Source organism: Xyrauchen texanus, chromosome 47 (genome assembly GCF_025860055.1).
Source record: "Xyrauchen texanus isolate HMW12.3.18 chromosome 47, RBS_HiC_50CHRs, whole genome shotgun sequence".
Classification (NCBI taxonomy): domain Eukaryota; kingdom Metazoa; phylum Chordata; class Actinopteri; order Cypriniformes; family Catostomidae; genus Xyrauchen; species Xyrauchen texanus.
Window position 1 is genome coordinate 10286287 of NC_068322.1, and position 72089 is coordinate 10358375.

General features: G+C 36.6%; 5 protein-coding genes and 1 pseudogene across 6 annotated transcripts in view; all 6 read right to left on the minus strand.

Moving 5' to 3' along the window:
• Positions 1 to 65: 65 nt before the first annotated feature.
• Positions 66 to 1549, minus strand: LOC127638993 (microsomal glutathione S-transferase 1-like; annotated as a pseudogene).
• Positions 1550 to 3011: 1462 nt separating this feature from the next.
• LOC127638994 (microsomal glutathione S-transferase 1-like) lies at positions 3012 to 5463 on the minus strand. The gene is made up of 4 exons (XM_052120790.1): positions 5451 to 5463; positions 4093 to 4222; positions 3486 to 3583; positions 3012 to 3402 (listed from the first exon to the last, which is right to left on the minus strand). Exons 2-4 carry the CDS (start codon positions 4207 to 4209, stop codon positions 3156 to 3158), a joined length of 462 nt encoding a protein of 153 aa, XP_051976750.1. The 5' UTR covers positions 4210 to 4222; positions 5451 to 5463; the 3' UTR covers positions 3012 to 3155.
• A 23405-nt stretch (positions 5464 to 28868) lies between these two features.
• Positions 28869 to 37648, minus strand: LOC127639010 (deoxyribose-phosphate aldolase-like). The gene is made up of 9 exons (XM_052120815.1): positions 37558 to 37648; positions 37040 to 37137; positions 36754 to 36901; positions 35352 to 35447; positions 35097 to 35231; positions 34801 to 34929; positions 30412 to 30524; positions 30171 to 30320; positions 28869 to 29865 (listed from the first exon to the last, which is right to left on the minus strand). The coding sequence occupies exons 1-9, from the start codon at positions 37586 to 37588 to the stop codon at positions 29809 to 29811; spliced, it is 957 nt and encodes a 318-aa protein (XP_051976775.1). The 5' UTR covers positions 37589 to 37648; the 3' UTR covers positions 28869 to 29808.
• Positions 37649 to 41950: 4302 nt separating this feature from the next.
• LOC127638985 (DNA helicase B-like) lies at positions 41951 to 56876 on the minus strand. 2 transcript variants are annotated; one of them, XM_052120770.1, is made up of 13 exons: positions 56465 to 56876; positions 54326 to 54676; positions 53641 to 53921; positions 50218 to 51264; positions 49665 to 49839; positions 49415 to 49556; positions 49164 to 49303; positions 46706 to 46790; positions 46169 to 46228; positions 45768 to 46026; positions 45336 to 45491; positions 44554 to 45201; positions 41951 to 42948 (listed from the first exon to the last, which is right to left on the minus strand). In XM_052120770.1, exons 1-13 carry the CDS (start codon positions 56673 to 56675, stop codon positions 42838 to 42840), a joined length of 3666 nt encoding a protein of 1221 aa, XP_051976730.1. In that variant the 5' UTR covers positions 56676 to 56876; the 3' UTR covers positions 41951 to 42837. The 2 variants fall into 2 exon arrangements, with proteins under 2 accessions (XP_051976730.1, XP_051976729.1); XM_052120769.1 differs by having other exon boundaries at positions 41952 to 42948; positions 54326 to 54679.
• A 4596-nt stretch (positions 56877 to 61472) lies between these two features.
• Positions 61473 to 67290, minus strand: LOC127639004 (interleukin-1 receptor-associated kinase 3-like). Its single transcript, XM_052120802.1, has 13 exons — positions 66802 to 67290; positions 66448 to 66630; positions 65431 to 65474; positions 64715 to 64763; positions 64340 to 64491; positions 64166 to 64230; positions 63924 to 64035; positions 63669 to 63787; positions 63361 to 63559; positions 62862 to 62924; positions 62613 to 62780; positions 61951 to 62389; positions 61473 to 61840 (listed from the first exon to the last, which is right to left on the minus strand). Exons 1-13 carry the CDS (start codon positions 66914 to 66916, stop codon positions 61713 to 61715), a joined length of 1836 nt encoding a protein of 611 aa, XP_051976762.1. The 5' UTR covers positions 66917 to 67290; the 3' UTR covers positions 61473 to 61712.
• A 3032-nt stretch (positions 67291 to 70322) lies between these two features.
• LOC127639204 (beta-2-microglobulin-like) overlaps positions 70323 to 72089 on the minus strand; it is a 2467-nt gene continuing 700 nt past the window's right edge. Inside the window, exons 2-4 of the mRNA XM_052121107.1 lie at positions 71792 to 72064; positions 71653 to 71690; positions 70323 to 70867 (exon numbers count right to left, since the gene is read on the minus strand). Coding sequence (XP_051977067.1) covers positions 71677 to 71690; positions 71792 to 72064 — 287 coding nt within the window. The 3' untranslated portion in view covers positions 70323 to 70867; positions 71653 to 71676. The remainder of the gene's footprint in view (positions 70868 to 71652; positions 71691 to 71791; positions 72065 to 72089) is intronic.

Below are 72089 nucleotides of genomic sequence, written 5' to 3' on the forward strand. Positions count from 1 at the left end.
TTCAAACTTGCAACTGTAAACACATTAAGATCCTTGTAACCCATGTCAGAACATTTTTCCTTTTATTCACTTTTATTAACTCCAGTCAAAACTTTAAAAAAAAGAAACAATACCGCAAAGATTATTGAAGGCTTTTGACAATGACCATCAAGTTTTAATGATAGTTAGTGTTCATTAGCATTAACACACTGCATGAAAGAAGTCTCTACAAATTATACCGCCTCATGATATCAGTGAAGCTTGTTTTCACTACTGAAATAGAACTGCTAAATATCAGCACAAATTTTGGTTTCCAGTTACTTACATAGGCCAAGTTATGAATTATTCATATTATTAATTATTACTAATCTGAGACAATCTGAATTAGTTATTCAAAGTCTGTCATTAATAAGTAACACACACACACCAAAACAAATGTCTGTTCAATGTACAGCATCAAATTAGACGCATCCCACTGTGCATGCTAGGAGCTGTTAAAGAATATCCAGCAGTATAAAGTGGTGTTTCAGGTTTGCTATCTGCTATAAAGAACATTGAACAGAAAGCCAACAGATTACATGCAAAAAATTAAGCTGAATAATAATAATAATAATAATAAAAAAGACAAAATTAGATTCTTCTTTCACGCAAGACTGCAAAAATCATGTAAACAATAACAAAAGATTTCCAAAAAAGTGCTATCCTTCAGAGAAAGGGAGCAGTGAGCACCATGTAGGCCATAGAGAAAGTTGTGAAAAGCCCCACGCTCTACTGGGCTGTGGCAGAGCCATCATGTAGGCCACTGTGTGGATGATACGTGAACCCACAAACACCCGGAAGTGCAAAATAGCCAAGGAGAGATCCGGCCCCGTGAGGGCATACAGAAGACCAATTACCACAAAGGGAATGATGTTCTCCAGGTTATTCTGATGGCATCTGTAATGAAAGAGCAAAGGCATTAGAAAGAGGTACCAGTATTTCTAGTCCAGTAATCTTGCCATAAAACTGTTTATTTGTTTACCTTCGCACTCTTTCCACGTCTGGATCAATCCTGACCAACTTCTTTCTGTCTTCAGAAGTCTTTATCAAACTGGTGTCCTCCAAGTTTGAAAAAACCTTCAGAAATGTTGAGGAGCTATTAAATCTTTTCAAGTGTACACAATATACAGTAAGGCGTATATACCGCAAGTATATGCAATAAATAGGGTACCTTTTTTGTCAAGCGATAGTATGAGGTCATGGGGCTCATAAGCATCATTTTGAGGATGACTATGTTATTATATAAGTGGAAAAGGCCAGGAAGACCTTGCTGTCAATCATGTGCACAATTTCTGCCATCTTTATTCAAACTGCAATTGGCAGAGCAAGTATAAACAAAACCATGCAACTGAAATAAATATTATTTTTAGGGTAAACACATCTGTTGACATCTTAAAGAAAAAAAGTCTAAACATCTATGTTATTGTTTATTTTGAAGGAGAAGGCATAAGTCTTACAAAGGGAATATCAGGCTACATGTGTGAGTTAATATGATGAATAAACATTGTTTACACCTTCACAGCTTACATTTCTAGTCACTGTCAATGTAAACAAAAACCAAAAACTTTGTCGCACAATTGAAACGATTTTATTTTGTGGATGTTTACAGTTCCTTATTATTATTATTTTACATGTGCAATATAGTTTTGACTACATTACCGTTTGTTCTTTTTTGTCAACAAGTTTAACGGGAAGAATACAAATGCTAATCTTTCGCACGATCTAAGACGCTCCAGGCGGTCTTCAGGGAATGCCTAAAATAAATTATGAAAAGCACACTTTATAAACAGCTTAACGTCAACATGAAACAAATAAAGTACGAGTAAAAGCGCTCTCAAATAAAGTACGATTTTTAAAGCTACTCTCCCAGTTAAACACTCGTGAAGTGAAACTCCTGAATTTACGTGCGAAGGTGGGCGTGTCATGTACCGTGTTAAGACCGCCTTCACCTTTGTTACTTATTAATATTCAATAAGCAACTAACGCGCTCACAGAATAAAGAATCATTTATTTATGCTTATTGTATATTTATTATTTTTATGTTTATTCATAATTATTTATGTAATACTTTTACTCGTGTAAATGTATTATACTCTGTTTTCGTTTTGCACATTTGACTATTTTCACTGTTTATACATATTATACTTGTGTATAGCCTACATATTTACATTTATAAATATTGTATTGTATTTTTTTCTCTTTATGTAACTTCTTAGTTTTACTCTTGTGATTCTGGCTCAAAAGTCTTTCTCTGGAACTCACTAAACCTATATTTTATTACCAACTATTAAGCCTAATTTTGCATGCTGAATTGTTGTGCATTTGATAATAAACTTTGACTTGACTGATCTTCTCCCAAACTGTTCTTTGCGCATTTCAGAAGACCTTAGAATTATAAAATGTAGATAGTAGCTACATTCCTAAAAGTGCATTTGACGTCAACATTTTCTAATGTGTATAAATAATTGCAGAAATCATGTTACAAAGTTCAATTTTTAAGAAAAGAACTCCAGCTATGAATGCTTGGAATGCAATGATATCTGAAAAAGACCATAAACATAACAACACTCTTTTTATTGTCATTGTGTCACTGTCAACTTGCTGACTGTGAACAAACATGTCTTAGTTGATACAGTGACATACAACCAGTATCATCACAGACTCCTACCTGTGCATTACTACTGCATGTTCTTAAGTCTTTCAAACTATAAAGATTCTTTAAAACTATTGATGACATGTTGACTCTTTCTATACTAAATAATAAGGTTACATTAATGCATTAAGTATCATGAACTCACAATAAACTATATATTTTTTCACCGTTTTATAAAGCTTTGTTAATGTTAGTTCACAGTACATTAACTAATGTTAACATCTACAACTTTTGAATTTAAAAATGTGTTAGTATATGTTGAAATTAAAATTAACTATTATTAAATGCTGTAAATGTATTGTTCATTTTTATGCTAACTAATATTGTTAACTACTACTAACAAATGAAACATTATTTTAGAGAGTTGCCGTCTTTATTAAAAACTGCACAGAATGTAAAATGAAAAGATATAGCCAGTAATTACAAAACATATTTAAAAAAAGGCCTCGTCCTTTGTCCTATATCCTACAGTGCTGTGCACCCTTTAGAGCTGGAGAGCAGTGGTAAGCACCCTGTAGGCCATAGAGAAAGTTGTGAGTAGTCCCACCATCCAGGCCAGACCTCTGCTAGGCTGTGGCAGAGCCATCACGTAGGCCACTGTGTGGATGATACGTGAACCCACAAACACCCGGAAGTGCAACAGAGCCGTGGAGAGATCCGGCCCCGTCAGTGCATACAGAAGACCAATTACCACAAAAGGAATGATGTTTTCCAGGTCATTCTGATGGCATCTGTGATAAAAGAGGGGTGAAAATAGCTGAAAATATTCACATTTGACTGTTTAAATCTGGTTTGACTGGTCCTTTGCTATTACCTTCGAACACGCTCTACATCAGGATTGGTCTGAAGCAACTTCTTTCTCTCCTCTGGATTCTTATTACCCACTGCAGTGTCCTCCCAATTTGGAAAGGACTGTATAATGAGCAGAACAACTTGGTTAAGACTTATTACCTTTGAACCTCAAATGCTGGTTTATTAATTTATTTTTAGCAATTATGACTTTATAATGAATATTTAATAAAATGTTTAGTCATTGTGTCTTGAACAGCAATAAGGAATAATATTGAGAATATAGTATACTATAAATTCAAGTTAAGCCTAACTTTAACAAAAATAAATTGACAGTTTTTAGAAATTTTGAAAATGCAACACATATAATCAATGGGGCAGACTGGGTCTTTTATCACTATTATACAAGCCAAGAGGTCAAATATACCCTTTTTACAGTTTTGCAGTAAATTGCACCACGTTCCTAATTAGACTGGAGCAGTACTGTTTCCAAACAGAAGTGTGGGGAAAAAGTGTCAAGTTATAAAAGACAAGCTATATTTATAGTCTTGATTTACATTTATTTGAAGTTAATATTGATATGCAGAATGAATCAGTCACTTCATGCATATAATTTTCTAAATAGAGTGCACCTTTCTGGTAAGCCTGTAGTATATGGTCAGGAAGGACATGAGTATCATTTTGAGGATGACAATGGTGGCATATGTGGAGAAGGCCAGGAACACATCATTGTTTATCAGATGGGCCATTTTCCAAATTTTCCTGAAAAGGAATGCAAATGCAACAAATAAGATTACTGAACAAAAGCAAACTAAACCCATTAAACAATAACCCCAAAAGCTTGAATATTTTGAATAATGAGCAATAACAAAGAGACGGCAGAAATTAGTATAATGGGCAGTAAGATATCTCAGAAATGCATAGTGCCTTCAGTCTAGCATACACATTTTACATTGGGTGTCCTGTTTTATTCAATATAGCCTATTAAAGGAATATTCCGGGTTCAATACAAGTTAAGCTCAATCAACAGAATATGTGGCCTAATGTTGATTGTCACTACAATTAATTTTGACTCATCCCTCCTTTTCTTTAATAAAAGCAAAAATTGAGGTTATAGTGAGGCACTTACAATGGAAGTCAATTGGCCAATTTTTGAACATTAAAATACTCAAACAATAGACATGATTTTAGTGTGATAAAATCGCTTACTAAACTTTTCTGTGTAAATTATAGACAATTTTACAACTGTTGTTGCCATGATTTCAACAAACCCTGAAATGACTGTAAAAATCATACTTTAAACAGCTTTAAAGTTAAAGCTTTAAATATAAGCTTCACATATCTGCATTTAAACACTCCAAAATTGGCCCCATTCACTGCCATTGGAACTGTGTGCCCCACTGTAACTTCAATTTTTGCTTTTATTAAAGAAAATGCGGGATGAGACGAAATTATTTTTGTGATAATCAATCAACATGCTACAAATGCTGTCGATTAAGCATAACTTGTGTTGAACCCGGAATATTCCTTTAAATGTCATCAGGGAAATGTAACCAATAGTTTTGTTAACAGTTTTCTTCTAAAGGAAATGCCACTTTATTGAATTTGTTCAGGGTTATATTTTCATCGTATATATACACCAATAATAAACAAAACGTTCATTGACTATGCAAATTTTGTCAATGGTACAACAGTATTTGACGAGAAACTTCCATACGAGTTCCTCACAGTCGTAGGCCTATAGTGTTGTCTCTCACTTTCTAATATGTTTTACTCTAGATTCGGATACTGATACCGAGCTGGTAACACGAATTTAACACGAAGTTAAATCACTCCGAAATCAACGGAGCTGTTTACACTGCACGCGAGCGTATCGAAAATATTGCAGCGCGCGCAGGAAATTTATGATCAGAGTTTTGCTTATCACCTTTCAAATCAAAATGCATATATCTAAATTGGCGCAATTTGGTAAATATTGCCGCATGCTTACCTCGAAGTCGACTCTCTTGGATAACGCGTGTAAGTGAACGCCTTGTACTACTTCAACAGTGTATGGCGTAAGTTCAAGTGTATGACAGCCTACTTGGATCAAAGCCAATGCATTTCTCCATGATTGTTCAACTTCCTAGTGATTTCTTTCTCTCTCTCTTTCTTGTAGTTATGACAGTTTAACCATTTAATACCTTGGAAACTTGTGGATTAATAATCGTAGATTATATCTGTACAATCAATTTATACAGCTAAATTAAACAGCCCAATAACTGCCTTTTTGACAAATTCATACAGTAATACTGCTGGCAAGTGCATGCATTTTTATGGTTAAGTTACTTCTCAAGCCTGTTTGTCACCTTTAGCACAGCAGAGAAGGGGGTTTGTATTTAACACAAAATCAAACAACGGTTTTTCTGGAATATCATCTTGTCTGCCTTCTTCCCAGTATTATGTTGTTTATGTGAATACTGCTGAGTCACTGCAACACTATCAGAAATAATGTTTGGATTTACCCATGTGGCCCCACATTTCCCTAGCAATCAATACTAATCCATCTCAAAATCTCAGAGGCCAATTATTTTTCTGTAGTGCTCTTGTCCAAACTTTGCAAATGAGCGCAGTCTTAAAAGGTTGGAGTGTAAATTTTGTCTTCTCATTCATCTTTGTTCTCCTGTGTTTGTCGACAGTGGGGTTCCAAAATCTAAATCCACATAAAAAATATGGGATTCAAAAATTAATTAAACCTTGAAATAAACAAATAATCTTTTAGAATTTTGAAAATTGTAAAGTAAAGGAACATTACGATGTAAAATGCATGCATACATATTCTGCGCTTTTTCTAAGTCCCAAACATTTGTGACATTGTCAATGTTAACTCCTTTCTAACAAGTTAAAAGAGGAACAAAACAGGGTTTGCATGCTGTCGTTAATTTAAAGCAAAAAATGAAGAGAAACAAATTCAATGTTTTTATAGTATACTGTAATAAAAAAGATTTTCACTGGTGGACTATTTCAAAGTGGTATACATATTTCATAGTATATATATATATATATATATATATATATATACTGTATATATATATATATATATATACAGGTCCTTCTCAAAAAATTAGCATATTGTGATAAAGTTCATTATTTTCCATAATGTAATGATAAAAATTAAACTTTCATGTATTTTAGATTCATTGCACACCAACTGAAATATTTCAGGTCTTTTATTGTTTTAATACTGATGATTTTGGCATACAGCTCATGAAAACCCAAAATTCCTATCTCAAAAAATTAGCATATCATGAAAAGGGTCTCTAAACGAGCTATTAACCTAATCATCTGAATCAACTAATTAACTCTAAACACCTGCAAAAGATTCCTGAGGCTTTTAAAACTCCCAGCCTGTTTCATTACTCAAAACCGCAATCATGGGTAAGACTGCCGACCTGACTGCTGTCCAGAAGGCCATCATTGACACCCTCAAGCAAGAAGGTAAGACACAGAAAGACATTTCTGAACAAATAGGCTGTTCCCAGAGTGCTGTATCAAGGCACCTCAGTGGGAAGTCTGTGGGAAGGAAAAAGTGTGGCAAAAAACGCTGCACAACGAGAAGAGGTGACCGGACCCTGAGGAAGATTGTGGAGAAGGACCGATTCCAGACCTTGGGCGACCTGCGGAAGCAGTGGACTGAGTCTGGAGTAGAAACATCCAGAGCCACTGTGCACAGGCACCAGAAACAGCAGCAGAAGCGCCTGATCTGGGCTACAGAGAAGCAGCACTGAACTGTTGCTCAGTGGTCCAAAGTACTTTTTTCGGATGAAAGCAAATTTTGCATGTCATTCGGAAATCAAGGTGCCAGAGTCTGGAGGAAGACTGGGGAGAAGGAAATGCCAAAATGCCTGAAGTCCAGTGTCAAGTACCCACAGTCAGTGATGGTCTGGGGTGCCATGTCAGCTGCTGGTGTTGGTCCACTGTGTTTTATCAAGGGCAGGGTCAATGCAGCTAGCTATCAGGAGATTTTGGAGCACATGCTTCCATCTGCTGAAAAGCTTTATGGAGATGAAGATTTCATTTTTCAGCACGACCTGGCACCTGCTCACAGTGCCAAAACCACTGGTAAATGGTTTACTGACCATGGTATTACTGTGCTCAATTGGCCTGCCAACTCTGCTGACCTGAACCCCATAGAGAATCTGTGGGATATTGTGAAGAGAAAGTTGAGAGACGCAAGACCCAACACTCTGGATGAGCTTAAGGCCGCTATCGAAGCATCCTGGGCCTCCATAACACCTCAGCAGTGCCACAGGCTGATTGCCTCCATGCCACGCCGCATTGAAGCAGTCATTTCTGCAAAAGGATTCCCGACCAAGTATTGAGTGCATAACTGAACATAATTATTTGAAGGTTGACTTTTTTTGTATTAAAAACACTTCTTTTATTGGTCGGATGAAATATGCAAATTTTTTGAGATAGGAATTTTGGGTTTTCATGAGCTGTATGCCAAAATCATCAGTATTAAAACAATAAAAGACCTGAAATATTTCAGTTGGTGTGCAATGAATCTAAAATATATGAAAGTTTAATTTTTATCATTACATTATGGAAAATAATAAACTAATTTTTTGAGAAGGACCTGTATGTATGTGTATATATACACTGATCACTGATCGGCGATCAGCCACAACATTAAAACCACCTGCCTAATATTGTGTAGGTCCCACTTGTGCCACCAAAACAGCGCCAAACCTGCATGTCAGAATACCTTTCTGAGATAATATTCTTCCCACCAAAATTGTACAGAGTGGTTATCTGAGTTACCTTAGACTTTGTCAGTTTGAACCAGTCTGGCCATTCTCTGTTGACCGGTCTCATCAGCAAGGCGCTTTCGTCTGCAGAACTGGTCAGGAGCTTCAGTTAATGTTCACATCAACCATCAGAATGGGGGGAAAATGTGATCTCAGTGATTTGGATTGTTGGTGCCATATGGGCTGGTTTGAGTATTTCTGTAACTGCTGATCTCCTGGGATTTACACACACAACAGTCTCTAGAATTTACTCCAAATGGTGCCAAAAACAAAAACATCCAGTGTGCAGTAGTTCTGTGGACATTTTCAAATAAACAATGAAATTCACAAGATAAAACTTCATATAATATACGTATACACATATGTATACGTGTATATATGTATATATACATGTGTATATAGTAGCGCTTTCAATATAGCAAATGGTGAATATAATTTAGAAATCACTCCTTTTTGTTTTTATTAGCATTTTTCATACTTTCCCATCCTTTTCGGAATTGGGGTTATATACTGTATATACACATATATATATATATATACAGAGATAATAATAAAAAATATAGTATATATAGAAATAAAAAATAAGAATATATACGTGTGTGTGTGTGTGTGTGTGTGTGTGTGTGTGTGTGTGTGTGTGTGTGTGCAAATACAAATCTGTTATATACAGATCCAAGGGAATGTATGGCAGAAGAGGTATGGTATGTTGGATGAAAATAAATAGACTAGCTCTGTATTGCACATAATTATTGCTCAATGTGGCAGTTTTAATGGTTCATGAGATGGATAGCCTGAAGGAAAACACTGTTCTTGTGCATGACGGTTCTGGTGCACAGTGCTCTGTAGCGACGTACAGAAGGCAACAGTTCAAAAATCCATCATATCTAGTACAAATCACATCATTAACAACCTAATAATACACATTATGACTGGACTTTTGATATGTTAGACCCATAAGGCAAAGCAAAACAAGATAACTAAGGTATGTGTTCGGCCATTCAATCTCTTGTTTACGTTATTTGTATAATTCACTCTGTTTTAGAGAGACATAGGGAGAGATAGGGAGAGAGAGAGAGAGAGAGAGAGAGAGAGAGAGAGAGAGCTTTTACGAGCAAGAGACAAACACAAATAATGCAGTATGATTTCCCAAAAGGACTTCTTAATGGCCAACACATGAATTGATCTCTCACCAGTCTCACCAGTAATTGGGATGCCGGCTGTGGTGTCATTTTATTGATTTTTCACTGGTAGCCAACTTGCACTCGGGTTGTAGGACAACGATGACTAAATAACAGCCAGACCAATGATCTTAATACTAGGAGCCAAGCACAGCTATTGATTTCATTACTGAATGCCTCCTAGGCTCCAAACACATACATTTTTTTATCGACCCAAGGTGGCGTCTACATTTCTCCCTGCACTGTCACAAACACTGCGCCAGGGCATTCAAAGGCAGAATGCTGAGTATGTACAAATACATGGCCTTAGTGAATGCATACGCCATAAATTACCCATTGAGAATCAGTGTTTGGAGGTGGCTCACTTTTATAAGTGATTGAGAACTTATGGATAGAGGCTAAGTTGAATGATGAAGCTGTCTACGGTAGACATCCTGAAAGCAATTAATAGGTTTATGGAATACTGTCAATAATTTTGTCTTGCACTGGAAAGACAGTTTTATTTGAATCAAGAAAATACTTTGGACACTCTGTATTGTTCATAATACTAAAAATATTTAGTATCATATAAAAAATCATATTAAGAGCCAACTTTTCACCCTGCCTAATGATTCGAAAACAGTGTAGTGGAGACTTATGCAAGTATCATCATTACTATTGCTCACATAAATGAAAAAAATTATTAATCGAAATGTCAAATGTTTTTTTCTTCTAGGGGTTTTTTGTTCATGTAACTGAACTGTTACAGCATGGCATTAGCTACACCATGGTTATGGGTTTGATTTTCAGGGAACACACCTACGTACTGATAGAATAAATAGGGCTGTCAATTAAGCATGTTAATTCATTGTGAGGATATATATATATATATATATATGCTGTGATTTTGACACCAGTCAAAGTGAGATGCTCCAAAAGTATCTATCTGTCTCGAGTACATTGATGTGTACCTGGAAAATCCCTTATAATGAATCTCTCACAGATAGATTGATGAATTTAATTGCAAAATGGATTGCTGACAGGCTAATATTTTATAATATGGAAGTAAGACTAGATTATATAGACTTTGTCTTAAAGACACACCCATCTGCTGGCGATGCCAATCAGAAGTTGGAGAAACAGCCCATGTCTTTATGGGGGGTGTTAAGATTCAAGATTTTTGGTTTAAAAAAAAAAATACAAGAGTTATTTGTGAAACATTTTGGGCACTCAAATTTTACTTTGCCCCAGACTTTGTATTTTGGGCGATGTGGTGGTCATAAATTTGGGGGCCAAATCTATTTAAAAAAAATGGGTTCTGACTAGTATTATGATTGACAGACAAATTATTTTAAGGGGTTGGAAGTCGGACGGAGTGCCATCATTTCCGGAGTGGTGTGTGGAGATGGGGAGGGTGTCAGCTATTGAGGAGATGGCAGGTAGAAGACTGGGGTTTGGGGACTTGTTTTTCAGAAAGTGGGGTTTGGTGGTTTTGGGGGACTCTCAGGGAAGGGATGAGGAGAGAGAAGTTTAGTATAATAATGTGTGTTTATTATATATTTATTTATTTATTTTGTGTGTATGTGTATTATTTTATGTAACCGAGGGGGTGTTCGTTTGGGGTTAGGGTGGGGTTGGTGTTTGGGGAGGGATATTAGTGGGGGTTAAAAGTTAAATGTTGATTCAGTGTGTATGTGCTGTGTTTTTCTCTGTTAGGTTTTTTCTTTGAATCAATAATAAAAAGAATATTACAAAAATAATATGGACGTAAACAATGAACTTCCTTCTAAAGCCATTTTTTGTTTTGTCTTATCAATGTTTCACTTGTCTGCCACAACAATGTAATGCATTTAAATTATCTGAATTATATTTATAATATATATATTATAGTTATAATTATTTAAATATAACTATTTTTAATTATTTAATCATTATTTATTAAATTACTGCTATTTGAGGGCCTTTCTCAGCAAAAGATTATTTATGTGATTAGTTGATCTGCATATGTAATTCATTCCATTTAAAAAGGAGATCAAAATAAAGTGTTAGGCAAATACATAAATGTAAATGTTAAAGGGGATTTGTTTTAATTGAAACAGAAAGAACTGTAGCTGTGTACTGCCAACTGCAGAAATAAATCATTTGAAAATGTATATTGCTGATATCCTTGTCACTTCAAACTTAAACTTACTCGGACAAATCAAGAGATAAGACTTTCCTTTGTACAACAACTACATGACCTACAGCCAGACTGGGCAATCAGGTACATTCAAGTAATTATTCCAATTTTCAACAACTGTAAGGCAAACTTTTGCAAAAACCAAGTATCTCATCTGCTCTTATCATGAACATACTCTCAGTCAATGAACTTTCTGTTAATCAACTCATATTACCGACAGTAGCTTGACACCTTTCCATGGCACGGGCCTACAAGTGAGAACAGTCATGGGTGGAAGGTCTCATATTGGATATGGCTCCAGGGTGCAAATTAAGATAATTACAGACTGTGAATTCCTCGATAAGTGGCCCTCCAAACACAGACGATGCCATGTTCGTGCTTAATGCATATCTGAACAAAGCGGGTGCTCATGCTAGGTGTAACACTTGGGCCAGGCGCTCTGCAGGAGGGCTCGACTTATTAGGATGCTTATTTTAACAAAGTGTATCCACGCTGCACATCACTGCGTGGCCCCGCAGATCCGCTCTCCTCCTCACAAAGGGAAATAAATCTCTTTTCGGCAGGATAATTACCAAGATAATTTTATCCGTAATGATGCTTGTCAGTCAGGAGAGCTGATGAAATTAGAGATGTTCTTGTGTAAGAAAAAAAAGAGAATCCCAGCAGATTTATCTGTCAGGAACAAAAAAAAGATGAATAAAGAAACTAGAAAAAACACTTTCTTGCATTTCTGGCAACCTTATGCATAGTGGTGTTCAGATAGGGAATTTGATACAAACATTTGCATGTTCTTAAATAAATAGTTCACCCAAAAAATTTACTTTTGTCTTTATTTGATCACCTTCATGGTGCTTCAAAGTCATATGCTGTTATTATTTCAGTGGAACACAAGTGTACATTTCTGAAAAAATGCAGCTTTTGCCATAAAAGACAGTTCTTAGTGACCACAGCAGCAACAACATTAAAGCTCGCATCTAGCCTGTTTCCGAATCAGATCCAAAAATGTCCCAATGATGACAAAATAGTAAGGTTATTGTCAATTAATAATGACTTCAAGTTCGGTTAGTTCCTCACACAAACTTATATATAGTATTAGAAGACTTGTAATAGAGTGCATGAGTCAAATGGTCTACTTTTATGCTATTAAAATGTAGAGATGCCCCAATACCGATACTGGTATTGGCAGCCCATCCAATACTTTGCTCATGTACTTGTACTCTTGCTTGCAAAAATGCTCAGACACCAAAAACTGATACCATCTTACGTACAATTGTCATTCTGTAAACATTCAGTGCCAAAATAATAACCACATTATGTCCTAGTGTGATAACTAAACTGCAAAGGCTGAGATTTAATGAGATAAATATATAGTTTGCATGTGCTGCATGCTTCAAATGAGAGCGCTGGTGAATGTGTGGGGGACAGTGTTGTGTCGAAGCCTGCTGCTTTAAGAGCTCCTTGACTCATACACGGAAAACCGACGGAGGGCCTCTGCTTTTCTCCTTACACATGCTTCCCCTGGGAGAAATTAACAGGAAACATGGAATAAGTTTCCACTGTTATGCCGATGATACCCAACTTTATATTTCTTCGAAACCCACTGAAATTTCACAATTCTCCAAATTAGCAGAGTGTATCAATGAAATCAAAAATTGGATGGCCAGAAATTTCCTTCAACTCAGTTCCGACAAAACTAATTATTGGATCAAAAACTTCTAAAAATAAGCCAATAAACTGTAATTTGACTATTGATGGATGTATCAATAAGAACTTACGTGTTATATTTGATACCAACCTGTCCTTTGAAAATCCAATTGAACAGCATTCTTCCACATCAGAAATATTGCTAAGCTACGACACATACTCTCTGCTGCTGATGCCGAAAAATTAATTCATGACCTCAAGACTAGAATATTGTAATGCATCTGATGTCCAGCAAGTTCAGTAAATAAACTTCAATAGGTTCAAAATGAACCAAGATATATGATCATATTAGCCCCATTTTATCATCATTAAATTGGCTACCTATTACATTGTCTAACTTCGCAGTACTTAAGTGACATTCTGCCACGCTATATTCTATCATGTGCTTTACGATCGCAAAATTCTGGCCTTTTAATAGTTCCTAGAATATCAAAATCCACAAAAGGAGGTAGACAATTTTCCTATTTGGCTCCTAAACTATGGAATAATCTCCCTAACACTGATCGGGAAGCAGACACACTCACTCAGTTTAAGTCTAGACTAAAGACTCATCTATTTAGCCAGGCATACACCTAATTTATCCATCAACTCACAATTAGGCTGATTAAGTTAGGTCTGTCAGAAGAAACATTTATCATAATCTATAACTCTGCAAAACATTTTTGTGGCATCTACGCTAATATTATTCTATTTGTTTCCCTGTCTCAACCTCGGGATTCATATCCCGGCCAGATCCACCTCCGTTCCTACTTGGTGTCGGACTCCACTGCTATGTGTCTCTGAGACAAATAAATGCAGCTGGTGCCAGCCAGACATCACTTCAATCTATTACAATGGACTTCAGGGGATGAACTGATGCCAACTCCAACCATAAGACATGGGATACTTCATATGCCATTGTCTGAACCTTGGACTTAGGATGCACCCCACCGAACATCACCAAAATGTCCTCCTGGTTGAACTGCGATGCACCTCATTGATCTCTGCCTGCATCACCTTGGTCTTATGATGGACTACACTCTTAAAATGGTATACAAAGACTTTCAATTATTTGCCAACAAAAGCCTTCATCAGCCAATTAACAATGACAACTGCATCTGTGTGAACTTCTGCAGTTATTCCAGGATGAACTTCAAAGATATTAGTCATTAATCTTACAGTTCACACAAAATATTTGTTTAAACACTGACCCTTAACACTTACTTAGTTTACTCATTTTAAACCATGACCTGCACAGCACATAAATAACTAATATTGGCATTATATTTATGCTGGTTAGCCAGAGGGTAACTGGCCCCCACAGTGAGTCTGTTTCTCCCAAGGTAAATTTTCTCCATTAATCAACATCTTATGGAGTTTTGTGTTCCTTGTCACAGTAGACTTCATCTTGCTCACAAGGGGTCTAAAGACAATTATTATTTAATTATTTATTGTTATTCATAATTTACTATCATATTTAATCAAACTACACATTGATGACTCTAAGACTTTATAGATATTACGGTTTTCATTTTCTGTTAATACATGATTTTCTGTAAAGCTGCTTTGAAACGATGTGTGTTGTGAAAAGTGCAATATAAATAAAAATGACGACTTGGAAACACCATGAGCATTGCACGCTCTGTTTGTATAGCATATGAAAGCGAGCGGAGCACTAATTCACTTTGTAGTGCGAAGCACATATAGATCATTTAATTCAATTCAATAGCATCCTTTTACACTTTAACAATCGGATTGGGTCATGGGACCTGCCTTTCCAAAAGTGAAAAGCTACCATGAAAAACACACTGAAATGGCTTCACTCTAAAATAAAAGCTACATTTAAATGTAAACAAGGTTGACAGAAATATATCACTAGTGTATACAGTAGTTCTGTTATATTAATTGTAATACTACTATTACTAATAGTAATAATAAATCTATAGTAATTGCATTATATTTAAGCAATATCTCACATCTGTGATGCACTGTTATGAAACATATTGTATTCTGGATTATGCTGTGAGGTTCTGTATAAAAGCACTTCATTTGCTAAAAACAATACAGTTTTAATAAATAAACTTATTTAGACACTATTTTGATGATAAAATTGAAATATTCTGCTGACATGGGATTCAGAAAAAAACAGATATTGGTACTCACGCACATTCTCAAAGAAATAGTATCGGGACAACCCCACGTTTATGGTGCTTTTTGTGTTTTGCTGTGTTCTTTTTGCAGCTTGACAGCCATGGTCACTATAAACTGTCATTTATGCCAAATGTCTCCATTTGTATTCCACTGAAAGAAATAACAGCACAAGCAGCATTTAAAATGGCATAAGAGTAAGTAAATAATTACAGAATTAAAATTTTGAGTTAACGTCCCTTTAATCTGCCCAAACTCAGCCTTAATGTGGAAAACATAAAGAGTTTTCAGAATGAGTGACCATTGTTGACATTACATTAGCGTTGGTCTAAAGAGATAAAGCAGTTGTTTGGCTGGTACACAATAACAGCCTGTTTTCATCGGTGGACAACCTATATCTTGACACTTCATTTGCTGTTCACACACAGTAAACATGTAGACATGCTCAACATTATTTGCACACGGCTTTTTAACCAAGAAAAGCACTTGATCGCAATGCAGAAAAAGATAGATCCAATACTTACTCTAGTGGCACTGCAACAGCAAAGCTTTGATCTTAGATATGAATTATATTAACTTGTCTGGGCTTTCAAAAAGGGGTTACTTAAATTATTTCAGAGATGCCTCTTCTCTCCGATGTGGCAAAGGTAGAGCCCTCCTGTGGATTTGGGAAGATAAAAAGTGCTCAAATAGACATCACGACAGGTTTGTTAGAATACTTAGCATAAGCACTGCCAAGCATCCCTTAAAGGAATAGACATCTTGTGTTTTTCCCTTTAAACAAAAAATTAACAGCATAGAATTGGGACCCTACTCTTGCGTTGTATCACTCAGCAAAGCCGAGTGAACAATCGCTTATTATGTCGAACCTTGACAATGACAGAACTGGAACAGGGCTTCTTCGGTGCTCCGTCCCCCACTGGGATTCCCCACACCCCCACATACATAACTCCGAAAAGAAAGTTTTCTTTCCCTGTCATGTGAAATTACTTTCATTTGCATTTGTAGAGCATATCAGGCCAACACAATGGAAACCAGTAAGGTGTTGTGGAACTATAAGGGCTCTTTCAGGTTGGTCAGACTAGCTCCTTAGGTTCTTTATATTAAACACAGGTAAGTGTGCGTTTAATTGTTTACTTTTATGCATTTGGCAGACACTTCAATCCAAAGCAACTTAAAAGTACACATTTACTGTACATTTTAGTATGTGTTCCCTGGGAATCAAACCCACAATCTTGTACTAGCACCAGCAACAGTAACTACCAGAACTAAGAAAATGATCAGAATACATCCTACAGCGATAAAGGCTGTGTTTTATTCTGTTATCATGGATTTCAGGATTACTTCATTCCGATTGGTCAATTGTGGCCTTCTAAACTGTATAATGGACTGTGGTTCCAGGCTACAAATTTCCTGCTAGCTTCATGGCTCTCAAATCACTCAGTGGTCTCTTCTCTCATAATAAATGATATCAAATCAATTTACTTCTGTCCATTTATTTATTCATTTGGCAATTAGCCGGATAATAAGTGGGATGATTTACAGTCAAACATTTTTGTAAAATACTTTAGTTGGTGTCCTGATCACATATCCCTTGCTTATATGCTTTTAAGGTAGCTCTAAAGTCAACGTTTTTAACCCGGTCTCATGACAAAATCGTAATAATTAGTATGAGATTGAGAAATCATGCGAGAACGAATGACAATTGCTCACATATAGAGAAATAAAAACGATCCACCAAACCATTTTATTGCGATTTTAGTTTAAGTTTAACACCTAACACAAACCTAAACCTACGAGACGAGGGAAGCGTATTACAGGTCATACACATACATCATTCATTTGTATTGCATATATAAACATTGAATGAGGAACCATATTTTAAGAAAGCAAACATCTTTGTATAAAATAAACAGGCCACATGAAATCTGATGGCTGTATAGTATCAATTTGAAATTCTGTTTGCTGATTGGTTGGTCTAAAAGTAGAATAAAAGTAGTACCTTTTCATACCAGCGAAGTCATCTGATATCTTACGATTTCGCTTTCTAGAAATAATTATTACGAGTTGTCATGAGACTATTCTGAGATTTTAATAAAATGATAAAAGTTAGCTTCACAAACTCAAATATTAACATTATGTAAGGGTTAGCTTACTATTTAACAACTAAACTTTGCCTTCATGCCAGCAATAAAACTTCAAACAAACAACAGAAAATCACAGAAATTGTGCTATGGAAAAAAAATATATGATGTCACCTCAAACACAGATTCATTAGTAATAAAAAGTTAGCAAATTAAAGTGGCACAAGGGACTGTGATCGATTCTGGGGGATTTTCGCTGGCATGGCGCAGTGTGAGAAAGCCAGTCGAACGTTTGCCACGCTGTAAGGAGGGGTCTGGAGCATACGCTAACCTCCATTTAGTGTGTCCGCTGGCGGCCCTGGCCATTGACAGGAAGGAGTAGGCCGCCAGAGCATTGATTGATTAATCAAAGCTAATGTTCTTTTGATCAGCGGTGGCTGCCCTATTAACCAGCAAAGGCGAGAGCGGGAGAAACGCTCCATCTTTTATTTACCCACTCACAAGGTCCCTGGTCGGCTTCCATCGCTAACTTCAAAGCAGTCTGTGACAATTCTGTCACAGTTTTGACTGATAGAAAAAAAAAGTTTTGTATATATTTTCCCTCGACAGTAGATTTTGTTTAATCGTTCACAGCCTCGTTCGGTTTTAATATGTGTCGAGGAAGAGAATAAAAGTCTCATGTTTTCTTCATGACGGTTTCCTTTCTCAAGTTGTCCTCTTTTTTGCGGTGTGCCATTTTCTGCAGTACGCTGCCTGTCACAAGGACACCCAGGGAAACTTCATGCTACTTTTTGTTGTTTGCTATAATTTATCCCCATATTTAAGTGTCAAACATGTGTTATAAGTGGCCCAATAGCAACGCTATGTATTGTATGTACAGACAACAAAGAATGACCTGTATTTATTTACATTTATGCATTTGGTAGACGTTTCTATCCAAAATGACAGAGAGCATTCAACATATTTTTCAGTGTACTTGTTCCTTGGTAATTGAACCCATAACCTTGGCTTAACTTGTAACAAATGTAGGATATGCCACTGTATAATTTTGAGAGACACTTATAGGAATAATTTACCTAAAAATGAATATTCTCTCATCATTTACTCACACTCATGCCATCCCAGATGTGTATGACTTTCTTTCTTCTGCAGAACACAAATTATGATGTTTAGAAGAATCTCAGCTCTCTAGGTTCATACAATGCAACTGAATGGGTGCCATAATTTTGATGTTCTAAAAATCACATAAAGGCATCATAAAAGTAATCCATTCGACTACAGCGTTTTGATCCATATCTTCAGAAGTGATATTATAGGTGTGGGTGAGAAACAGATCAATATTTAAGTGCTTTATTTGCCAGAAATCCCTGCCCAGTAGGGGTGATATGCATGAAGAATGAGAATCACCAAAAACACAAGAATGTGAAAGTTAAAGTGGAGATTGACTGAGCAGAGAGGAGAATAGTAAAAAAAAAAAAAAGGCACTTAAATATTGATCGGTTTCTCACCCACTCCAATCATATCATTGAAACATTGATTTAACTACTGGAGTCTTATAGATTACTTTTAGGTTGATGTGATTTTTGGAGGTTAAAAATGTTGGTACCCACTTAAATTGTATGGACCAAATCAGCTGATAAATTCTTCTAAAAATCTTCATTTGAGTTCGGCTGATGAAAGAAAGTCATACACATCTGGGATGGCGTAAAGGTGAGTAAACGATGAGAGAATTGTCATTTTTGAGTAACTATCCCTTTAAAATCAGTAAGCCTAAAAACATATCCACCTCAAATTAAAGGGCAACTGCTTGTTCCCAGCTTGTGTCTGCTTTTACAATAAAGTAATCAACTACACACATAAACCCCAAAAGGGATAGTTACAGGCACCATGCAAACAAAATTTTCAAAGTCCTTAAACGTACACTAGTTTAGATGTGGTTTTATGTCAGATAAAAGGGAGACCCACCTGAATGTTGACTGAGAAATGCCTGGTGCATTTGATCTGTATGTTGAATTTAAATGAAAAAAGTTTTTTTGCATGGACCTTGAGGTTCAGATGTTCCTCAGGCCTTCTGGAGGTCTCTCAGGGAAATTGTTTTTTCTTATATTTAATAAGAACATTAGCAAGTCTCTCACATATTTAGTTTTCACACACACATATGCAAACATACACAGGCAACAATCTAAATACACAGTTCAAATCTCTCCCCTGCTCTGCGTCAAAATAAAACCCCACTTACAAGTTCTGAAGTGAACTCCCTTTGTTTTCTTTGCGCCTCTCCCTCCTTCTCACTTTCTCATTTGAGAGGCTGTTTCCAGCTCAACCCCTGCCCTTGAGTTTTTCCAATGTCAGCGAAAACTTCAAACACCAGCTGACAGGCTCAGAGTCCATTGAGAATCACCATTCCAAACAATTATTCTGTATCCTGCTCACTTGCAGATCTCTTCCAAGAGTATTAATAACAAACAAAAAATCCTTTTGACTCATCAACAACACCATGGACATGCAGATACTTTTGTCCCTCATCGGTAGGTTTGAAAATAATAATACTTGCACACAATTGCGGATTGTTCAGATCTTTTAAATTATTCAAGAAATACATTACAAATGCGATTCAAACAAAATAATTACTTGAATACACCTGTTCTATGATGAACATGTTTTCAATTACGGAGTTCACAGTCATTTCGGTTTTTTTTTCTGGGGCTTAAATTAAAAAATGTCAAACTGTGGAACTGTCACGATCCCCTGTTGTCTGCCCCGTGTTTCACTTGTCAATTGTCATGCACTACACTTCCCATGATTCCCGGCCCTAGTCACTGTGTTATTGTTCTCACCTGATTGTCGTTTGTCATCATCATGTCTCCTGTGTATTTAAACCCTGCTGTTTCTCCATTCCCCTGTCGATTGTTGATGAATGTAGATGTTTCTATGTTACCTTTGCCTTTGTGGATGTTTCCCCAGCCTGTTTATTCTTTTGATGTTTTTCGTGTTTTGGTTTTGTTTTCCCACCGTGGATGTTTCATTTGTTCCTGTCTTGTTTGTTGTTTTTTCATTGTCCAATAAAAGAACCGCATTTAGATCCCCACTCCTCGTCTTCCTTCGTCTGCCATCGTAACAGAACAATCGACCAAACATGGATCTAGCGGTTCTACGAGCGAACTGTCAACTGCTTAGACTCATGCAAGAGGACCGTCCAGTGAAAGACCACATCCGTGATTTCCTCGAGCTGGCGAGTGTCACGGACTTCCCGGACTCCTCCCTGGTGGGTTTTTTCCGGGCCAGCCTGAACAGTTCGCTCAAGGAGCGGTTGCCACCGGCGAAGTGCGGCTGGACGCTCTGCGAATTCGTGGAGGAATCTTTGCTGGCCTGCGGCTCGCCGTTCACTGTGGCCGTCGTCGAGGAGGACCCTGCCTCTCCTCCCACAGTGGTGACCCGATAGCACGTCCCTTCACGCCTGCCCCGCCTGCCAGCGAACCAACCCCCATACCTGCCTTGGTCAAAGAGCCAGCGCTGCCAGTCTCGTCCGCCCGGAGGAGGCGGAGGAGAGGAAAGGCTTCCGCTCCCCAGTTCACGCCAGCCACAGTCAGCGAGCCCGAGCCTACGCCAGCCACGGTCAGCGAGCCAGAGCCCACGACAGCCACGGTCAGCGAGCCAGAGCCCACGACAGCCACGGTCAGCGATCCAGCGTTGTCAGCCTCGCCCGCCGGAGGAGGAGGAGGAGGAGGAGGAGGAGAAGAGGGAAAGTGACTGTGGCCTTTTGCGCTTGATAAACCCAAACGTAGTCTGAAATATGGCTTTGCAAATGTATATCAGGTTGCTGGTGAAGCTTAGATCTTGAACTTGGTCACTTTGAACACCAATTATGAGCTATATCCATTGTTTGTAGGCATACAAAGTGAATCTTTTCTTACCTCTTCTCAAAGACACTTTGAGTGTGTAACCTAGAAACCAAGAATTGACAATAACTAAAATGGATAGTTTCAGTCCTGTTGCAGCCGTGCTGAAATACACAATATAGCAACAGCTGATGTAAATCACCCATTTACCTTTTACTAGTGGTATTAACCTTGGCTGACGTGTCAGGTAGGGACTATAACTTCTAGCGAAAGGATTGTATGAAATGTCAGTTCATGAATTTACTTAATAAAAAACATTATTAGTGAAAATGTGACCAAAATATGTAAAAACAGTTTGATAAATGCAGTATGGTACTCTTGATAATGCCCCTTTTGCTGTGACTATATTTATAATATACTGTAGTGTGGCCTTTTGTGCCTTTTACTTTATAAAACTTAAAGATAAATAATTGAACAAAAACTTCTACCATCTTTTAAGAGCAGTTTCCCATTGTTGGCCAACATAATATTTTGTTCAATTAGGAATTATTGATACTGGCTAAACATCAACAGCGAAAACAATGTCAGACTTTGCAAAAGACGTTAACCTTCTATTTTATGGACCCTGCAGCACTGTAATGGATTAAAAATTCTCATCTTATCTTTCAATGACAAATAATTTATCCACTGCAGAGTTGAGAGGGATCAAAGCTAATTAACATTTCCTTGCTAATTTCAGCCGTAGAGTTTGACAAGTGTGGTGGAAGCAAAGGCTCTTTGGAGAGTCAAACATCAGACTGCCAGTGCCAGGTGAGGCCCGATAGCAGGTTTGATCTCGTATACATGTATTCCTTCACTACTCAGTCGCTAGGGAGCTACATGCCAAGGTCAACATTCAAAGACATCTGCGTGTAGTGCAAGACATTCCTGCGCGAGCCGCACGCTGTGGGCCGACACGTTCTTTTGTATTGTGCATCACGACAGCATCAGAGAGTGCGGACTGACACTAGTGAAGTCCCCGGACAGCAGCCATCGCTACTGGTTTCCCTCCCTTTGCAGGAAAAGATCACATTTGTTCTAATTGCATCATTCAAATCATAACAATTAATTGTCTTCTCCTTCTGGTTCATCTGTGAGTGTTGATGACCTTCAACCGGGGCGGACGGGCCATAGGGAGAAACGTGACTTTTCCCGATGGGCCAGCCACAAAACTGGGCCGAATGGGCGGCAATAAGCTGAAACGGGCCACCGTGTTATGCCAAACTGGCTGTGACTGGCTGAAGAGGGCCACAAAATGAGGCTGCAATATGCAGAAAAGGACACCAGGGTACAAATAGCATCTACCTTAAATTATCTGCATAATTTAAGTTAGATAAATTTGTTAATGACAAATAAAAGTTTATTTTGTTGTTACGTGCCAAGTATATGGTAAATCAGGTAACTGCTCTTTACAATTGTGGTGGGAAGGATAGCCTATCAGAATGTTATTCTGAGTTGCAGGTTGGCGCTGTTTTGGTGGCACGAGGGGGACCTACACAATATTTGGCAGGTGGTTTTAATTTTGTGGCCGATCAGTGTATATTTACACACACCATTTATACTGTATACATTTGGCATTATATTGGCCACCCTGCACTCTAGATATTGGCATCAGCCTTTAAAAACCCATATAAGTCAACCACTATTCCTGATCATGCTTTAGCCACATAGCTGCTGCTCTGTTCTTCACGTGTTCTACATATGTAGTTTCATGGTTACATTATTATGAAATACATGTTCAGTGTATTTGTCCATTTCTGGTTCCTAAATCAATCTGCACCTTGGTAGCTCTGGCAAAACATAGCAATAAAAAATAAGACAGAATGAGCAAATAACACTGAACTAAATTCAAAATGAGATAACTGGCATAAAGATAATAATAATAATAATAAAAAAAGTCACTCCACATCACCAAATAAAACTGTTATACAGAAGACTAAATATAAATCTGAGAACAGATACAAAAAGACAGACCAAAAGAGGAAAATAATATTAGCATTGCATTATCTTTAAAAGAAAAGAAAAAACAGATAGTCACTATCAACATAGTAGCTTGACTGTACTTTAAATACATTGGATTATGAGTGACTTGTAACTTGGCAAGATACAGCTTCAAAGAAGCTTCCCCATCAACATACAGGCATATAAATGGACACCACTACCTGTTTTGTCAAACTCCAAAATCGAGGATGTCAAAACAATCACGTTAACATGCAATTGGCACAAAACTGTCAGGCTTCACTGTCACACATCAGCTCAACAAATGTTACCAATTATTCATAATATCACAGACGGCATTTCAAAGATGACTTCTTCTGACATAGTCACAGACCTTTAACAGTCATTTTACTTTTGTCTCTAAATAAGTTCAAATTCAGCAGCGCTGAGATGACATGCCAAAAAGAATGAATGACATCCTGTCAGAATTGAAGCAGCACATTACTAGATATTTCATATTTTATTGAAATATTTAATCGTTTTTAAGTTTCCATACAAATAAGGCGCTCTCAGACAAATGAAAGAAATATTTGTGTATACTAATAATCACAATGAATAACATGCTTCCATAGCAATTGATTATAGGGTGGGTTAGTATTGCTGCTAGGTATATGAAAAGCACACATAAAAGGCAAATCCTGGCTTATAATAAATGTAGTTGACAGATGACTCATGTGTCATTTAAAATTATAATTTTTTAGCCTGAAAACACCACCCCGAGCCCACCATTTTTCACAACTGCTTCAACGAACAAAGAAAAAAAAAACATTTATGAATAAAACAAGAGCAAAGCAATCAATCTGAAAAAAGAGACTTGTCACAGAGCGAGTGAGTGGCACTCCGGCCACCTGACAGAGTCAGTCGGATTTTTTCCAAGAACAGCCAGAATGTGCAAGAGCATGTGCACTAGTCACCTAATGCCAAACAAATGGGATTGAAATACATATTGAGACCATATTGACTCCTTTTCCTTTAGCTCTTAAAGGTACACTCAGTATTTTTATTTTTATTATTAAAAAGTTTTAGCCCTAATCATTTACATTATACTTTTGAAAAATAAGTTTAAAAATATGTTCACATGAGATGAACATTAAAGTCGTAGCCTAATAAAAGCAGATTCAGTTCACCACAGCAGTGTCTGGATCATATGACCAGTCTAATAATACATGGTTTATCTGCAGTAGTCTGATTATTACTGAACACTTTTGTTAACAGAATAAACTAATCAACACTAACTTTAAATAGCACATTTCTACAATTGCATTGTTAAGATAAACCCATTGCTTTTGCATGAAGAGGCATCCATACCACTAAGTGTCAGTACACTGGAAGTCCATGATGACTGCCATATATGCAACTAAAAAATATCTATAATCTGGACCAGTGCTGCTGGGAATGTTATCATTAAAAGATTTCCATGTGGGATCTTAAGAACTGTATTAGACTGTGTGTCAAATACAATGAAAAATGTCAAATGCAAAACAGAGCCTTGAACAGTAGACCTACATATTCTAATGAATAATTTACATGTAATTCAGTCATTCCCTTTGGCATTTCAGCTGTTTCCTAGGTTAATTTACATTTCTTTCACTACATGACCCCATAATCAAATTAGACAGTGATAACAAATGGATATGTTCATAAAGATTAGATTTATACATTCTGTAAAGAAAGAAAAGATGATAATGGTCCCAATAGTTCTCAGATAACATGGCATTTTTCATGGTTTAAATTAAAAACATTATATGAATGTATAAGGTAAAACGTATATTTTAGGTGTTATGAATGGTCACTATTTAATTTCAAGATTTTCAGCATTTTTGTATTTGTATTTTTTAATTTTTTTTGCATTGTAGTTCACTTGAATTGTCTTGCATTGTAACAATACATCTATAACAGTCAATGCGTTTCAGTGAATTTACCACAGGAAAGGAGTGTTCTTGGGCACATTTCACCCCTTTAACGTGTTAAAATCACTGTAGGGAATAAGTGGCTTTTTGCTTTTTATAACAGACAACAATTACTATTACTTAGATTAAACAATTTTTCCGACGAGTACTACATTTCATTATCATAATGGTAACACTTTATAATAAGGTTCCATTTGTTAAAATTAGTTAATGCATTATGAACAAACAATGAACAATATATATATTTTTTAAAGCATTTATTAATCTTTGTTAATGTTAGTTAATAAAAATACAATTGTTCGTTGTTAGTTCATGTTCGTTCATAGTGCATTAACTAATGTGAACATACACAACATTGATTTAAATATATTATATTACCGGTATATGTTGTAATTAACATTAACCAAGATTACTAAATGCTGTAAAAGTATTGTTCATTGTTAGTTCAGGTTAATTAATATTGCTAACTAATTTTTACAAATGGAACCTTATTGTAAAGTGTCACCATCTTAACAGTTGTCTGTTTGCAGTTGCCAAGCAACATATCAACTTGCCGCATTAATATAGATTGTGCAGTCACAAATGTGCATTTATTGCTATTTAACAATGGGAATCAGAATTTAGTCAAAACAACAGATTTTGATGATTTTTTCAAAAGTAAATGTGTTCTTTCAAACGTGTTATAAAACAGATAGGGATGCAACTAACAATTATTTTGATAATCGATTAATCTTCGATTATTTCTTCGATTATTCACCAGTGTGATATCCATGAGCTGCACAAATTATTACATTTAAACTGAAATCGTGGAATGAAGTTGCACGAGTTAAATCAAGATGATTGAGCTCCACAACTCCCTTCCTCGCGATCGGTTTGATTGATGAGATGCGCGCGCCCGCTAGCTCAGTGAAGTTTAATACTCGCATGGGATAAAAACAAACAGTTTTGCGAAGTATGCGTAAATACACACTGATTTTGAATTCATAACATGCCAGTTGTTGTTGTGTACATGTGTACATACTTTACATGTGTAAAATATAGAAAATAGCGCTAAACTATAAGTAGTTTATGCACTGTAGATAAACAATTCTTAAGCGCATCAAACAGCACAATCAATCTGTCAATGCACCTAAATGCAGCAACCCACTGTTTGCTTATTATAAGCATCTTTGCTAAGTTTATTAAGTGATCTTGTGCGCTGGACAACTTGGGTCGCGTTTTTTTCCGCGGCAGCTTGTCTCCGTTGTTTTTCAAATGAGCTGCATCATGCAACTATAGTGCTATAGTGACGTCACTGACGGAGCTTCTCCGTGCTCGCCTCATATATCCAACTAATCGATAATGAAATTCGTTGTCAATGTCCATTATCGATACTAAATGATTTTGTCGATTAGTTGTTGCAGCCCTAAAAACAGATCATTCTCACTCTACATTCAGATTGGCATTTGAACCAATTGTAACATGACAACAAATGACAGCTCCTTAATACATTTTTTTCATAAAACATGTATGACAATTATTTAAAAAATTAATAAGAAAATTTTAATGGCAAACACATTTTCATAAGGATTTCTTTCCTATTCATTTCTTTTTTAAATTAGTTAATTTCTGTTTCGAATGCTCAATTAAAGTGGTGTATTTGTAAGACAGTTATAGAGGACTCTTAATAATAATATTTAAATTACACTGCATCTGCTAGCAGGGTTTGGGAGTAACGAAATACAAGTAACGGCATTACGTATTTAAAATACAAAATATAAGTAACTGCATTCCACTACAGTTAAAATTTAAATCATTAGTAATTAGAATAGTTACATTCAAAAAGTATTTTGATTACTGAAGAGATTACTTTGCATTTTATTGTAATTTGATTACAATAGGTTTTAAAATCTGAAATTTTTCAGATGGAAAACATTTATACATATATACATTTTACATGCACATGTTACCAGACATGATCATATTTTTTATCAAGAAAATTCTTGTTGGATCATCATTTATTTTTTCTAGTAAGACCTTTGATATTAGGGCAAAAATCATATTCTTGATAATAATTTTTGTATTCTTTTCTTGTAAAAATATTTAAAAATAATTAAAGCAAGATACATTTGATTGATCTTGTTTTAGAAATAACACTGCAGAAGATATTTTGGTTTTTCAGAGAATGTATTTTTAACATGTGTATTTTGTCTTACTGCACTGACTGAGTTTTAATAGTCAAAACAAGTGAAAAAAATCTCCAAGTGCTGAAGAAGTAATCCAAAGTATTTAGAATACATTACTGACCTTGAGTAATGTAACGGAATATTTTACAAATGATATTTTACAGCATGTATTCTGTAATCTGTAATGGAATACATTTCAAAAGTAACCCTCCCAACCCTGTCTGATAGCTATATGAGCTTGGATGTAAAATAACACATTCTCGGCAGGAACTATGATACAAAGTCTTAAGAACAGAAAGTGATGCGGGTAAAAGAGGCAAGAGCTCGAAGATGAAAGAAAGAAAAAAACCTAAGAAATAGAGTGTTGTCTGTGGAGGGGAGAATCATTCTGCAGGCTAACTCAATCCCTCAGCGTTATCTGGCTTGGTTGCGCGGGCCACAGGTCCAGATTGCTGATGATCTACATGCCTTTATGTAAGTGAAGCTAATCTGTCATGGCCTCGGGGAGGTGGGGAGAGCCAGACAGAGCGCTCAGGCTCCATCACTCTTACTCAACTCTGCCAGTGTGGCCTCATAAACAACTGGAGTGCTAATGAAACACACTCGCAAACACAGCTGTCAGTCAATGGCACAGCCAATCAGCATTAGAGAGTAATTTCAACAAGTAGTAAATTCAGTTCTTGCTTATTTTAAAATCTGTGCTTTAAATGTGTCATCATTTACTCACACTGATGTGGTTAACAACCCATATGACGTTCTTTCTTCCGTGGAACACAAAAGGAGACGTTTTGTGAATTCAAAATAATTATTTAGAGCATTAATTAGATGAATTCATTCTGCATCCTGCTGCCTGCACAAGCCATCGCGTGGGCCTCTTCGGAATGCTAATACCAGATCTAAAATAGTGCTTATGTGGGTATTATTAAGCTCTTGTGAGAATAGCTTTTATTGTTTCTCACTGAATACAAATCTATTCGTGCTCAAGCTTTCTGATCTTATTTGACTGAATTTACCCATTTCCCGGAGTTTCCTTCTCACTCTACTAACCTCTCAGCTCATTCCCCATTCCACAATTAATTCAGTCATTTATCCTCCATTCCAGTCAAGGGCACGGCCCGAGAACTCTTAATTAAAGAAGAAAGGAGTAGAAGAGAAAGAAAGTTCCTCAGTCTTCAAACGAAGCTCAAATTGGCACGAACCTTTATCTGATCATTTAAACTCTCTTAACCCTCCTTAATTAATCCCAAACACACACTTCAGACAGCCACCTCTTGATTAATGAAATTAGCGCTGGGAAGTCAAATAAGATCAGCAGTGGACAGTGATATTGTAACCCCAGGATCAGCTTATATGAGATGTGTAAGGGGCTGCTGGGATTTCAGATTGAGGAAAGTGATGCAAGACACCTTTGCACTGATGTAAAGTGAACACTTTTATTCTGATAGCTCAATAAACAGACTGCGCCATGTCATCCAGAAATCAGGTATTTGTTCTTGTATTTGCATTATTCTAAGATAATCCAAGTCTCATGTTTTTACAGTGTAATAATACTGTATATTTACTTTGTTTATGGTGATGTGCATATTGGAAGGAATCAGGTGACCAAAAATAGGACAAATGATGACTTGAGTCATTTCCTTCCTTTCAATATATAACTATATCATTTCTTGAAAATGAATATCCTAAACAGGCATTCCATCTTTTCATTGTCTGAGGTTGATTTTAATTAAATAGCTCATCCAAAAATGAAAATGATGTCATTATTTACTACTCCTCATATGCTCCAAAACCATATGCTATTATTTTCAGTATAACCCAAAAAAAGCTCACTGAACACACCTGTTAAAGGAATATTCCGGGTTCAATACAAGTTAAGCTCAATTGAGAGCATTTGTGGCATAATACTGATTACCACACAAATTTTGACTAGCCCCTCCTTTTAAAAAAATTTTAATCTGTAATGGATCCCAAATATTCCTTTAAGCTAAAATAATAATAATAAAATAAAACAAACACACACAAAAAAAACAACAACATAAAAGCATCATTAAAATAGCCCACAATTAATTAATTAATCACTGATTATCTTTACCTCCGCCACAGCTTGCATCCATGTTCAGATTTAAAAAATGGCTCATAGACGAAACTGCCATCAAAATTGCACTGCTTTTCATGTGCATAGTAAGCAAACACAATGTGCCTTTTTTAATTCTGCATGCAAACGTAAACCTTCAAATTTTTAACTAACAGAATACAGGTCTGAAGCAATACGAGTGTAAATAAAATAATTTTCACTTTTGGTTGAACTATTCCCTTTAACAGTTCATTAGCCACGAGGATTCAGGGGTTCACAGCTTTAGGCCAGAGGAAGTTCATGATAGGCTGGATAGCGTTCAGTTACATAGTGATAAATCTGTAACAATAAAGAGACAAGAAAAAGAAAATGTTCATGTAGGTTAAATCAGTCTGATACGACTCAGTTAAGCCATCTAATCTATTAAAAGCTTTGTCAAAAGGCAGCTACATTAAGAACTTTAAATAAGCAAATGCATAAATAAAGGAGCTTATCTAGATCTGATTCACCACAGGAGTCCAAGGCCATGAAGCTACACTGCCTGAACAGCTTCTGTTTCCTGCCATAATGGCCACTAATTATCAGTTTATCACACCTAAAGCCAGAATAGATCAGCTTTGAGATCACAGCGTTGGTTTAATTACCTGCCGCTCGATGTCAGCGAGCAGGCTACTCGCACCCAGACGGAAAAGGTGGGGATTCAGCCACTCATCCCCGAGCTCCTCCTTCATCAGGCTCAGCCACACCACTGACTCCTGTGCAGTTCGGATGCCCCCTGCGGGCTTGAAACCCACCTAAGGCGGACAAAGACATCACTCAAAGAAGCTGGTGGATAAAATGGATGATTATGTGAAGAATGTTGATATACTGGTAAAATTGGTCTACCTTGTGGCCAGTCCTTAGGTAGAAGTCACGGATGGCCCGAACCATTACTATGGCAACAGGATATGTGGCGTTGACAGACTCCTTGCCAGTTGAAGTTTTGATGAAGTCAGATCCTAGTGGTTAAGAAGCACAGCAGACATAGTCTCGCAGAGCCAAACTTTTGACTATCAGAATAAAGTCTTGTTCACTTTGCAGCTTATTTAGGCCAAGAGTCGCCCACTTACACAGGAAGAGATTGTCTGATTGACATGTAAAGCAACCAACCACAGTTTGTTTTGTTTTTACATACCCCTTAGAGTTGGGTAAATATAAAATCTTTAAAACTTCAAAAATAATACTGACTTTCCACAAACCTTAAAAACTTTGTCAAAAATTGTTTTTATTTCTTTTTAAAAAAATGCAAATATTTGCTGCCAATACAAAAAAAATGTCTATGGTAGATTCATAAAAAACTGTGCACTCAAGGAAATTGAACAGCCATCCTTGGCCATCCTTTACAATAATTTCATAATTTGTACAAAGATTTAGATTAGGGATGTCCCAATCAGCTTTTTTGGCCCCCGATCCGATATTTAAATATTAAATATCTGCCAATACCGACTCCAGATCTGATACTTGTATTTGCCTAGATAATAGAGCTGCAGACCATTTTCTTTGTTTGTTTACAAAAATAACTAAGTAAACAAAGTAACTAAAAGATGTCTTCAGCTTAATGCATTTAATTAGTGCAGCTAGCATTTTTTTTTTTATAAAACTCACATATAAAATCAACTTCTACTTAGAATGGTTTAATAGCTTATTTCATCTTTAATATTTTGAATATTAATTTATTTAAAAATAAAATCACAAATCCACTGAGTTCTGTATGGATGAATAGAAATCTTACATACACTTAAAAGTAGCGTAAACGGTTACACTTGAAAGGCCCAAGTTCAACAATAATGAAACAGTTATTAATAGTTCTGTTGTCAATATCAAAATGCCATTGTGACATACTGACAACCAGTAAAAACCATGAAAGCATCACATACTGCAGAGATACATTCAAAATTAAGAAAAATATATTCATAACAAGCTCTAAAACTGCTCCAGTGAGAAATCATTAATATCTACGGTGCGTTTACTGTCTTTGAGTTTTGCTGTAACACAAATCACAAATTATTAAACAAATGCATGAAGACACGGTGTCGTTATTGAAGGTTATACAGCTATATTTATTATTAGTGATATTGTGACCAACAGTAATCTGATTTAAATTGGGATGAGTGACTGATGATGAGATATTGAGAGCACCTGAAGAGTGGATGTCTTTGATTGACACAGAGAGCGCTCATGTTAAAGAGAGTAAAGCTAAAAGCACTCATGATTGCTCAAACAGTCTCTATCACTCAACACAACATCTGATTGTCACAACTCACGTTATGTATCATGTATTTGCATGTTTATTTGTTGTTTAATTTGTTTTTAAACCTGTTAGCAGCCTCTATATCCTCTTCCTGTTCACTGTGCAATGAGTCCGAATAACTACCATCATGACTCTAGAAAATGGGCAAATTAATATTCATGCAATAGCAATTCTTTCACATTTTAAAAACAAACCGACATATTCATCTCAATTACATCATGTCTGAAAGTTCAAACTCGTGAATGCTTAGAATTGCCAACAATTGGCCCCCCATCCCCCCCATAGGCCATTCTGTCATGCTTCAAGGGCTGAGAAAGTACTCATTCATTAGAGGAGCAGTGTATGTGTGATCGGCCCTAAATCTAGGCACGATCATACGATCGCGGATTTAAGAGGAATATCGGCTGATTTTGATCGCTGGCCAATCGATCGGGACATCTCTAATTTAGATTGATTTGTAGAAGACGTGCCAAATCTGTACCGTCTCTTTAAGACTACTGACATCAGTCAGTTAGCCACTTGGAGTAAGCGCATATAACGAGAGGATACGTTTTTGCAAGGTGCTAGCCTGCCATTGGGAGCAACTTGGGGTTCAGTGTCTTGCCCAAGGACACTTCGACATGTGGAGTCGTGTGGGCCGGGATTCGAACCGCCAACCTTGCGATTAATGGCATAAAATTTGGTCACATGTGAGCAATTTACTAGTATTAATGAATGTTACCACAGAGTAAAATATCAGTCTTGGGATTTAAGAATCAATATCGAAATCGTTCAAATGAAGATCGCAATGCATCGGAAAATCAATATTTTACTCAATCCTACTTGCCAGCAAAATGACAAATATCAAGGGGTTGGGATCCAAGAACAGATTCTTATTCAGAACTAGTTTCATTTAAAATAATATACTGGATCCCAGGGGCAGATCATCCAATGGGTTTTATGGGTGTGTGACCAGGAGGCCAGGCCATTAGGGGGCAAGCTGTTGTAAACAAGGAGAAGGTGCACAACAGCAAAATGCATCCCTGTGGTGTATGGTCATAGGGTAACGTTAAGCAACACATTAATAGAACAGAACCGAATTGGAACCAGAGGTTCACATCCCAACAAATATCAAATACCTATTTAGAATCTGCATTTTCCTAGTCACACTGATTTTTAATTGAATTATTTTGCCAACTTTATTTCACTTAATTCTAACAGGTCAAAGTTCACTTTCTGAAATTAGAAACATCCTGATGTGAATGTGCAAATTTTTAACACCTCCATTCAGGCACTTTGGAGAGGCGTCAGATTTTGCACCCCGACGGGACATTAGTCTTGAGGCCAGGGATGGCTAGACAAGAACATATGGTCCCGTCGGCAGGACACAGAGGGTGTGCGTTCGTTCATCAGTAAGATCCTTCATTTCTTTCTTCCTCTCCTTCATAGCCAATTACGGTTTATCAGCGTTCTGATAAAAATAGAAGAAAAAAATGACGCTTCTAATGGATGAACCACAAACTGTGGACTAGTCTAACCCCCAGCACCCAAAGTCCTGCCTGCCTTTCCTCATGTCTAATGACTGTTCATTACCGCACAGAACAAGATGAACATTTTCCAGTTCATTAAAGATATGTTCTATGTGTTTTTCCACTCTTTTTTGCATCCCCCACCCCTTCTGCCACTCTTTCAGTCTATTGCTTGCCCTCTCCCTCGAACTGACATAATCCTTGAGATTCGTTCTGGGGAGTCTTAATTACTCAATAATGGATAACGGTTATTAAACGCGGGTGACAGTAATGAAGCTCTATTCATTTGCGGTGGAGTGCTGGGACACTGCCGGAGAGCGTGGGAGTAAAATAGCTTCGGTGTCGCAGATTAATAGGTGAAATTATCATTCAATTTCAGAAACCTCATACGCAATTCATAGGAACAAGGGAAGATTAAGGAATGAGCATGGCGAAAAAAGCAATGCATTTTAATAACGATCCCTATCAAAGCCGCTGACAACTGGGTACCGTAATCGGCTTAATGTGCAATGGCTATTTAAGCATACAGTCACTGGCCCCTCTGTGTGGGAGTGTATGTGCGCAAGGCCATCTGGATGTGGAGTACGTAAAGAATGAACAACTGCGCCACAATGTAGACACAAGATCTTGGTGTGCACTTTAAATTGGAAATGGTGAATGCTTTGAAAAAATTTGATAAATCACATGAAGTAAAGTGGTCTATATGAAAATATAAATTAACACTTTGTATTTTTTTCATTCAAAACAAAAGTTTATCTTTGTAGTCATAAAAATTTAATACTTGCTTAACAACAACTTTCCTTTTCGGATGATGTCAGTAAGCCCTCTAACTTCTTAACCCCTTACCTGCCAACAGAACGACCAGTTTTCACAATGCAATTAATTCCAGATGGATAAAATGATGTTGGAGCCCAATATTTAAATTATGAAGGCCATTAAATGCTGACTTTACAGGCAAGTGGATTTAATCTTTATTCATAAAGACTTCTTTAGACAATCTGTGATTTTCTAGACACAGAGTCTTAAAGGGATAGTTCACCCAAAAAATTGTATTCTCTCATTTACTCACCCTCATGCCATACCAGATGTGTATGACATTCTTTCTTCAACATAACACAATCAAAGTTTTTTAGAAGAACATCTCAGCTCTGAAGGTCCTCAATCCAAGCGAACTGTGATCAGAAATTTGTAGCTCCACTGGAGTCATATGGATTACTTTTATGTTTACATTATGTTATTTGGAGCTAAAAGGTTTCTTTTCTGCTTTGAAACGATGTGCGTTATGAAAAGCGCTAAACAAATAAAAATTACTTGACTCGTAGAGCGACACAGATACACCAATGCAAAACTATGATCTTATGGCAAAGTTCGATGCAGAATTATAAACCAGCCTTAAGTCTACATCAGAAATTTACATCTAAATTGGCCTTCTGAGATCTGGGATCTTACGCTTACGCTTACGCTTACTGTACTCACCTGCCATCATGGACACCAGACTGGCCTTATAGACATTTGTGAAGGTTCCCAGCTCTCCCACTGCCAGGATAGTCTTCATATGAGCTTCTCCACAAGCTTCTCTGAACTGCCGAATCTCATCATAGAGGGCTGAGATTATAACATGGGTGGACATAAATAATTCAGTTTAGATTTAAATCGGTGCTAAAAATAGAACTAAAGAAACACATACTTTGGGAACATTAACAGTTTACATATAATGTAAAGAAGGACATTGACAAATGTCATGCCTACTGTACACACCTAGATACACATACCTGCCCATTGCCCAGTAAGAGCCAAAGTCCGGTTTATGACGATATCGATTTCCGTAGCACCGTCCTCCACAGCCATATGAACTTCCTCGAGACGGGTCTTTAATGGCGTCTGTCCAGCAGGGAAACCAGTGGCCACTGGAAAGCAATGGTATAGAGAAGTATTAGAGAATATAGGTGAGACAATGAGGTTGCACCCTCTCTGGGATGATGTGTGAAGGAAAAGAGGTTTAGGAGGAGTGGTTTCAAATGTATTACCAGATGCAACAGGAAGACTAGAATTGGCTGCCTTCAGAAATTTCACTGCATCAGCCACTCGTGATGGGTACACACAGACAGCTGCAGTTGTGATGCCTTTGAGCACAAACACACAAAGATTGTCAGACAAAACTAGCATGCAATTACTAAGTCAAGGTAGTAAAGGTAGCCACAGAAGAAAACAACAAAAACATTGAAACATTGTTAAAGGTATAGTTAACCCAAAAATGCTATTTCTTTTTCTCACCCTCATGATATCCCAGGTGTGTATAACTTTCCTTCTTCACTAGAACACATTTGAAGAAAAATGATCTTAGCTCAGTAGGTCCTTTAAATGCAAGTGAATGGCGATTCTCTTTTGAAGCTACAAAAATCACAGGCAGTCATCATAAATGTCATTGATGTGACTCCAGTGGTTAAATGAATGTCTTCTAAAGTGATACGGTCACTTTTGGTGCAAAGAAAGATTCATATTTAAGTACTTTTTAACTATAATCAAATACTTCTGGTAAGTTTCAGTAGAGGGTGCGGTTCACTCGGCCTCTCGTGTGATGAATTTGCGTTGCCATGATACAGAAGTAATATCATGTTCTCCACTTGTTTGAGACATCCAGGATAAGCACACAAATGCACCATTGTGGGAAACAGATAAACACAGAATTAAACCAAAACCAACCAAGCTACTATACAGCATTCCTCCTTCTCACTTGTAAACAGCGCTGTTCTCAGTTCTCATGTGTATCAAATGTCAATACGATTATGACACACATGCTTACCACTGCAGCATGGAAGCATTTAGAGATAAATAAAGTCCTTAAATATTTATCTTCTTCGCACCAAAAGCGATGACGTCACTTTAGAACACATTAGTTTAACAGCTGGTGTCGTATGGCTGATGTTTTTGCTGACCGTCTGTGATTTTTGGAGCTTCAAAAGGAGAAATTGCCACCCACTTGCATTTTAAGGACCAACTGAGCTAAGATATTTTTCTTCAAATGTGTTCTGGTGAAGAAAGTCAAACACACCTAGGACATCATGAGGGTGAGTAAATAATGACTGAATTTTCATTTTTGGATGAACTATACCTTCAATTTCAGGTGCCTCTGATCCTACATTCTATTGTTTTATTGAGCATTATGGTTGAATTTAGATTGAGAGATTCAAAAATGGAGCTTTGTCTCCCTCTTGTGGACAAATGCATCACTACACTTTTGTATCATCAAAACAAGAGAAGTTTCATCTATGGTCATTAAAAATGACATGTCAAAGCCATCTGATAATCATTTACTTCCAACTGCCCCCTGCATCTTGAGGCACATGACATTATAGTTTATAATTGAATGTTAAATTTGCACTACTGCTAGTGCCAATGTGCTGTGTGAAAACTTCAGCACCAACTGACCCTTGTCATGCATGTCCATACTCTTCAGAAGATCATGACGAATCGGCTGTGTGGCCTTCATGCAGAGTCGATGGACATTAGAGGGGGTGTCATCACCAGCAAGAGTGGTCAAATCAATGCATGTGACCGCTTTCAGCAGCCAAGCAGCCTACAGCAGAGGATTATGATAGTAAAGTTAATGGCTACACTGGATTGTACAGTGCATAGCAATGCAATGCAATTCAATTCAATTAAATCCACAAAGCAAAACAAATGATCAGTGCCACACATTCCCTGAACAATTTACCTGCCACTGTTTTTTGGCCACCTTGTGTCCCTGGATCTGCTGGGCTCTTTTAAGAACAGCCTGAGTGTTGACTTTCACTTTTGACACCCATTCCAGATCTAAAATAAGACAAGAATAAACAAGAAAAAAGATCTTGTTATTCCTCTGTGCTCAATGAGAGTCGTGAGACAAATGGGCCACGTGAGACTCAGCTAGAGACTTCCATCTAAATGTAGTTTAGAATATAGTCTATAAAGAAAATAAATCATTTAAAAAGCGACTTAAGGCTAGATACACCTACACAGGCCGTATGAAGGTTGACTTACATTTACATTTATTCATTTGGCTGACATGTACAATGTTAGAAGTATGGCCAAAGGTTAACAACTATGTGTGTAGCTCATTATTAATTTGCAAAAAGCCCTTCATTTATTTCTATACACTGTGCTTTTTGTGCTCACGTGCAAAAAGTAGAGGAACTAATCAATGTAAAACTATGTATAAATATCTAATAGAAAAAGATAGAATAAAAGACTTACCAAGGTGCATTCCCGGATTTCTAGCAGACATGATCAAATATAGTCGCCTTAGCTCCTGCTTCCGCGATAACTCGTTACTGTTACGTCATTTGTCACGCTCAGCCAATAATGATTTAGCGTCGCCTGGGCGTATGATGACGTTTTTTTTGCATTTGCTACACAGTGTTAAGCTACAGAACGCTCCAAAGGCCTATGTCGACGGTAAAGAACTCGTTTTGCAGAACATGGAGATAGCCGAGTGTATTGAGCCCAAATTAGCTTGCGGTTCTGTTCTGCCTTTCTCGACGCGTTTCTGGCCTGAGAAAGTGACTTTGTTTTCATCCTTCAAAATGCCAATTGAAAGGTTAAAAGATTATTTAATAAGAAGTCACAGGTACAGATGTGGTTTTTGACTTTATTTAACTGATTTTGGTAAGTGGGTGTAGATGTGTACGTGTATTTCATATTATTTTTCATTTTTTCTGAATGACCCCAACCATGCTTATTTACAAGTAATTACTTTTTTACGTCCAAAATGTTCACTTCTTGTTACAGTTCTGGTGTTATCTTGTTCCAATGTTTTCTAAATGTTCTATTTGCTCAGTTAATGCAAGAGGGTTCCGTAATGATGTCAAACGTAAAGCTATTTTCCTATATGCAAAAACTCTTAATACTGATTTCTGTTTTATACAAGAGGCACATGCAAATCCTAGTGATTTTAAGTTTTGGAAATCTCAGTGGGGTGATGAGTTGTTTTCTTCTTATGGTTCTAATTTCTCAGCAGGTGTCCTAACTTTAAAGCACAAATTTAAGGGTAAAATTATAGAGACAATCTCTGATCCTGAAGGCCATTTTCTTTTTTTCATTGGTTCCTTTAAATGATTTCATCTTTGTCCTGGGTAACATTTACGGATTTAATGATACAAAAAAATAACTTGACATTGTTTAATTCAATAGAAACACATTTACAATATTTTGAATCTAAATATTCTAACTTGCTTATTCTCTTGGGTGGAGACTTTAATCAAACTATAAATAACTCTTTGGACAGATCACCACCTAAATTATCTAATAGATCATCAGGCCTTTGAGATTTGATCTCCTGATTTGGCCTAATTGACATTTGGAGGGATAAACATCCTCATGCTTCACAGTTTACCTGGTCTAACAGTTCTGGTTCACTGAGGTCTAGGATTGACTTCTGGTTAATATCTGATGCTTTATTTGATTTTGTCACTAAGGTTTAAATTTTGCTTTCTCTGTTGTCTGATCATAAATCCATAATTTTATCTTTAGATAACTCCTTATTCAAGCACATATAGTTCATATTGTAAACTAAGCTCTACTTTATTAGAGGATGAGGAAATGTGTCGATCTGTGATATCTAGGATTCAATATATTTTTTAATAAAGCTCAAGCTGAAGATAATTTTGGTTCTAACTGGGAGCTTTTAAAATACAATATTAGGTTAATGCTGCTTAAAGCTGGAACTCAAAAAGCCATGCAATTTAAATGAGAGGAACCCAACATTGTTAAAAGAATTGTCTGTCTCTCCTGCATCCCCTTTGAAAATGTATCAGTTGTTCAGAAATCAGAATTGGTTGAACTACAGAATTCTTTAGATAACTTGTATATACATAAAGCAAAGGGTGCTTTTGTTCATTCAAGTAGGAGGTGGCTGGAAGAGGGAGAACGTAATTCCAGCTATTTTTTCAAATTAGAGAAACAGCAAAATCATCTTAATTCTATAAATAGTCTTAATGTAAATGGAGTGGTTTTAAAGAATCATAAATACGTTTCTAATTATTGTGAAGAGTTTTATAAAGACCTTTATTGTTCTAGACACTCAACATGCCTTGGATTTATTTTATAACTCCCTTGACATGGACCATATTCCCAAAATTGATGATAATGGCAAGCTTCTTTGTGAAGCTCCTATTCAAATGAAAGATATCTTTGAGGTGATTGACAAGTTGAAACTAAATAAATCTCCTGGAAATGATGGTCTGACCACAGAATTTTATAAGAAATTTTCAAATGATCTTTCTCCATTTCTCCTCAAATTTTATTTAGAAAGTCTTCATAAGGGTACTCTCCCACCCTCTATGACTCAGGGTGTTATACATTTGACCCCTAAACCTCAAAAGGACCATGCTCAATTAGAAAATTGGTGACCTATTAGCCTCCTAAATAACGACTACAAAATATTAGCCATGATTTTTGCTAAAAAGATTAAAAATGTTCTAGATGATATAATTGATGAATGTCAGTCATGTTTCATGAGAGACAGACATATTTCAAATAATATTAGACTTGTTCTTGATATTTTAGATTACTCAGATTTGATCCCTGATTACAGTTTCTTGCTTTTTCTTGATTTTTATAAAGCTTTTGATTCTGTGAAGTTTCCTTTTATTCTCAAGTCCCTGAATATTTTTGGTTTTGGCCCCAATTTTATTAATGCAATTCAAACTTTGTATAATAACGCCAATGCTTCAATGAAATTACAACATGGTACTACTCATAGTTTTAATTTAGAGAGAGGCATCCGTCAAGGCTGTCCAATCTCACCATAACTTTTCCTGCTTCCTATGCAATTATTAGCCATCCTCATTCAAAATAGTCATTTGAAAGGTTTCTCTGTAGCAAATTGATCAATATTAATAAGGCTGATGACACAACTCTATTTCTGAAAAATAAAGATCAAGTTTCTTTAGCTTTAGACATAATTCATTATTTTTCATCTGCTTCTGGTTTAGTTCTTAATATCAACAAATGTTAACTTTTGTCTGTAAAACATTCCACTGATGTTAATATTTGTGACATCCCAGTCAAATTTGAAGTCAAATACTTAGGTATAATTATATGTGAAGATCAGAAAAAGAGATCAAAACTGAGCTTTGAACCTCTTATCCTTGCTATTCATCGTAAATTAAACTCCTGGTTACAGCGTGATTTGTCTATAACAGGTAAAGTGTTGCTGTCCATAGCAGATGGATTATCTCAGGTTATCTATCCCGCAATGGCACTGGATGTTTCTGTGGAGATTTGTAGAAAATTGGACAAAATGATATTAGACTTTGTTTTGAATTCTAAAACTCACTTAATAAAAAAGAGTGTTATGATAGCTGATCGGGCTATGGGGGGATTTCAGTTAGAGGTCTTTTCCAATCTTAATAACTCTTTCCAAATGTTAAATGGATAAAATCATTTTTAAACAGCCCCACGTCCTTTTGGAGTGTCATTCCAAATCATATTTTCAGTTCAGTTGGAGGTTTACATTTTTTCTTGCGCTGCAACTATGATGTCTCTAAAATACCTTTAGCTTTATCTAGTTTTCATAAACAGGCTTTAATATGTTGGTCCCTAATATACAATTATATTTTTTCTCCACATAGTTATTTTATCTGGAATAACAAAAATATTAGATATAAAAATAAATCTTTTTTTTTTTTCATAATTGGTTTGACAAGAATATACTTTTAGTGAGTCAACTTATAGATGATAGGGGTGTCCTGCTCCGTTACGAAAATTGTATGCAAGTTTTCTCTTTTCCAGTACCCCCAAGAGAGTATGCCATTGTTTTTGGTGCAATTCCTTATTGTCAAACTTTTAGTAAAGCCTGGCCCTAAAGGTTTCTTATGCTTTCCTCCTATTTTTGACAACACTCATTTATTTGTTGACCAATGTCTTTTCAGTAACATGTCAAACAAAAAAAAATTGTTTAACTCTTAACAGGTGTCATTTCTCTACCTGCTTGTGTAAGCTTTTGGAATAATAAGTTTAATGATATAGAATGGGAAGGTTTCTGGCTCCTACGATAACATTTTTTGTTATCCAATAAAGTTGTTGAAGTCTCTTTTAAAATTATAAATAATTGCTACCCAGTAAACTATAAACTTGCTAAATTCAATAATAGTATTTCCCCCATGTGCTCCTTCTGTCGTCAGTTTGAAGAAACAATTATTCATTTGTTTTGGGAGTGTACTTATTGCAAAGTATTTTGGGTAGACTTCTCAAATTTTGTTAAAAAGTATTTATCTTCAAACTTTTGTATAAGCAAAAACATTTTGTTTTAAATTTAGACCCTTCTCGTTTTAATTTTAGAATTAATTTTTTACTTTTTCTTGCCAAATAAGTGTACATTTTCAAAGAAAGATATTGATATATATTTAAATTCTTTAAGGAATTCTAACAATTCTATTGCATGGAAGACTCTTTTATGGTGTAATGCATATAAGCTAGTATAACAAGCTTTGTCATAATGTAACTCTCATTGTTCTTTTTTTGTATTTGTATTTATTTTTATATTGCATAATAAAAAATTAAAACAGGCTACAGAACGCATTTGTTACTGTACGTAGAAAATACCATATTCACAAACAGAAATGGGCAAATAATAAACCTAACAACCACCAATATAAAACTGAGTTGTTGCAGTAGATTGAGACTCTAAAAGTAGTACAAAATCAAAATGTTTGTTTAGAGTATTTGATGGATTTTCTCTAAATAATTCATTAAAATGTTTATTCTCCTGAAGATTTTTTTATTATTATTATTTTGCTGCTATTGTGATAGTTGGTGCACATTGTGTGTGTGTGTGTGTGTGTATATATATTATATAAATTATTCCACAACAAATAAGTTTGCAAAAGAAGAAAATAATTACTAGAGGATATTGTTTTCATTTCTGAATTTAGTTGACATCCCACAATGTGAAAAGATGCATGTGCATAGATCAAACATGTATTTAAACATTGATGAATACAGAAAGCTGTTATTTTTCATTATGGATTGATAAATGAACTGAAAAATTTAAATGACAAACATCTGAGTAACATACATAATGCTTTAAAGTTCAAACTTAAAATAATAAAATAAAAGTATGCCAACGTTTAACCAAATATCAAAGTGAAAGAAATCAATATTTGTGAATATTAGAGCCAAAACAGAGGGGGATACAGAAGATTCCTTTTGACACATTTTTGAAACTACAAAATTTTACAAAAACGACAGTAGTTTTATACATAAGAAACACCGTTTTGAATACATAAAAAAAATAACCCATTCCCTGATGTCATCCCTATTTGTGCTGCTTTATAAATGAGCAGTTATTCATAATTAACACTCATGTCCAATCTAATTAACTACATGCATTTATTCTCAACCACAAATCCTCAAAAATAGATCTTCTGAAAAGCCAGATAAAATACAGCAGTGAACCTGCACATCTATTTGATTCTTTCCAACTCTTGCATGTTGGGTCTGACACTGTCCACTCTAATGGTGTTCTCTGTTAGCTTATGAATCCTCTTGGAAGAGTTGTCTTCCGTGGCATTTGATGCTGGGGCTTGTGATGGAGAGAAGCTTCAGGTGTGAGCTGCCCAAAGGAGACTCTTCTGAAGTGGTTTGCTATGGCAAGAGGAGGGCACAGAATGTTATGCACTCATCGGCCTAAAAACTGTTTCAGTATATAATTTACATTTCCAGTAATAGCATTGTTGGCCAATGATCTAATCCTATATATCCTATAAACACACAAATATATATCTACTATTATACTGTATATAGTATATGCAAATATGTATAATCCTATATAAACATGTAAGAAGAAAAAAAGTCACCTATGGATAATGCAAACTACTGAATTGTGTTCTGAAGATTGTTTGACAATCCATGCCAATTTACAAAACATCTTGTACTGCATTTCTTTGGAACAATCTAAACTTTTTATTAGATATTTTATTATTATTAGATGTAAATACATATCTTATATATTTGTATTGCCATATCATTGCACAATCATCATGGGGGCCTGGTAAGACGTTGCCATTGCACAAAAGTTTATTTGATAAATAAAGCTCTGAAATTTTATATTAGTATACTAGATCTTTATCTGTTCCTGCCTTTTTTGACCAATAATTTCCATGACCTTTCCAGGCATTTGTGTCTAAAAATCATTTTGATTCACTCTAGAAATTTCAATTACTTTTCTATTTGAGATTTCAATAAACTTAAAAAAAACGTTTCCAGGCCTAAACAACACAATTTTTTAAATCCCTGAAAGTCAGGAGTCTTAATTTTATTAGATGACAAAATTGTAAGATATATTTTACAACTTCGCTCGTAAGAAAAATTATGACTTTTATTCCCATAGAGACCAACCAATCAACAAACAGAATTTCAAATCAATGCAAAAGAGTTTTAAAATTTTAGCTACACCTTTAATCCAACCATTCTTTTAAAGAATGACTCATGCCTCAAGAAACAGCTGAAAACACATCTTCTGCGAGTACTTAACCAGTCCACAATGATGGCACTTACTATTCAATAAAAAACACACACTTGTTTGTCTATTTCTTCTGCACTATAGTTTCTCTTGGAACTAAAATACTGCAGATATTCTAAGTTATTTTGGATAAAAGCATCTGCTAAATAACTAAATGTAAATGTAAATAAAAAGGAAATGCCAGTGAACAAATGTTACTCAATTCATATGCATTTAAGCAAAACAAATGACTGATGTATGTCAATAAACTGTAATATGCTTCCCTCATCTTCAGGGTTTGGGTAGACTTTATGGTTAGATCTAGGTTCAGGTTTGAGGTTTGGGTTAGAGCTTAAACTAAAAAATATTAGATAAATCATAAGAACACTCATTTAAAACACTGAAGTTTGTCTTTATTCCGTAGTACACAACAGTGAATTTCCTTTTAAAATCATGGTTCATTTTGGGTTTGGGTCTGGGCTTAAACAAAGGAAAATCATAATTACAATGTTTGTTGGTTTGTTTATTTTTCTCAATGGGAGTAAAGGTTGTACATTTTTGTCCGAGCAAAGTCATACCATTTCTTAGAATTTTGCCATCTCACTCTATTATGATGACTTGTCATGAATCCAGGTTGAACGTGTCCAGGTTTTCAGGAGTACAATAACAGTAATGATTCTTGATAATTTTGACAAAATGGTACAATACTGGTTATTGATCATTTCCATATGTTCTACTCTATCGGTTACCTTTGGATGTTTGGATGGTGTACTGCAGTTGTCCGAGAAAACAAGCCGTTTAGAAGTCTTGCTGCTTTCATTCAGGGAAGAGCTGATCGCTCCCAACAAAGTCACACCTTCAACATGATTGGATAATTCTGACACATTCGCATTATGCATTGTACTTGGCTCATCACAAATGTCCATTGGCGACCAAGAATAGGTTTGACTGAAGGTCATGTCGTCTTGTAAAATCATATTGGATGTTTCAATGTTTTGGCCAGTTTCCTCCCTGTAGAGATGTTTTACACATGAAGGTCTAGAGAACACCTGGGAGAAGCTGGGGGTATGCAGGGCCAACGGTGTAGACTGTGAAGGCCCAAGACCTGCTATTTGTGAAGGCCCAAAACTTTTATTTATAGAGGAGTCCACTGGACTTTGAGTGCTGCCAGACTGATTAAAACTATCGTTCCCTGGTCGAGCAACTATGCTCCTGATGTGGCTGCCCAATCGTGTGTTCCGAGGGATGACTGGTTTCTTCATTGCTCTTTCTATGTCATTCACTCTACCCACCACATACACACGCTTCTGACCCCGTGTAACAGCGGTGTATACGTGCTGCCAGTTTTGACCCCAGCCATCTCCAAGCACGTACACAATCGTTTCGGCCTCTGAGCCCTTAAGTTGATAACAACAAATGGTTAGTTGACAAGTTATTGCATCCAAATAAGTATGAACGGCTCTATAATGATGACTGATGTTCTAATTTGAATGTGACAGAACTGAGAGCTTCAAAGAGGTGAACCCATTACCTGAAAGGTGTGAATGGTTCTTGCCCAAGCGTGACGCAATTTACACTCTCTTTGTAGTTCCCTGTAACTTGAAGTCACTATCCGCCCGTTCTCATCATCTAGCGTAAGATACCGCCTCTTTTTGCGTCTCAATCCCATATCCTCCTCAGTCAAATCCTGTGATTGGTGTAAAATAAAATGAAAAACTGCAGCCATCCTTAAACGTTGCTCTCTTCTTCTTTTTTTTTTTAATGATCAAACATATACAAATTAGAATTTATCCTACTGTAATAGGACTTCGAAAATAGATGTATTTGAGGACACAAAAAGTCTACATCTAATCTTTGTTTATATTAATAGAGTTAGCCAATAGCCAATTAATGCTACAATGCAGACAGAAAAGTACAATTTAACAGAATTTTTGCATTATGAAAAAATACAACAATCCAGCACCTCTTTAATGAAGAAAATTTCCCCATTGCACAATCTTTCTTTTTTCACTTTCATCTGTTCCTTTGTTCTTTGACTTCCAGCCGTATTGCCAAAAACCCCGGCAGTATCGCTGAAAGATCCAGCAGATTTGAAGGAAGTTCTAGATTTATCATGGAAACTCTCTTCTAGGTTGTTCTCATTGTCTTTTTCTGAGACATAGCCATTCTTTGTGCAGCAAACTTTATCCCCCTTTTGAAAGTATATTTGATTCTTGTGAGTCCTGAAGTGAATAAAAACAAATATTAAATTCTATGTATAACATACTGAATTATATACAGCATTAAAGTAGTGAAAAGGGTTCAAAAACGGTTGAGTTTGTTAATTAGAAGCAAAAAATAAAAAAAGTGTTTACATTTACTTACTTTGTAATATGACCAGAATAATGCTTGCAGCAAAGCTCATTGATCAATTCACAGTCCTTCCTGTAAACAAAAACAACCACTTTACCTTCAGCCTCAGCATTTTCATGATTGCCATCGGAGGAGTCTGAATGAACTAATTCTGATGAAAGTTGACCAGTAAAACAGCCAATTAACAGCATGAAGTTCTACAACAAAGCGATGTGAATAAAAAATACAATAAAATGATGTACATTTGAATCTGTTTTTGAGAAAACAGCAAAATATAACCCATCTGACAATATGGAAAGCCGTTTCCAAACACATTATCCAAAAGCTTATGTTATTGTAATTCTTTTCAATGCAGAGTGAAAGAAAACAAAATTGTCGCATTGTGAATTTTCACAAAACATATTTTTGTGTCAATAGGACATAGTCAGAAGGTATTTGCTAAAGCTTTTGCTAGTTTTTAATTTTGGTTAGCCTACAACACAGCTTGACTGTTATTTTGCTGACTCACACAGCTCACCTGTTTTTACTGATTTTTGAGCATGGTCTTACCTCCTGAAAGCCACGAATTGGGATGTTTTATCATCTTTGAGTCCAGGAGCTTTCTCGAGTAGGAATTTAATAGTATTCTGGAGGTCTAAAGAATTAAAATAGAAGATTTTTATTTTTTATTTTTTTTTAAATGTACAGTAATATCAAATCAGATGATTGCAACACACTCCAAAAAAGTTGAGACAGTTGAGTGTTTACCAATGTGAAACATCACCATTTCATATAATAACACTTATTAAGCATTTGAGCACTGAAGACACAAGTTTATAAAGTGGAATTTTCCCCATTCATCAATTATGTAGGTCTTCAACCGCACAATTGTATTGCTTGTATTGTGTGCTTCATAATGCACCATGCATTCTCAATTGGAGATGTTTAGGACTTCAGGCAGGCCAATCTAGCACCCGCACTCTCTGCTTATTGGGCCAGTATATGGTTTGAAGTTGTCTTACTGAAAATTCTGTGACGTCCCTGGAAAAGACGGTGCTGGATGGCAGTATATGCTGGTCCAAAATTTTTATATATCTGTCTGCATTCATGGTGCCCTCACAGATGTGCGATTAAACCATGCTATGGGCAATGACACACTCCTGGTCATGGCTATGGCTAATGACACTGGCTTTTGGACCGGACACTTATAATAGCTTGGCTGTTCCTTTTCCCCTTTGGCCCGTATAACACGATGGCTGTGGTTTTTTAAATTTAAATGTGGACTCATAGGACCAAAAAACACAGTTCCCTGTTCTACCTTCCATCTAAGATGAGACAAGTGGTGTTGACCAACAAAGGTTTACTAAAGTAATCCCAAGCTCATGTTCATGATATCCATTACAGATGAATGACATTTTTTAAGACAGTGACGTCTGAGGGATCAGATTTTCATCTTGTCCTATACGCACCAAGATTTGACCAGATTCCTTGAAACTTTTAACTATATTGTGCAATGTAGAGGGTGAAATGCCCCAAATCCTTCCAATTTGTCTTTGGGGAACATTGTTCTCAAAGTGCTGGATTATTTGCTGAAGCATCTGTTGGCAAATTGACAAGTCTCGAATGATGCTTGATGACCAGGCTGTTTTTGGAGACTCCTTATATACTATGACATGATTGCCTCACCTGTTTAACATCTGTTTCACGTTGCCTTGTTATTTTAACTGGTCAAATTGTTAGTTTTAAATTGCCCATCTCAACTTTTTCGGAGCGTGTTGAAATAATCTGATTTGAAACTATTGTACATTTAAAAAAATATATATAATAATTCACAAGTTAAAACGGAATATAATGTGTAGTTGTAGTGTTTTCAATTTAGCTAAGGGTGAACACAATTTAAAAATCACTTATTTTTGTTTTATGTGCATTTTTCATACTGTCTCAACTTTTTTTGAATTGGGGTTGTGTATACACACACACATACATTCTATATATATATATAGAATGTTCCACTTTTTTTTTTACCACTTATGATATGATCAACCGTGATGCATCTCAAAAGGAATAGTTAACCCAAAAATGAAAACTCTTTCAGCATTTACTCACCCTTGTGTCATCCCAGATGTGTATGACTTTCTTCTGCAGAACACAAATTAAGATTTTTAGACGCCTCAGCTCTGTAGGTCCACACAATGCAAGTGAATAGTGACAAAAACTTTGAAGTTCCAAAAAGCACATAATGGCAGCATAATATTAATCCATAAGACTTGTGGTTTAATCCATGTCTTATGAAGCAATCCAATCAGTTTTGTGTGAGAAAAAGCCTAAATGTAACTACTTTTTTTTTTTACTGTTCGGTTCACCATTGCAGTCTCTAGTCACAATCGTGATTTCAAGCTTGATTACACTTCCTAGTGCTTGATGCATGCACAGAGCGCTAAATGGCGCTAGGAAGTGTAATAGAGCATGAAATCACGATAGCCAAGGAGATTGCAGGTGTCAACATTTATAGTGAAAATGGAGTTATATTTTGGTCTGTTCTCACTCAAAACTGATTAAATTGTTTCAGAAGACGTGGATTAAGCCACTGGATTCATATGTATTACTTTTATGCTGCCTTTACGTGCTTTTTGAAACTTCAAATTTTGGTCACCACAACATTGTATGGACCTACAGAGATATACAAATCTTAGTTTGTGTTTTGCAGAAGAAAAAAGATTTATACACATTTGGGATGATATGATGGTGAGTAAAAGATGAGAGAATGTTTCTTTTTCAGGTGAACTATTCTTTAAATACTATGTGTAAACAAGGCCTTTGTTGTTCTGGTTGTATAGCCCTTTTGGTTCACACATTTACAGCAACAGATGCAATGGATTTATATCTAAGGCACAATGACAGTGTAAATGCATCTGCCTAAAAACAACTACATACAGTGCATGGTTCTTTAAGATTTACAAACATATTTCAATTAACATACAATTTCACACAAACATCTGACATGGCCATCTAGAGGCTGCTCACTTACCATAATCATACACTTCCCCAGAGATCTTGACAAAAATGAACCTTTTGTCAGGTGATGGAATATCAGAGGATTTTGTCATGTCTATTGTCGCATCAAATTCCAAAGGACTATAATGTCTTTTTTTACCCATCTCTGAAATTCTATGAGTTTTTAGAAAGAGCAAGAGCAATTAGGATTGGCCTTGATATATGCATTTGTTCATATTATACATTCAAACACACAAACATTTTAGAGTCCAAATATCTGCTCACAGTCCAGCGTTTCTGACGATGAGCTCAGACTCGGCTCGATGGTTGGTCTGCATCTCAATGGCCCAACGGATCTTCCGAAGACCTTCAAACAGGTCATTCAGTGTGTTTCCAGGCTCAATGCTGGGCAACTGCCTCACATCACCTACACTCAGAATAACATAGTAATCCTGTACAATTAAGTTGAGGTAAATACATTGTAAACAAGCCATAAACTGAATATAATGAATATGCAAGCAAGCAATGTTCTTACCTAAAATGACGAACTTCTGGAGTTGTGCATGTTGGGTAAGCATGCTGAGAATGGAGTGAAGGATCTGAACAGACACCAGGCTTCCCTCATCCACCACCAGCACACGCACCTGTGAGAACTTCCAGTCCACGGGATTCCCTTGATCTTTTTTTGCATTCATGAAACTCCATAAAATCTGGAACAAGAGGAAATAATTGGAAAATAGAATTATATAAGTTTCTAGGACCCTACAAAATATAATATATTGTTGTCCTTAGATTCATATCACTCCACAGTCTCTGTCTCTTCTCATTATAAAATATTTTCAATTGAAATCAATATTTCAAGTCCATTTATTTATTTATTTGAAAGTGGCCATGTAATAAGTGAGATAATGTACATTTACCTTGTTATTGTACATTTAGCTTGTCAATAAGGTCAAATAAACACCTTCAGAGTAATACAATTCCCAATAACTCTGTCATGGTTTATTTTGTGATAATGACCACCAGTGTTCATGGCATTGTTGTAAAATTCAACAAATAGGACCAAAACTCATTTCATTGGACTATACCTGGTGCATGGTGTACGCAGTGAAACCAGTTCTCTTAGTAAGAAGCGAAGCAGCTCTCCCTGTTGGAGCAGTGAGAAGAACTTCCATAGGCTTTTCATTACTGTCACTCTCCTCATTGCCTTGATTCTCCTTGGGTGAGTCTGAAAGCACCCCATTACTAGACCCCTGAGAGTCATTCTGAAAAACCTCACAGGCCTTTAACACCTCTTCCATGTCACTTGTCTGCTGCTGCATGGCCGCCTTAAAGACTAAGCTGACCACTGTTGTCTTCCCACAGCCCCCCTTTCCACTGATCACAGTCACTGGGTTGGCGCACATCATTTCTGCCGCTCGCACCTGATCGGGGTCTAGTTCTATGGTGGTGGGATCAGGATCCAAGTAGGTAGAATCAATCAAGGCAGAGTCCGATAAGGAGTCTATGTCTGAAGTGAGGCTTTCCTCTTTAATGGTCGGCTCTATAATTTCAAAAGCCTGAGAAGAATCGCAAAGTGGAGGTATTCCTCCATTTTGGTCCATGCTTGATGTACCAGGCTGAGCAAGGTCTTTCTGCTCAGATCCAATGCCCTGATCTACGTGATTTTGTGCCAAGACTGATGTTTTTGCATCAGATTTCCTCGTATTGTCTTTTTTAGAAGCCTTCACCCTTATTCGCTCCAGTTGAGCATTGCGAAGAACCTCACTCACATCCAAGTCGATTGTCCAGAGTTTTCCATTCACCAGGCTCCTCAAGCATTCAGCAATGCCCTTCTCGTAGTTGAAGAGGTTCCGAAGTGCATATTTTGTTTTGTCCTTAATCAGCACACCCTGGTCCACAAGAAAATGTACAGCTTTCCAGGCATTCACATCTTGCACCTCACGGTAAATCTTTTTCTCTAGTTTCTCCCTTTCAATGTATGTGCTGCCGGTTGCACTGCAGTAGCGCTTCACTTCCGCATACAATTGCAAGCAAATACGCTGCAGCACGGGGATTTTCTCGAACAAATTACAGAGCTTAAAAGCCTCCAACTTTGCTTCACACCTGATGAGATGTAATTCTTTGAACATGATCTGTCAAAAATGTGAAAATAAGCAGAATATCCATCAAAAGGACACCAAATACTGAAGGGTATAACATGAGTTTAGATGCAAAAAATGGTTCACCAACAAGCAAAAAAAAATTACAAATATGCACAGACACAAAAATACTTTTTTGAGTCTCCTTCTTTGAAATTATTTTCTTGCCACAGATGCTGTCAGCTAGGGCTGTCATGTTTATGAAATTTGCGATTGATTGTCATACAAATAATTGTGATTTAGAAGATTGTCTGTTTAAAGGCTATGATGTTAAATTGTCTCTTTTAGGGCTTTCACGATTCATTGTGATATAAAATGTCATATTTCTTAAGGTTCTTGTGTTCTTCATAAGCCTTAAATCATTTTTACATATTTAACTTCAAATATTTAAATCAAATATTAAAATAGGGATATATGTGTGGCAGGGCGGAAGGCGGGACCGGGTGTGTAGGATCACGACCCGGCCCCGCCACATTATGATGTCCTTTTAATGCTTTAAAAACTTGTGAATTACATGAATAACAATGTTTTAAATATCAAAATTTAAGCGAGAGCGAGAACCAGATTATAGCGACCATGAGGAGCTTAACCTAACGTGACTCTTACCTACTGGGGTGGGAATCTCTAGACACCTCGCGATTCGATTACGATTCAGACAGCTGCGATTCGCTGATAAAACGATTATCGATGCATCAATACAGAATTTTTTTCTCACTGACTTCTTTGTACTTTTAAAGCAAAATATTTGTAATGATTCATAAGTAATTTACTTCCAATAACTTTTATTAATACAACAAATGGAAGCAATGTGGCAAGTCAAATCAGACAAAAAATAAACATTTTGATGAGCCAAAAATCATACAAAGCTTTCTGTACTAGCAGCTCTCATACAAAAATTATGCTTGTGGCATATTCTGAATAACTTGTAAATTGCACTTAAATTAAATAAATAATATAAATTGCACTTATACAATGATAAATAAGAGTCTTAAGCTACTGACTTTAAACTAAATCATGAACATAAAAGAGTCCCTCAGTTAAAAAAAAACAAAAAACATTTTGCTTTATACCACAATAAAAAGCAGAGGGGAGTCAAAATGTTGACTACCTTTTTATAAATGGCTGACACACTAAGTGGAGGGCAGTACAGTAAACTCTGTAGAACTTAGTAAGACTCTGGGTTTACTTCCAGGTCTGTTTACAGCATATATTGATATGAAATAAGTGACAGTGCGTGACGGTGCAAATGTGTTTAGCTAGTGATGTGCAAGTTCTTTTGTAAGAACAGGAGCTGGTCAACATGTTCAGATGCAAGTGTGCTCCACTGTGCAGTGACTATATCTCCTGCTGTAGAAAAAAATCTTTCTGCAGGGACACTAGTGCAGGGAATACATAAGTATAATGCATAAGTGTGGGGATCGCTGTGTCAGTGTAGTACTTACGAGATGGGATGTTGTATCTCGGCTCCAACGTGCGCAACATACCCCAAAAGCCCTGGTTTTCAACAACCGAGTAAGGACGCAAATCCTTGGCAATAAATATTGCAATCTAATTTGTAATTCTCTTAGCCTTTTCGGAGCTGGGTGGAAGCTTTGACATCGCTTGCTCGATTGTCGTCTGGTTCGCAGCTACAACCGGCAGTTTATTTTCTTCCTCCGGGTGGAAAAGTGTAATATGGTTTTTCATGTTTCCAAAATATTTTATTTTAGTTTCGACACAACTTGCATACAATGTGGCTCTTGTCTAACTCACGTTTCCCTTCGTCTTCATAGAATCCAAAGTGCTTCCATACACTTGCTTTTAATCCCGAGGGTGCCAGTCGAATTTCCTGCTGAGCCATCTGTGTCTCGTGTTAAGTGCATGCCAAAAGACTGTACGGGTGCTGTAGTTGCACACTTACGAGGTGCGTCTTTTGCATTCCGTCAACATTACGTTAGCAAGAAACATTCATAAAATCGATGCTTGATGTTTGTGAATCGATTCAGAATCGTGCAAGTCCGCATCGTGATGCATCTAAGAATCGATATTTCCCGCCACCCCTACTACCTACCCTAGTAACCGGGCCAATTTGGTTGCTTAGGAGACCTGGCTGGAGTCTCTCAACACACTCTGGATTCGAACTCAAGACTCCAGGGGTGGTAGTCAGCGTCAATACTCGCCGAGCTACCCAGGCCCCTGTGATTCCAGTATTTTTATTTTATATTTGTTCTTGTTCAGAACCAGTTCTCGGTTCCCATCCCTAATCGTGACAGACCTACTGTAAACAGATCTTAACTTGTATTAAACCTAGAATATTTCTTATAGGCTGGTAAAAAAACATTCTAGGGATTCAAAAGCAATGCTGGTGACCCTAGAGGAATTCTTACTTACATAGTTAAAGCCCAACTTCCATACATCAGTCTTAATTAGCTCCTCCAGTTTGGCCAAAAAATCTGTATTATCCTGCTGCTGCTGCTGATGTTGTTGTTGTTGTTGTTGTTGTTGTTGTTGTTGAGGTGAGGACTGAATGGAGTCGTCTTTCTCAGCCGGTTCCGGTTTGTGCTCCATCTTTCCCTTGCTTATTATCTCCATAAACTGGCCTGGCAGCAATGTTGGAACATATTTCATGATTCCAGGGTACAAGTTGGCAACTCTCACATGTGTCCCAGCAACTGATGTATTTAAAGACAAAATTAGTGATAGTCATTGATTATGGTTTAAAAATCATAAACTGTTCAGTATCTATCATGTGTGCAAAATTGTATATTTAAGGTTAAGATTAGATTAAGGGAAATTGGATTAGAATAGATTAAAGTTTAGGAGTTGTTTTAAGCACCTATATTCCACTTTAGCTTTGTCTGCCTAGTCGTTCCTTGACATTCTTGGGATACTGTACAAATTTATTGTTTACATTATTCGCATTTTCAGACTGAAACAAAATCCTGCATTCTAGTATATATTATATTTTAAATTCTAATGTATAGATTGCTTAAGTAAAGTTCAGTAAACTTTCAAGAAATTAGTGTCAGTGAAATTCAAAAACAGTAAGTTATACAAATGATATAGGTGGTCCAACCTGAGTGATTGACATATGTCTTGAGCTGTTCAGCTATGGCTTTATGCTCCGGTTTTGACACTTCAAAATCCTGCAGGGCATCCTGCACATTGACGGGCTCCACGTATCGGTCTTCAGGCAACCACTCCATAAATGTTTTGACAAAGTCAGGTAGTGCCCCACACGCGTTGAGAAAAAGAGACACAAGTGAACGACCTTCTGATCTCAGATTAGTGCGGAGGCTGTAGGAGAGGTAGCTTTTGACATAACTCTTGTGCTTGCCTTGGCCAACTGTGCAGGAGATCTTCCACCAGGGATCACGTAAAGGAAAACGGCCCTCAACCCGGTACATCATATTGTCCACCTTGAAATCTACTGCAAATGAAGGCAATAGAACATGCATGACACATTTGGTCACTATACAAATGTTGTGGTAGACTTTGTTTACAAGTAGGATACTTTCATTAAGCTTCCAAAAAGCTTTTTAAGAAGTGAGATGCAACACCAAGATAAAAATATTTGTTTGTATAATCACTGTTTTACAGAGCTGTTCAGCTGTGACGTTAATTTGTAGACGAAACTGGAAGGCTAACTTGCCATGGAATCCCTCTAAAATTTTAGTTTTTTTTATAATAGGGTTTTTCAACTTATCAGTTAAATAAGGTCTGTGGTAAACATTACTTGATACGTGGACATTTTTTTTCTATAACATAAATTACATACTTTTATACCTCAAAGGATAGATTTGAAACCGCATTCATTCTTTTTTTTTTTTTTAAGTATGTAATTCAACATTGCTTCAAAATTCACTTTTGAGGTATGAAAGCTTGTAATTTATTTTGTAGAACAAAATGTTCACATATTGTCAAGTAATGTTTACCACAGACCTTATTTTACTCATAAATCTTAAACTGCCATTGTAAAAACCCATAGGAAAATCCAGTGGGATCCCATGGCGAATTCTCTTCCGGGTTTTTGGATAACAACCTGAAAAGCTCTTTATAAGCTCTGAAAAGTTTTATTTGTAACAGTGTAAAGTGTACACATGGCTGCTTTTAACAGTGTAAAGTGTACACATGGCTGCTTTTAACAGTGTAAAGTGTACACATGGCTGCTTTTAACAGTGTAAAGTGTACACATGGCTACTTTTAACAGTGTAAAGTGTACACATGGCTACTTTTAACAGCGTAAACTGTAACAGTGTAAAGTGTACACACGGCTACATATAACAGTGTAAACGATAACAGAGTAAAGTGAAAACATAGCTATTTTAAACCATGTAAAGTGAAAACATGGCTACTTTAAACAGTGTAAACTGCAACAGATTAAAGTGCATACATGGCTACTTTAAACATTGTTAATTGGAACAGTTTAAAGTGTACACATGGCTACTTTTAACAGTGTAAACTGCAACAGATTGAAGTGTAAACATGGCTACTTAAAACTGCGTTAACTGTATACATGGCTACTTTTAACAGTGTAAACTGTGTGTAAACTGTAACAAAGTAAAGTGTAAACAACTACTTTTAACAGTGTAAACCGCATACAAAATGGCAACATTTAACAGTGTAAAGTGTAAACATGCTACTTTTAACAGTGTAAACTGTAACAGCATAAAGTGTAATCATGCTACTTTTAGCAGTGTAAACATGGCTACATTTAACAGTGTAAAGTGTAATCATGGCTACATTTAACAGCGTAAAGTGTAATCATGGCTACATTTAACAGCGTAAAGTGTAATCATGGCTACATTTAACAGCGTAAAGTGTAATCATGGCTACTTTTAACAGTGTAAATAAACATGGCTACATTTAACAGTGTAAAGTGTAAACATGGCTACATTTCACTGTGTAAACATGGATCCTTGGCCACCAACCTGTCAATCAGGTTGACAGTGACAGTGAAAGGGTGCGCTTTAAATCTACATTTTACTTTTGTCTAATTTGAAAACATTGCAATTATCAAGTCTGACCGTGTAAGATGTAAACATGGTTACTATAAACATGTTTACGTTTAAATAATTTACTGACTGCGGTGTGTTTTTTAAAACCGATACCGCGATGTCTAGTTACAGACACGGTTTGATCCACACACCTCAGGTATACAAACCTAATTACACAGCAAACGTCGACAAAATGTTTGATAAATATTGAGCGCTACCTTCTTTTGACGCTGGCATGGAAAATGTAAACCTTTTCCCTCCCGATGAGATAGAGTCCATTTCCCTCATGTCCAGGAATTCAGGCTGTATTTCCTCTTCTTCATCTTCGCTTTCTGAAACATCACTTTGGTTTGATCGGACATCGTGGCGTTCCGGTAAAATGTATCCAGTAATTGTTTTCAACCCAGTGGGAGAACCTTGCAGCGCCATTCTGATCCAGTTTCGCGGTTTCAGGTGTTGACCCTTTGCAGTTACCGTAGCACTCGGCTGCAAAAACCAATCAGGGCATTCCAAAATAAAAGACTGTTTACTTGATAGACTCAAAAAAGAGTTTCGAACAATTAACTCGCAATAACAAAGAAACAGCCTTTTTCCAGAGATGGGCCACTTCTATTAAAATGAACGGGAGAAACTGGAACACTAAACCAAATAGCTCTGAGAGCCCAGCAGATTGGAAGTCCCGCCTTACAGTTAAGAGGGCCAATCACCTTTTAGAGACAGACTTCACCTTTCAATCAAATCTAGGGCCCGGTGACAAATGGCACTCTCCGCCCATGTGTGGTCTTCCTCTGAGTGCAGACTTTGATGACGAAAGAAAGTGTGCATTTGGGCCGTACTCCAAGTTCAATCAGACGCATTTTTTACATTGTTTTTATTTACATGCAGTTTTACAAATTATTATTTAAAAAAGTAATGATATTGATAGATAGGGTAAAGGAACACACTTTAAACTAAATATTGAATATTGTTTTTTATTAAATAATTTCAAGCAACACACTGGCAAACAAACAACAAAGCAACAACAAACCCCCATTGTTTTATATCTTTAGAGAACAAATTCTCTAACTTATTCTTATATAATGTTCAGACACGTGGGTGGTTACAGCTTAGAACACAGTAAAATGTATAGAAAGAACATACCACCATATATTTGCAAAAATAGTCATAAAATACACACAGCCACACGTCTAAATTGCACTGTTAGACCAAATGTTGCTATATCAATAAATATAAGCAATCATACAAGATACAGCCATGTGCATTAAATTATTCTTTCCAGTCTTGATATTTTGACACTTATTATATTGCTTCTGAAGACATGGATTTAATCATTGGAGTTGTATGGATTATTTCATGTTTGCTTTATGTGATTTTTGGGGCTACAAAATTCTGATCACCAATCACTTGGAATGAACCAACAGAGCCAAGATACTTTTCTAAAAATATTCCTTTGTGTTCTGCTGAAGAAAGAAATGCATACCTCTCTGGTAAGACATCCTACCTAGACAATAATAGTAATAATAAGTCAATTAACCAGTGTGTTAAATTAAGGGGTTTAAATTTCGGTGGCAGTTTTAAAAGAAATTCACCAGCTGATCACACATTTGGAAAAGCACATTCATTTACATTACATGCTTGATTTCAGCATGCAATGAGTAATGAGTGTTCATGTTAAAGGTACTGATGAAGGTACTCCACTGAAATAACTTCTGCTTGAAGTAAAATCACATTTGCGCTTGTATACAAATATAACTTACAGTATTTTGCCTAAATGCGAGTTTTACACAAACTGATTTCATTACATTTTTTGCATCCCAAATGGCTTTCATGTTCACACTTGGGTGTTGTCACACCACTAGAGAAACACATCCTGTGCAAATGGTCATCAATTTTAGAATGGGAGCGGGCCTTTGAAAAACATTTCATACAATACGGAGACTGAGCTTCATTGCCATAAGGACTGAAACTTTTAGGGTTCTTAATTTACTTGAGGAGCACAACTTCATTTACAAAATGCAACCCACAACAACCCTGTAGAATTAATGTAAGGGGCCCACAGCTATATATTGTGAGATTTCTGGCCACGGCGCAGTGTGAGAACCAGATACCTATAATAGACAAATTTATATTCTTCTAAGTGTTTCTACACTGGTGCATCTTAGGATATGACATTATGTAGTGCAGCGTGATGGGACTCCGTTCCTCATAGTGTTCATTGCATTGTCAGGTGAACTGAATCGATAGGGAACATCTCCGGTTACTCATGTAACCTCTGTTCTGAGATGAAGTGAACGAGACATTGCAAAACTTGACCGGACTACAAGTTCATTTTCGAGGAACAAACAATGCATTCTTGTCCCTCAGTCAGAAAATTCTAAAGAAATTTTGCTTTAGCGCCCACTTATATAGGAAAACTGCATACCTAAAGAGGTCAAACAGCATTGCAAATCATAAGACTGGTGTCATGATACAAGAGCTTCAACAAGGTTGTGGGAAAGGAATTTCCCCATAGTGTTCATTGCAATGTCTCGTTCCCTTCATCTCAGGGAACTGAGTTTACATGAGTAACTGGAGCAGCGATGTTTTTGTGCTTCCGTTAATTTTTTTTTTTTTTTGTTTGTTTCAGTTTAACTTGTCATTTTAGATCAGAAGGATCTTTTCACAGCATTTTGCCATTTTAAAAAACATAGAACACATTTACATTTGTAAGGCGGGTGTCAGTGAGTCTGGGCTACTCCTCGAGAAAACAAAAGGCTCTCATGAGAATTAACATCTGAACTCTCTCTCTCAGATGCAGCAACATCCGAGATGCAACAAACTGTGCAGCTAACACCTCCCTTCTAAAGACCCTTCATCTCACTCCTCCTCCTCACTTAAAGCTCACTAAAAACCTATGCAATGTGAAGTGTACAAAAAAGTAACTATAACATGTTTGGTATCATTTAAAGTCTCTCAGTGCACCTGGTAAACTGGTCTCATCCTCCCAGCCATAATGAAAAGCAAAAATAAGTTATAAAATATGAGAACTGTGGTGTGCCCCTTAAAGGTGTGCCCTCCCCCAGATCCTCCATACCACTTGTATGTTAATCTACAGGAACCCCCTCAATAGGGGACCAAAATCTAATTATAATGACAGACACCACCATTTGGTAAGCATATTGAATTATCTGGGTATTTAAGGAGATGTGACACATTGCTCAGGGAGTCTGTAGGACAGGTAGACTTCCCACAGGATCGCTGTGTGTAGTTCTTGTTGCCAGGTAAATGTGTCTATGAATTCCTCAATTTCTGAATTGCTGTTATTATACTTGATTGATGATTTCACTCTATGAATTGGATTTTGAATTATTGTTCTATTTACCTGGTCAATAAATTGTCAACATTTGATTTTATTCTGACTGACTCTGACATTGTGTTTCCCAAACAGATTGAATGATTCGTATGTTACCGCAAGTCTGCGTCAGATTAGTGACGACTAATATTTGGCATCGATTCAAGTGTACTTGGTTTGCAAAGACAAAAAGGGAATTTCCGTTTAGAACAGCAAATGCTGCTTGACCAATCTAAATCTGGGTGTGTCTTACCTCTGTTTTGATTTGATGTTTCTCCAGATAAGTGTATGTGGGAAACCACGCATGGTCAATCCAAAGCTATTATAAGAGCAGTTATGTTGGTCAACTTACATCTGAAATAGTGGTCGTGACCTCTACTGAAGAAAACGTTAAGTTACATTCAAGTGTATGCAATTCCATGGGGCTATACTGATGTATCTTTGATTGTGTGAACTTGAACGTGACCGATCTCAGGTATATAGCAATTACCTCTGTTTGATGATCCAATACTGACCGCTTGTGATCGTGAGACCCGCGGTGTAGAGAAAAACACGCGAGGACCTCAAAGCGACATAGTTTCTTAATCTAAATGGGTAAAGTATAATTAAAGGAGTTAAAGGAATAATCAAACATTCGCTCACTTTTAATGATACTCAGATATCATTAAAAACCTTTTTCATTCATGGAGTCAGATGAAATAACGAGGTAATACATAAGAGAAAATGTATTTAATTTAATCTTGTTGTGTTGCGTACAAGGAAAGACAGTAACGCGCAGAGACCTTCACCCGTATTATTGGAGACCGTCATTGGACCGATAAACGGGCTTACACATTCAAGAAGTATTTAGATTACCGGAGAGATTACTTTGCAGTTAATTGTCTTTTGTTTAATATTTAGTCCTTTCAGATGGAAAATATTTATACTTATAAATGATGCGATCCAAAGTGCATTTGAACACTTTCTTATGATGTGTTACATTCATACGAGCAGAGAAGTTTGACGTTTTGAGCAGAAGAAATAGAAATAATCCTTGTGTAAATTGTCAGTTTTACACTAAGCTAAAATGCTATTTCTAGCCATTTTACATACACGTGTTACCAGACATGATCATATTTTTTCTAACAAGACCTTTGATATTAGGACAAATATCGTATTGATAATATTTTTTGTATTATTTTCTTGGAAAAATATCTAAAAATCATTAAAGCAAGATACATTTGATTGACCTTGTTTTAGAAACAACACTGCATAAGATATTTAGGTTTTTCAGAGAATGTATTTTTAACATGTGTATTTTGTCTGACTGTACTGGCAGAGTTTTAATAGTCAAAACAAGTGAAAAAATCTACCAGTTCTGAAGAAGTAATGCAAAGTATTTAAATACATTTTTGACCTTGAGTAATCTAACGGAATACATTACAAATTACATTTTACAGCATGTATTCTGTAATCTGTAGTGGAATACATTTTAAAAGTAACCCTCCCAACCCTGTCCATATGACTCCAGCATTTAAATCCATATCTTCTGAAGTAATATGTTAGGTGACCATGTGTGTGAGAAACAGATCAATGTTTAAGTAATTTTTAACTGTAAAACATCACTTCTGGACTGGAAGTGGCTTTCACTTTCACTTTCAGCTACCTACTGTTTGATATTCCTGTAAAATATAGCAAGTTAAATATGGCAGGAGAACATTGATGTTTCAATAATCCATATTTCACGGTTTCTGTCATTTTACAGTAGCGTCCCAACAGCCAGTCAAACTATCCCAAAAATGTTAATTATTTTTATTTATTTACTATTGTCCTCTAAACCTATCAAATGTACTGTATAACATATTAGTAAATGCAATAATGAATAATAAATAAATACAAATAAATCATTTGCAACTCATGAAAATTAAAACATTTATTTTTCCACATTCAATTATAAAATAATGAATTTAATAAAAATCTATTTGTATGAGAAGAATAATACAATGTTTTTATTGGTTGAAAATGAAACAATAATTCAGATCATTGTATTTGCTGGATTTGTCAGGATACTTGTATGGGTGTCTGGTAAAAAGATAGGTTGAGGTCCCAAAGAGTTTACTTTTTATAGAGTTATCCCATTTACTGTAATGGGTTAATCAGTCTGACTTTAGAGAGAGAAGTTCTTCTGTTTTTATCAGCCCTTGGTTGTACAGGTGAATTTTATTAATCATTTTGTCTTTTGCTGGATTCTTGAAGTCACTCTGACAGGGTTGTGCATCATCATCTGAAAAAGTAAAATGTTGGACAATAATCTCATCTTTTTGTTTGTTTGTATTGATATAAAAACAAAAACCTGACAGATTACATTATGAATCTTATCTTTTTGCTACTTGCCTTGAGTGACATAAAAAACAGACTGACTGAAGCCATTAGCACAGCAGTCCTCACAGCCCTGTGCTTCAGTGCCAGAGGAACAGCTGCACTCCACAGGCCAACTCCCGTATAAGTCCAGGTGAGGAACAGAGTCTGACTGTAAGCTCTGTGCTGCTGAAATCACTCTGTCACATTCCAGGAGAGACTCCCTGTGGAAATGTTCTCCAACACTCTGGAAGGTGACCTCGGACTGGCTGCACTCACAGGGTCTAGCCAGTTTGGCGACTCTGGGAGACTGAGTTTCCTCCACGGGTCTGAACATTTCATCATCTTCAGTAGGCAGGCTAAGACCCGGAACGTGGACACAGTGGAACCCCTGAGGAAGGATCTCATCATCTAGGGTGCGTGGCTGTTCCTCAGGAGCAGGAAGGGGAAGGTGTTGGCTTAACCTCTGAAGCACCTGAACACACATTATTCCACTATAAGATCACATTTTATCACTGTATACTACAGATGTTTCAAACTATACATCTTGATACTGGCTTATTTATAGGACAAAGGATATAATTAACAATGTAATTATCATAAATAAACAGAAAGAGTGGCACTGAAAATAGAAGGGGAATTTAAACAGATCTTGCAATACTGTGTGCACATTTGTGCATGCGAGTACATTTGCTAACCGTTTCCATGCTAGGCCTAAATCGCATTTTGCTGGTGGTGCACTCAAGCCCAATTCGGAGCAGACATAGAGCCAACGCAGGAGGCCAGTGTTCCACTTTGGGATCTAAAAACCGCAGACAGGCATCTACACAGCCTTTCTCCTCTAACTCTGATCTCAGAACATCTTTCTAAAGGAGAATGTAATGACAGTGTTAGAGATTAGTCAGTAAAGAGTACAGTTCTGTGTCTTTTGGTGAGTGGATTCTTACCAAAAACAGGGTCTTTGCTGACTTTTGGATCACCTTCTGTCCTGTACATGTCTCTAGTATAACCTACAATCATAAAAGCATAAAAGCTGGGCTGAGTCATGTCGGAGCAGTCGTTACAGTTCAGTTTTAGATCATGAAGACATTTTAATAGCCAATTGTATGCATCTGCTTATCTGGCACAATGAAATACAGGTAAACAAGTGATATTGTATAGGCATCATGTATGTTTTTTGTAATCAGTTACTATGTGGATGATCCATGTTATCAAAACTGTTAAAATGACTCCATGTGCTACAGCATGAATACTGTAAATAGCTCACATTGCCTTTTCAATGACTTGAATCTTTTACATTTATCCTAATGAATTCTGGCACAAAAATAGTCAATTTAATTAAATAAACAGTTTCAAATTCCTAAGGTAAATCTTAAAAAATAAGAAGAATTATTTATATTGATAATGTATATATATTTTTCTTTCTAAAAGGGACCTTGAACTTACCATGCCAAGGCTATAAACATCTAGTTTGACTGACAGCTTGCCATCACGGATGTACTCCTCTGGGAGATAGACAAGGTTGCTATGGGAGGCATTGTCCATGACGATGGTGCAGCTCTGGTCGACTGAGTGGGGTCTCAGATGAGCTAATCCAAAATCGGATAATTTGGGCTGTAGGTGCTCGTCCAAGAGAATGTTTGAACTGCCAACAGACCATAAAGTAAGTTTAGCAGTAATAAGGAGTTAATTCCAATCTGCATCATCTTTGCTGGACTCAAGCAAAAATTATAGCTATGGCTTAACACCAGTACCTTGTAATATTTCCGCAAATAACCATGCAGGGTTGTGCAGTGTGTAGATGGTGAACTGCCTTTGCAGTTCCTTTGATGATGTTCAGCCTCTCCAGCCATGACAGAGGCCTCACAACTTCCTTTAAAGAAGGAAAGAGTAAAGGTAAATTCTACTTGAGTCTAGCTTATGATAACTCCTTAAGCTTTTAAGAGAACATTTCAGAAACAAATCTCTTTAGATTACTATGAAGAGGTAATGGTGTGCTGATGGATTACCTCATGAAGCCTGTGGAACAATGATCCATTGTGAAGGAATGGATAAACTAAACAGAAGCGATCTCCCTCTGAAAAGCAGCCCCATAGCTCCAAGATATTAGGATGCTGGTAGCTAAGAGGACAGAAGTTGAGAAGAAACAAATTTTTAGTCAGCACTATGGAAGGTGATTATAAAATGTGAATAATAATAAAATGTTTCTAATAACACATTCCGCCTAAAATAATTGACTGATTGAACCTACAGTTGTAGAACTTTAATCTCTTTTGTGAATTTTTCCCACAATGTCTTCCAAGTAGCTTTATTTTCCTGTGTTTAAGTAATCAAGAATTAGAATCAGAGAATCAGTGTTTACAAAGTTGCGACAATGTTATCTTGAACATTTGACTACGTAAAATCAGAGCTTAAAAGCAAGTACCTTTCTGAACACTTTCACAGCAATCGATTTGTTTCCCCATCTTCCGCAGTAGACCTCTGCAAATGCACTAGCTCCAATTTTCAAGTCCTGATGGAAATTTTGGGTTCCCTTTAAGATGTCTGAATAAGTGACCGAATACTTCTGTTTTTCACCTATGACAGTGAGGTGGACAAAGAAGGTTTCATAATGCAACCTACACAGGAAAGACCACTTTCATCATGAAACCACACAAAACAGAAATGAAACTTTCTATATCTAAAAAGCTAAAAGCTACAGTTCCTACTGTATTACTTCCATTGCTGCTATGAACAAGCATGCTGATATATACCGAAACCATGTAAATACAAATGTGTTTGTACTTATAAAGCATATTACCTTTAACAGACACAGACTCTGGATGAAGTTTTTCAATATCTGAGAGATACTAGTTGGAAAAAAAAAGAAACAGTGTGAGATCATGAAATGTACAATCCATAATGGCCTGGTCTAAAGAGAGGCTAGATTTTTCTTGTGCCCCCTGAAATAACTGATGCCCCCAGACCAACAGTGAAACATGATCAAATTATCAAGAAGGATCACCCCAGGACAAAGAGATAACCAGTTGCCCAGCCTAAAGATTCAAAGATCACATCCTAGTGCCGCCCCTGCCACCCATCAGGGGAAAAAATATATAATGCATTGTATCAAAGTTCAATGGAATGTAGGAGGTGAGAACCTGCTTGACAATTTAAATAATCTTTTAATAAAACAAAAAGACACAAACATAAACACATGCAGGGCAGCTGCCCATAACTCTCTCTCTGGAACTGCCACTTCTGGCAGCCTTTATCCCTCTTGTTAGCTTAATTAGCCTGATTAGGGGCCGGGTGTGCAGCATCACGAACCAACCCAGCCCTCCTCCCAGCCACATGCATCTTCATTTGTCATGAAAAAAAAAAATAACTCTGTTCACACATATTGTATGTTCACAGACAAATTTTGCTCTCAATAAATCCTAAACCAGGGTAAAGAGAGTCAACAACTACAACTGAAAGGCAAATTGACAAAGGAAGGCCAATCACAGTTATTATTATAGTATCTAACTAAATTACCGTGTGAAACAGAGGGGGTGAAGATGACTTCTGCACACAAGAATCTAGAAAAGAATCAAAAGTGTTCAGTTATTGTCTTTGCTCTTTAGTGAAGTTTGTAGTTTTTTGGTACGTGGTTTTGTGGCTGTCACGAATTGTTACTAGCGCATGGGGGGGTAATAACAAAACAAGCAAGTACAACCCCCTCAATATTTATACCAAACATGTAAACATGTAGATGCACCCCCCCCCCCCCAGTATTCAAGCAAAATCTACATCCTTGGTTACAAGAAACTGCATGTGGGTCATGTGCATCGTTGAGGTTAAAATCACTTTTTTTTGATTCGCTTTATGGTCCAATTAATATTTAGATTTGACCGGTTCCTCTGTTAAGTACAGTACAGTATACATGTACTGTATGTTGCAAATCCATATTACTGCTTGAACTATAGCTTAGAGGAAGAGAAAGCTTAGAATGCAGTAAAACGTAAACAACCCCTACAAGATTTTACCATTTTAGGCACAGCCTTGTTACTACTGAAACAGGGACAATCAATGTTTATACAGACATTACAGAGAGACTTTTATATAGTTGGAATGTTTGAAATAATGAGAATTCCTTTGACCTGCTTAAATATTCTGTCAATGCAAGTTTATGGGATTTGTCTAATATTTGATTATCCGCTGTTAGAAAACTGTAACTCCGATCAGTTACAAAAGACAGGGCACACCAAGTCAGAAGGTCTGTCCCAAGTTTGGTGGATGTAGCTTAAACACTCTAGGAGGACTTACTGAATAACCGGGGCTTTGTCAAGCCAACACAAATATGGCACCTTCCAGTAGCTTTCAGAATCTTTGACATTCTTCATTTTAATTACCATTTCAATTATTTTAAACCAAGTAACCAAAGCTCTGCAGTAACAATAATTGTGGTAACAATGGTAACTTGTGGTAGTCTACATTATTAAAAGCACCACGACTACTATTAGATTCTTACAATGAAATGTTCACTCTACTCTACATCACAACATCCTGTACCTTGCGACTGAAAAAGACTCCTGGCATGAACATGGCCCATATCATCCAGCACCTTCAGCAGATCTCCCACTGTTTTATTCTGCTGTGCCCACGACCACATGAGCTCTTGGGTTGGACTTTTCCCTGCAGTCGCGTACATTTCATTGCACCTCACGTCCAGCAGACTGGGAAGGATGCGAGCAGCTATATGGAATCAGATTTAGAGGCATTATCTATAAGAACGCATCATGTAACATCATTAACATCTATAAAGCGGAAACGTTCAACCAACTCCAGTCAATTAAGTCTGGTTAAGTAAGAAGAGACTCGGATTTCAAAGTGATACAATGTCAACGTAAAATCAGCTATTTTTACCTAAACCTCGCCATCCCATTTCATCGACGCCGCTGTCCATCAGTTTACAGAACGTCCCCATAAGCAATGGGGGAACATCGAAGAGGAACATTGACGAGTCGATTTTACCTGACATGGTTCTCCGGGCGATTGAAGTGTGTGACGTTTGGATAAATAGCTCATGCTTCTCTGCTGAGTGACTCTATACTGCTCTCGTGCCTGGACATCTGTTGCTACAATTTGGAAACTCCCAAACCCCACCTACTTCCTCAAAATAATTTTAGAAATATTTTACCAAAGACGACAAAAAAGGTAGCTTTCCCTTTAAATAAAATGTCCTCTTTTTTTGTTTTTTCTTTTACAAAGAAATACTAAAATTAAGGCAAATCTATAGTTGAAACTGTACCTGTCCTGTACAAGATCTTTAAAATCTGCACGTTTGAAGGTCGATCACGTCATTACTGGTCCTGAGTATTTATCTTGGAATCCAACTTGGTGGATCACATGCTTCTTCTCATGTTTGCTATAACGCCTTCCTTGGGCCTGTAATATATTCAATAACTAATGCATTAATAATAAATGATCAGGTAAGCTGTTTGTCAACACATTATTTGCTATGCAACTCAATACAAGATAATAATAGATCTTATGAATAGACAACGTATCTGTAAATATAAAATGACATGTGAAAGATGCTGTAATTTGCACCTCTGTACACAAGGTGTAAAAAGATAATGATCTTTTTGAGAGTCTGAGAGTAATCAAAGTGAAAGATAAAGACAATTTACAACTTTTTATTTGATAAATGTGCAACAAAGCAACAAGTAGGCTACTTGTTGACAATGTTGGAATTTTTGTGTTCACTATTAAAAGTATTTTATTAAAGTAGTTTCAAGAAAAAAGTAGTAAAAAAAAAAAGGTAGTAGTGTGTATAAAAATGGTATTACCAACATGAGCTATAATAAAATAAATACAATGCAATGTCAAAAAAGTAAAGAGTTGTCATTGTAATAATACCAAACATTACCTCTTTTCTAATGTAGCCACATAAAAGTGATATATACTCTATATACATACACTGATGAGCTAAAACATTATGTCCACCTGCCTAATATGCTGTTGGTCCTCTGCGTGCCAGCAAAACAGCGCCGACCCGCCGATGCATGGACTCTGCAAGACCTCTGAAGGTGTCCTGTGGGATCTGGCACAAAGACATTAGCAGCAGATCCTTTAAGTCCTGTAAGTTGCAAGGTGGAGCCGCCATGGATCAGACTTGTTGGCCCAGCACATCCCATAGATGCTCAATCAGATTGAGATCTGGGGAATTTGGAGTCTAGGGCAGCACCTTGAACTCTTCATCATGTTCCTCAATCAATTCCCTAACAATTTGTGCAGTGTGGCAGGGCGCATTATCCTGCTGAAAGGGGCCATTGCTATGAAGGGGTGCACCTGGTCTGCAATTTTAGGTAGGTGTCCACATGAATGGCTGGACCCAGGGTTTCCCAGCAGAACATGGACACTCTGTGGTTACGCAGCCCCATAACTAAAATGTTCTGTTACTTGTAGACCTTCTGTCGGTTCAAACCAGACATGTAGTCTTCGTTGCCCTCGCAAATGGATGAGCCTTGGGCGCCCAACACACTGTCGTCGGTATGTGGATTGACAATCCTCGGACCACTGTCGGTAGGTACTCACCACTGCTGACCGGGAGCACCCCACAAGCCTTGACATTTCAGAGATGCTCTGACCCAGTCGACTGGCCATAACAATTTGGCCCATGTCAAAGTCACTCAGGCCTTTTCTCCTGCATTCAACATGTTGACATATATAATTATTATTATTATTTCTTGGATGATTTGATTTGTCCTTTTATGCACCTGATCCCACTGTTATAATGCAAAGATGTATTGTTGTTGCTGTTTTATTTGTACATGACAAATTGTTCAATAATAATAATAAAAAAAAGCTTCTTAATGGAAGTACCACCCACATTTTGTGCAAAGCATCACAGGGAATAGGAATAAGGTAGATACAATGGAATCAGATAGAGCGCTGGAAATGACGCAGAAACAACATCATCAAATTGTATAACAACAATTATTTTAAAATATGTAATACATCTTCATTATGTTTGTCATGTTTAACTTGTTAATATATATTTTCATAATTATTAAAATACGAATACAGCTAATAACTGCCAAGAATAATAAATACAGCTGTATACGCATACATTTTCATAATTTTTTTACCATCTTGAATCTTTATTAATAACAACATCCATTATTATTATTATTATTATTAGAGGAATACGTCCATGCGATACCTACAATATTTCATTAATTTCCACTGTGCGAAGTCTTCTGAGTTAACAATAATAAAAACATTTGGCATTTAAATGGCGAAATACAAAAAATAACCATATCAAATATCTATATAAATAAATCATAAATTGTTCAAATGTATCTGTATGATTTTGGATTGGTACATTTTATTGTTATTTTTAATTATCAAGTTTGATATGTCAAAAACTAAAACTTTACAGCCAGGGTGAAATAAAACATTGCAAGAATTAAATGCGTCTCTCGCTCACCCTGTACTCAGTCTTCCTTGCATTGGATACAAGATAGCGTCAGCGAGTACATCGGCTGTACACTCGAAATCAGAAAGCATTGTGGGAAAGAACGAGCGAACATATGTAAGAAATGAACTAACATTATAGGGAACTAATTCGGACACTTCTATAACATGCCCGACACCTAAAAAAGTGCACTATATAGTTGCTAATGGGCGATTTCGGACACAGTGAAATATGATTTAGCAGAGATGGAACACTAAAGAGTTCAGGGCGCCCAAAAGACAACGGATGTAGACAGGAGGTCCCGCCTTACAGGTAAAAGAGCCAATCACCTTATAGCTATATACAGACGTCACCTGCATGCGCATTAGCTATACAAGACGGGAAAATTGCGAGTTATGATTTTAGTACCGTCAGATTTTATAGCTGATTTGAAATTATGTCCTTTTTGATCGTAATCTTGAACAACCGTTATAGAGATCCATTCAAGTAGATAGGAGCAGCACTGGCATCACTGGAAATGGTCTCCCGAGAGATGAGAGATGTTCCAAAGATGGCAAACAGTGGACTGATTTACTAGAAGGCCTTTGTTATTATACTTACCTAGCACATGTGATCCCTGACAACAAATATGTTAATAGAAAAAAAAAAAAACATTTTATATTTCCATCTGGGAAAAACTGAGAACCGGTATTTGCACTTTGAGAGCTGAGGACAAAGTGAAACTACAACTTGGGAGTAGTTTTAATCCAATCACAGCCTGGATCGCACAGTTGTTAGGCAGAGAGTTATGTCGAAGGTTTATTGCAAGTATAAAGACACTGGAATGATCCTCAATTTTTAATCACAAAATCAGTTTAATATTAATACAATTTCAATCTTAAATCTTAAGACATTTATGGAGCTGGAAGAACATATAAAATAAATATTGATACCAAATGCAAATAAATAAGCACAATTATTCTAGTTGGTTTTATCAACTTTATTTCCCCCTTTTTAGAATGGCATTATTTTTCCTGTGATTACATTCAAATGAATTAAAAACTCATTGACAGCAGTCTTAACTTGTAAGCGATTTTAGATTTAAAATGAACAACTTGTGTTTATAATCAACAAATTGTTGTAGTCTTTCTAATGAATAAATCTGAAAACAAAGCCAAAATATGACAAAAAATATAGCTTGTTTCTATATGTTTACTTGCACATTACTACTCCTGCATAGTCTACAACATTTACACAAAGAGGAAAGAAACCAGTGAAACAAGAACCAGAAACCATAGAAAACCCCATACAGAAACATGTAGCAGCTGTACTTTGGTTAAATAAACTTCACTCTCATGGAGAAAAGAACAATATGATTAAGTCGACTCAAGGAAAAACTAAAATAAATGAATCAGGTTAATTATTATGTAATTTGTATGAATTGTGCATCTTGAGCAACATCATTTATGTGATGGGATATCTGCGGTCTATGTTGATAGTGAAACATTTTCAAAGACATGAGAAATTATCCTAAGAAAGAAAGAAAGAAAAACATAATTAATCATCTTCAAGGAACAGTTCAACCAAAACTGAATATCCCCTCATCATTTATTCGACCTCATGCCATCTCAGATGTGTATGAATTTTGTTCTTCTGCCAAAAATGTGAAACTCAGAAAATCACATAAAGGCAGCATAAAAGTAACCCATCGATTCCAGTGGTTAAATACATGTCTTTAGAAGCAATATAATAGGTGTGGGTGAGAAACAGTTTAATATTTAAGTCATTTTTTACTATAAATCTACACTTCGAAACACCCCTCTACGCAATCTTCTCTCAAGAGTTCTTTTTTGGCGATTCACATTATTCATGCATATTGCCACCTACTGGGCAGGGAGGAGAATTTATAGTAAAAAAGGACTTAAACATATAAGTCCTCACCCACACTGAACATATCGCTTCTGAAGTCATGGATTTATCCAATGGAGATGTTTGGATCATTTTTATGCTGCCTTTATATGCTTTTTTGAGCTTCAAAGTTTTGAATCCTGTTGAATTGCATTGCATGGACCTACAGAGCTGAGATATTCTTCTAAAAAACATTTGTGTTCTGCTGAACAAAAAAAGTCATACACATCTGGGATGGCATGAGTGTGAGTAAACGATGAGAGAATTTTCATTTTTGGGTTATCTGTCCCTTTCTCATTTCTAAGTGTCCACAACCAAAAGCGTAGATAAAGAAATCTATGTGCTAGAAACAGAATTCAATATTTTTTAAATATTTCTTCAATGATTTTAAACAAGATGACGCTCACCTTTCTTTGTCTCATTGTTTGGCTTTACATGTTGGGTTCTGTGGAAAAACAGAAGATTCAGTACATAGGCCTATGCACCGTCAAACCAAGAGGTAACAGTATGTTGAAACATACGTAGACCTTCACATACAACACTCACCCCAAACAAAGCTGTCTGTTTTTTCCATATGTCGAACTCTGCAGATGTAGGTATCTGCCCTCTCTGGATTGAAGGAGACACTCTTGGTAAGGTGAAATTGCCAGCCCTTCTCAAAGGCCAGGTCAGTCTGCTGGGCATTAGGGATAACCTCTCCATTCTTCAGCAACTCAATAGAGATATCAGGAGGGTGGAAGCCGCTTACATGGCAGATCAGGGTGTTTTCTTTGCCATACTCTCCAGGGAAATGGCTGTACACCTTGACTTTTGGAGAGGCTAAAATGGCAATTTAAAATATTAG

Coding starts and splice junctions, on each gene's coding strand:
- LOC127638985 (XM_052120769.1), bottom strand. CDS start 56,675: ATGGCGCTGCAAGGTTCTCCCACTGGGTTGAAAACAATTACTGGATAC. Junction 53,922..54,325: donor GACATATGTCAATCACTCAG/GTTGGACCACCT, acceptor TAAATACATCAG/TTGCTGGGACACATGTGAGA. Junction 49,840..50,217: donor CTGCGTACACCATGCACCAG/GTATAGTCCAAT, acceptor CTCTTGTTCCAG/ATTTTATGGAGTTTCATGAA.
- LOC127638994 (XM_052120790.1), bottom strand. CDS start 4,209: ATGGCCCATCTGATAAACAATGATGTGTTCCTGGCCTTCTCCACATAT. Junction 3,584..4,092: donor ACTACAGGCTTACCAGAAAG/GTGCACTCTATT, acceptor CTCATTATACAG/TCCTTTCCAAATTGGGAGGA. Junction 3,403..3,485: donor GATGTAGAGCGTGTTCGAAG/GTAATAGCAAAG, acceptor CTTTTATCACAG/ATGCCATCAGAATGACCTGG.
- LOC127639004 (XM_052120802.1), bottom strand. CDS start 66,916: ATGTCAGGTAAAATCGACTCGTCAATGTTCCTCTTCGATGTTCCCCCA. Junction 66,631..66,801: donor AATGGGATGGCGAGGTTTAG/GTAAAAATAGCT, acceptor GATTCCATATAG/CTGCTCGCATCCTTCCCAGT. Junction 64,492..64,714: donor AGAGTCTGTGTCTGTTAAAG/GTAATATGCTTT, acceptor TCACTGTCATAG/GTGAAAAACAGAAGTATTCG.
- LOC127639010 (XM_052120815.1), bottom strand. CDS start 37,588: ATGTCTGCTAGAAATCCGGGAATGCACCTTG. Junction 37,138..37,557: donor AAATCCGGGAATGCACCTTG/GTAAGTCTTTTA, acceptor GTCTTATTTTAG/ATCTGGAATGGGTGTCAAAA. Junction 34,930..35,096: donor TCTTACTGGGCAATGGGCAG/GTATGTGTATCT, acceptor TTATAATCTCAG/CCCTCTATGATGAGATTCGG.